At 37.5% G+C, this 72,089-nt stretch overlaps 2 pseudogenes across 2 annotated transcripts; both read right to left on the reverse strand.

Moving 5' to 3' along the window:
- Positions 1-18,655: 18,655 nt before the first annotated feature.
- LOC308416487 (peptidyl-prolyl cis-trans isomerase D-like) lies at positions 18,656-20,528 on the reverse strand (annotated as a pseudogene). Its single transcript has 2 exons — positions 19,579-20,528; positions 18,656-18,798 (listed from the first exon to the last, which is right to left on the reverse strand). The product of its transcript is annotated as a peptidyl-prolyl cis-trans isomerase D-like (transcript).
- Positions 18,922-19,515, reverse strand: LOC308436545 (translationally-controlled tumor protein-like; annotated as a pseudogene). Its single transcript has one exon. The product of its transcript is annotated as a translationally-controlled tumor protein-like (transcript).
- Positions 20,529-72,089: the final 51,561 nt, after the last annotated feature.

The raw sequence follows: 72,089 nt of genomic DNA on the forward strand, positions 1-72,089 counted from the left end.
AAGGAAATGAAAATTATCACAAAAAATGACTTTGAAAGGACATTAGCACTCGTGAAAATTCTATCAAAATACATCTAAGACTTTCAGTGTTCATTTTGATTAAAAATTCCAATAATAAAGACTATAAGGGCTGGAGAGATGCTCAGCAGTTAAGAACCATTTTTCTTGTAGAAATAGTCTGCTTTCCAATGCCCAGTCAGAGAGCTTACAACCTTAACTTCAAACCTAAGTGATCTGAGTGCCTCTTCTGACTTTATTAGATACACACATATAGAGACATAGTTATAAGAAAAATATTATATCCTTTAAGAAGATGTTTATGCTGTATGTATAAATTTTCTTAATTTAAAAAATATTTGAAAATATTGTAACTATAACTGTCAACGAAGGTGCAATGGAATCACTGAAAGACCATGTTGACTACATGCTTCTGAAATGCTGTTTTTATATATTTATTTCATGTTAGTTTATATGGCTACATTAAATTAAATGTAATTACTATTATTTTCTCAAATAAGTACCTATTATTACAGAACTGGTTAATTTGTTTGTGGGAATTTCTTTTTTTGTGTTTCCATTTTATACTATACCCTGTACACTTACAACAACAACCTCGTATGCATTAAGAAACACCAGCACTGCAGCCTGAAAGAGGTCATTCCTTGCAGCCCTCTACTCTCGTGACCCCGAAGGTTCACTGAAGAACCTCGCAGAACTGAGTCAGTTGTCTGCATATGACTCCGAAGGCTCACTGAAGAACCTCGAAGAACTGAGTCAGTTGTTTAAATACTGCTTAAGCAGTTTGCAGCACAGGAGCTATGCAAAGCTAGAGAGGTAACCTCTCTGAGAGTAAAGCTCTTCATATATGACGTTTCCTCATCTGTATCCAGCTTTTCCTTGTCTGTCTCCTTGACCAGCTCTAACTCCTTAATCCCTTTCATTAAGTATACAGCACAGTTTACCATATATATATATATGTCTATATATATGTCTATATAGACATATATATATATACATTACATGTTATATATATTTTTTCTAGTACTTTTGATCTGACTATACATTCTTCAGCAGTTTTTCACTTTGTGACAGTAACTCTAAAGTTGTCTTTTCCCAACCTCCTTCTTCTCGACAATCCTCATCCTTTCAGATTACTACAACAAAATATCCTAGACTGCATTATTTACAAACAAAAGAAATTTTCTCACAACATCGGAGTGCAGTGAAGAATCGAGATGCCAGCAGCGTTCGCATTTTCTGAGACTGTTTTCACATTTTCTGAGTCTTTTTCCTACCACATTGGGCTACATCCTCATGGACTAGTAAATCTGTAATAGCTCCACTTCTGAATGAATATGTTTGAATATTAGATCTGAATGTATAGAACTGGGAGACAACCAACTGAATATCTACCCATTTCTATACAGTTTTCCACACATATTTAAACATTCCTGATATCCATTGCATCTCCTAGCTTTAGCTTCAGGAAATCAGTGATAACTTTGCCTTTTAGTTTACGGATGAGTCAATCTTTTGCCTACTGAAATTCTGAACAGATTTAGAGCGATAATTAGCACAGGCAGTGCATATGATAGAGATCAACTGTAGTATTTTCTATTTCTTACTAGCTATGTACTCAAAACATGCCTGTTATTTTAAGTCCTCTTAGTGCTATGTAGGAATGTATCTTCTCTTACCTCTTTTCTGTGTTCAGTACCTTGTTGCTTCAAAATAACTTGAATTATGTCCTTATCAGAGGACTTCTCAAAAAGTGATAAATTTGACTCTTACTTGTAAATGGTAAGCAAATCACTGAAACCTATTTTCCGCTAAAGACTGAGCTATTAGCTGTAGCCAATAGGATCTAGTTCTAATACAGTCAAATAAAACAAATTATATAAATGCATATATATCAACTTCATACATGGACCTATACATATGTACAGGTATTTTTTACAACTTTATTTAAAGAAGAGAGATACATGTACAGATTTTTAAAAGCATTTTGGCAATTCTTTTAGAGGTTTGATAGCAAGCATTGAAATGCCACTAGTTACCATAAGCATAAAGTACATGTAGAACAGAACGTAACATGGAAACAGTCAGAGTTTTCTTGGTGTGTATAGATTAAACATAATGATCATTGAATACCAAAAATCGCCACAAGGATATATTCCTAGCTCCTGGATTATTAATGATTTAAGGTCTAGGTAAACACACTCTGAGATGGTGATGCAAAGGTTTTTATTGGGCACATATTTAGTGACTTATTAAAGTAGAGAAGTAGCAAGACCTTGAGGATACCAGAAAATTGGAGCATTCTGATGGAGGGTCCCAGATTCTTTCTGGAGGTGATACAAGTAACTCAGTTCCAAAACTCAAATGAATTCCTTGGTGACAGTGACTGGTCTAGACTGGAATGCATTCACCCCTTGTCTTAGGTTAGGGGTGCAGAGACAACAATGACATTTATTATCACAATTAAGCACCAGCTAGGGAGCATGGGGTATTCCAGAGAAACTCCTCTGCTAGTAACAGCTGTAGGTATAAAGACAGGTACCGATTCCCAATCCGTTAGTCAGCTGCAGCTCTGCGCAGTAACAGCTGTAGGTATAAAGACAGGTTCCGATTCCCAATCCGTTATCAGCTGCAGCTCTGCGCAGTAACAGCTGTAGGTATAAAGACAGGTACCGATTCCCAATCCGTTATCAGCTGCAGCTCTGCGCAGTAACAGCACTGGCCGCCTCTCCCTGTGGATCACACCAGCAGCCCTCTCCATTCCACGCCAGGATGTAAACGGCCTTTCACGGTGCAGCTCCTTGTTGAATTTTCATCCATTGAGAATTTTATTTTTTATAATTTTTTATTGGATATTCTCTGTATTTACATTTCAAGTGTTATTCCCTTTCCCCCCAACTCCCAACCATCTCCCCATTGCCTCCCCTTCCTTCCATGGGGATGAACCTAAAGAAATGTTCAATATCCTTAGTCATCATGAAAGACAAATCACTGAGCATTTTAAACACACACACACACACACACACACACACACACACAAACACACACATGATCACATCTACTTCTGCTTTCTCCTACCATTTTTTTCCAGTCTATCCATTGAAATCTTTTAATTTCATATCTGTAGAAAATAGTAAGATGCTATATTTAGTTAGTGCTACCCAATTAGTGCTACATATATGCATAAGTGTGAATCCATCCACGGGATTCTGGGGAACTCACAACTGGCCATAGTCTCAAAAACAGTGACCCCCCCAACCCCCTCCACCCCTCACCCCAGCACCTAGGCACTGTAAATAGCTCCTCAGTAGTGGGTGGGGTCTGGAGCTTCTACACCCTATCTATGCCGACATTTTGGTTTTTTGTGCAGGTAAACACAGATGTCATTTTGTGAGTCCGATAGATGTGTCAGGTCCAGCAGATAGCATTTCACAGCACCTCTCCCAGTCCTTCAACTTCCACATCTTTTCTATTTCCTTCCCTTTTAATCCAAACGTGACTGGGCAGTCCGTTATAGTCATACTATGTTCGCTCCAGGAAACCCATCATGTTTGGCAGTTAGCGTTATAACGTGCGGGATCAATTGTTGGGTAATACTGTCGGTGGTTTTTTCTTTTTGTTTTTTTTTTTTTTTTTTTTTTTTTTTTTGCTTGTTTGTTTTTTGATTGGTTGTTTGTTTGGCAAACTATGTTATTGCTGCCATCCCTGTTTGGTGGAATACTGGCGGCTGACGGCTGGAATTGGGGGGAGGTTGCAACAGTATCTTCTGAAATGCGGCGATGGCCTCATTCACCTCCCTGAGCTCCACCTGAGTCTGTTGCAACTTAGCTTCATCTGCCTCCTCGACCTCACCGGGGACCTTTGCTGAGTAGCCAGGGGCAGCAGGGCGCTCCTGCAGCCACTGAGTCTGTTGCTGTGCCTCACTTCGCTTTGCTTACAGCTTGCCCAACTCCCAGGCTGAGTCCACTAGCCCCTGCAGCTGCAGGTGGATGGAGCAATGGTCTGAAGCCACAGCCACTGTGCAGCTCTGTGGTGCAGGAGCACCCAGGGACAGGACAGCCACCACCCCCGCACTGGCCAGGGCCTGCACATAGCCGGACACTGCCGAGTCCAAGGCACTTCCCAGAAGCAGTCCGGCCTTGTCCGGGTCAGGCTGTATTCTGTACACAGGGAGCACACAGCTCTGTGATGCTCAACCTTAGCTCAAGAGCAATCCAATCCACTTTTTGCTCCTTTGTAAGCTACTGAGCAAGAGATGTTTCCCTGTCAGTCTGACATTCATTTCTCTATGAATTGTGGCAAGTACTTAGTGTTTCCAGCAATAGGGTCTGATCAAGTATTTATAGTGAGTACTGCAGAAGGCTGTGTGGTTTTGGATATTTCTAGAGTCCTGTAATCAATAACCTCATTTCGAGGTACTTTATAGTGCAATTTTTATTTAGCAACACATGCATTCTGGGATTTACATTGTCTACTCATGTAAGATAATTCTGTTATAACTCCTTTTTACTTTTATTTTGTAATTAGCTTGCTAATTAGTGGATTTCTATAAAGTTTGCACATTCCCGTGGATTTTGTTAAACCACATACTTTTCATAATTCCTCCCTAATCTAACTTTAATTCTATGGCCCCAGCATCCCCTTTCTTTGTTTTCATTTCATAAAAATATTTATTAGTATAAGATATGAACAAGCATTAATTCAGTTTTATTTTAAACAATATGTATTTATTCTCTTTAGCTGACTCAAACACTCTCCTTACGTGTGTGTGTGTGTGTGTGTGTGTTTGTTTGTTTGTGTGTGTTGTGTATGTGGAGGTCCAGTTACAGGCCCAAATTAGGATCCATCTCAAGGGAAGACCCAAGGTGTGCACCAGTAACAGGGGCTTATCATGACTCTCCCAAAATGCCCAACAAGCACCTGAGTCAGATGCAGATATTTACAGCCAACCAATGGAAAACAACAATGGTAACCCCTGTGGTTAATTTAGGGGAAATTTGGAAGAAGCTGAGGTGGAGGGTGAACCTATAGGAAGACAATCATTCTCAATTAACCTGGACCCCCATGATCTCTCAGAAACTGAGTCACCAACCAGGTAGCATGCACCAGCTGATATGAGGCTCTCTATACATATATAGCAGAGGACTTCTCGGTCTACACTCAGACAGAGAAGACCTTCTAGAGACTATTTAATCTTCAAGAGACTTGAAGCCCTAGGGAGTAGGGTCATCTGGAGGGGTAGGGATGGGGGTAGGAAGTGGTGACATCCTTTTAGAGACTGAGTAGCAGGGAGGAGGAATGAAATGTGGAATAGTCAGAGGGTGGACTGGGAGGGGATAAAGTCTGGACTGTAAAAAAAGATTAAAGTAAAAGAAAAGAGCAACAACTAAAAAAGACAATTATCCATAATGCCTTCATCTCAGCCCTCCTTTCTAATGCAAAAACATTTGCAAGTATTATTGCAAAGCATCAGTTGATATAAGTTGTTCTGATAGATAAATGCAGGCATAGTCATTTTTCTTTTGTTGTCACAAGTTTTAGGTGATATGTGTTATCTATAACGCAACATCCTCAGCTTCATTGTAATATTTTTGATGGGAAAATTCACATAAAATTTAAAACTATTAACTTATACATTGTGATGATTAAATTTATTGATATAACCATAACTTAATAAGTTTTAGAAAATTCATAATAAGTAATATAAAGTAGAAGCATACAGCCACTGAAAGGTTAGGGCAGAGAACAGAAGCTAATAATGATTAGACATTTAAAAATTATCTAATTCCCAGAAGACAGCTATAAAGTTGGCTATGTTTTTTTTTTTTATTATTTTGTGTATGAGCTGCCTGGGGATTATATGGTATTAATTTATTACAGGCAACAATATTTAGATCCAGGTTTTGTCAAATACTAAATTCTTTTTCCATTAATTGAAAAATTTACAAATCCAAAGTAATGCATACTCAATATTTTTTAAAACAATAATTCAATAAACCAATGAGCTTCTTAATAAAAACAAAAACTTCTCTGTCCTACAGTTGAGTGAGCCTGAATCAGCCATGTAGCAACATCTTTTTGGTGGCTAGCTTTATTTCTCAATATAATACTTCACATATTTTTTTCTTGATAAGTAATAGATATGTACGTAGTTTTCCTAAGCCTTAGTAGCTAATCCTACAACAGGTAATTAAAAAATAGTCAATAATTCCTAAGACTGCTAAATAAAAATGAAACACTTTAGTACTCAAACCTTGAAGGAAAAGGTATCTTAAGAAGAAGAGTACAGTTCTCTAATCATCATAAGTAGCCAGTCTAATAAACAAAGATAAGCAATGGAGGAATTTCAAATTTACTTGTGAAGTCCAGTTTTTTTAGGATTAGCCTAAAATTTTCCTCTTGTCCTGAAGAAAAGGAGAAATAAGCACCATCACATGATTGTATGTCTAAGGAAGATGTGTGTTCTCTATCAGTCTGTTTGTAATGCTAAAAATATATATCAGATATCAAGTAATTGTAAATGCTGCAAATTAATTACTCATAGTTCTGGAGGCTGAGGATTCAAAATTGTGTCACCAGTAAATTTGGTGACTATTCTGGTCTTTCTTTATTATGAATAGCATTTTCTGATGAATTGTCAATGGATGAGACATCAATGGCGTATCTTCCATATTTCTGAAAGTGGAGGACAGAATAAAAAAAAAAACAGAGGTTCCCCTCAACCTTCCAAAGACACTAAGTCATTAGAAGAGCTTTCTAGATGATCCTAATCAATTTCGCTATCACAGCCAGGGTGACTAAATTTAAATGAAAAATGTAGGAAAAAAAAAACTTTTAAAAACTTTTGTGCTCTAATTTTAAAAGCACATGTTTTGGTACTAACTAGAGGATCCATACAAGTCTTCATGCATATTACCAGATGTTTTGGACAAGGTAGTAGAAGCACTCATTGGAAAAAATAGTTTCAACAAATGTTGTCAGGAAATCTAGGAATATTTAAAAGGGATATTATATATTTACCCCATCGATATAACAGGTCACCCAGAGACTGAAATGCAAGTGTTAGGGAAATAAAATGCTGTAGCTTAGATGGAACAATTTCTTTAATCATTCAAAAATTCATTCTAGAAGGTCATAGAAAGGCAATATAAACACAGTTTAACCTACAGAATTAAAGGCGGTAATGCCTAATTCACCAAGTGCAAATCCTCTGCATATTAGCTTTATCTAAGATAGGGAAGAGGCGAGACTGTTAGCAAGTGATGGTTACATGAGAGGGTAACTGTAAGTGTTCTTCAAATGGTTTATATTATACAGTTTACCCTTTGTGTATTTATGTTGAAAAACTCAAATTTTGTAAACGATGTTTACTACATTAACCTAGACAACTGGAATAAAATAACATTTAGCTGCCAACTTCAATTTAAGAGTAAATGACAACAATAGACAATTGGATATTTTCATGCAATCATTTACAAATATTACTCACAATTTCCACGATAGGGACAGGACTTCAGAAATATCATATACTGTCCAAAGGTGAACAGAATAACTAAGATCCAATTCACAGAAATTATGAAGCCCAAAGGAAAGGAAGGCCTGAAGGTCAATGCCTCAGTCCTTCTTAGAAGATAATACAAAACACTCATGGGAGGGAATAATGGGACAAATAGAGGAGCAGTGAGTAGAAAAAAGATAATCCAGGGACTGCCTCACCTGGGGATGTACCCTATATGCATCCACTAAACCCAAGAACTATTCCTAATGCCAAATAGTGCTTACTGGCAGGAATCTGATATGGATGCCACCTCAGAGGATCTGACAGAAACATACTGATACAGAGGAGGATGCTTGCAGCTAAGCATCAGACTTAATACGGGGACTCCAATGAAGGATCTAGAGAAAGGACTGAAGGAACTGACACGGTTTGCAACACTATGAAGAAAACAGAATTATTAACTAATGAAACCCACCACAGCTCTTAGGGACTAAAACGCCAATCAATGAGTTTTTATGAAGAAACCCATGGCTGCAGGTACGTGTGCGACAGAGAATATCATTCTCTGGCATCAAAGAGTGGAGAGAACTTTGATTCAATTAAGGCTTGTTTTCCCAGTGTAGGGAAATGCCAAGGGGCTGAGGTGGGAGAGGGAGGCTGGAAGAGGGACCATCTTCATGGAGGCAATGAGGTGGGGGGATAAGATTAGCAGAAAGGGGATAACACGTAGAATGTAAATACAGAGAATATCCAATGAAAAATGAACTCCATTTATGATTTGCTATGTCTAAAAACTCTACCAATCACTTCAACAATACCAAGTTCATAAGCATATACCTATACACAATTGAAATAAATAAACTTCTTATAATTCACATGCATCTCAATGACTAACACTTGCAAAAGGTATCTAAATCATTATTTGTAGACTCCTGGAGAAACAGCAAATCCAAACTGATACTCTCTCACTTCAAGTTAAATTACTAAGCAGATGTCTGCTTTACAACCCTATAAATGTATCCCATAGACACTTCAAACTGTAGAACCATTGAATTCCTAAATTTTCTCCTTAATGAACTTTTTACTTTATTTTCAATAACCACCAGGTACTTAGATATGAGTAGTTACTAGAATTATATTTCTATTTAGTTTATAAATGACCAATATTTATATTATGTTGAGATTAAAAGGCAAGGCATTGATTGCTGTGATAAAATCATATTTTATTCCCATTTTAATGATTGAAATGCTTCTTATTGTTTTAGGACTTAAGTCTACGGAGCCCCAGTCTTTATTTTCCTCAACAACATGCCCAGAATTACACTTTTCTTCCCTAGACAATTGGTGCTGTGACCGTTTCCTACTGTTTTGCATGTGATGCTTGTTTCAATATCCTTTTCAACCCAAATAAAACCACTCAACGAAAACACAGTTCAGTAATTAGGAGCACAAGCTGCATGTCTATATTGGGCAGATTTACCACCACCCTCTCTATTCCTCTCTAGAAGATCCCTAATAACTTGCCATTTTTCCAGGCCTCCTGTTCCTGCTCTTTCCTCTCTCCGCCTCTGACCCTCCTCTTCCATTTCTCTCCCTGACTCCTCCTGTCCATTTCCTCTTTTTTTCCCCACCTCCTATCCCCATGAAATCATGAATTCACTTAACATTAATCTAAAGATGCTACTAGAAGGTGTCTGTGTTTTACTTTCTAAATCACCATCACTGTCCTCATAATCTTTTCTGTAGCCAGAGGAAGGCATAAGCTTTGAGTCATCAACTGTAAACTCTCTGTGGAAGCCAGGCTTTTCACTTTTCTAAATCTTATGAATATAGTGGGAGCTGGGCACAATGGAAAAATTCATTGATATGTGTTGAATCTCATGACAAGCTTGTGTATAAGACTACATATGACTTTCATAAGCCTGTTCCCAGAGCCTTTTTTCTCTCACTAAATAACTTTAGAAAGCCTTCAGTAGATTCATCATTTTTTAAATTTTAGTGTGAAGTACTTTATAATCATCAATGATAACTAATATGAAAGAATGTTTAAGTTAGTCATTTTTTAAAACTTTAAACAATTGGAATGACTGAGCTGTGAACAGAATCAGCTATGAAGAAGAAAGAAGAACATCTACAGAGTATCTTCGAAAGATTCAGCTGTGCACTAGAATACAGTGTTCGTGTGGGTCAGGGACTCAGAAAGAGAGACCCAGCTGCAACTAACTTTGACAAGTGGTTAATTATTTACAATTTAAAGTGTCCAAGTAGAATAAGTTCTCTGCCATTTTTTTCTTCCTTCTTTCAAACTTGGAGACATTTAGGAACTTGGACAATCTAAACTGTCAGGTCTGGGGATGAGTCTTGACCCCATTGCTTCAGCTGGAGCACCAGAGCCAAGTGAGTGTTATCTGAGAGGAAAAAAAATGCTTTAACCTGACTCAGCTCTCCTGGCAGAAGGAAAGGAGCCAAAGCAGTTGTGCAGACCGTTTAGGAAAGGGCAGATGAAGAGTTGGACGTATTCCAAATGAGAACTAATGAGGAGTGGTTCGAAGCATCAGCTTACACCACAGCTAAGTCCTTCTCTGTACAACGCTTACAAAATGGTCTCCCTGCATGTGCGTGTCAAGGAGATAAGGGATGACTAAGTGCCACTTGTTTATCTTAGTTCATTCAGACTGGCTGTCTCAGACGTTTCTCCTGAATTTCTGCTTTACCTCTGAGAAAACCCTGATTCACAGCATGAGGCATCATTGCTCTATACAACATGGTAAGGGTCCATTCTTAGAACAAGTCAGAAAAGAATTGTCAACTGTTTCTCTGTATCACTCCCCTATATGGGAGGAACTGATATGAAAAATTTGATTTCTCTAACTGGTTATTGATTTGGTTAATAAAGAAGCCAGACGTTAAATTCAGGGAGAAAGGTAAGGATGCGACTTCCACAAAAGAAGAGAGGTAAGGAAGGAGAAAGGGCTTTTTCAGGCAAGGTTTTGAATGGTTTTAGCTCCATTGTCAAGTGACCACAGGTGTGGGGGTTTATTCTGGGTCTTCAATTCTATTTTATTGATCCACCTGCTTGTATCTGAACCAATAACATTTAGTTTTTATCACAATTGATCTGTAATACTGTTTGATGTTAAGGATGGTGATTCCCCTCGCAGTTTTGAACCTATAGATTGCCTTAGGTAAGATGGCCATTTTTACTATGTTGATTCTTCCAACCCATGAGTGTGAAATATCTTTTCATCTTCTGGTGTCTTCTTCAATTTCCTTCTTCAGAGACTTGAAGTTCTTGTCATACTGATCCTTCACTTGTTTGGTAAGGCACACACAAAGATATTTTATGTTCTTTGTGATTATTGTGAAGGGTGTTGATTCTATAATTTCTTTCTCAGCCTGTTTTTCCTTCAAGTAGAGGAAGGCTACTAATTTGTTTGAGTTAATTTTATATCCAGCCACTTTTCTGATGTTATTTATCAGCTGTTACATTTCTCTGGTGGAATTTGTGGGGTCACTTATGTATTCTATCATATCAGCTGCAAATAGTGATATTTTAACATCTCCTTTTCCAATTGTGTCCCTTTAAGATCTTTTTGCTGTCTGATAACTCTGGCTAGTACCTCCAGTACTATATTGAATAGGTAGAGAGAAAGTGGGTAGTCTTGTTTAGTCCCTGATTTTAGTGGGCTTGCTTCAAGTTTCTCACCATTTAGTTTGGTATTTGCTACTGGTTTGCTGTATATTGCTTTTACTATGTTTAATAATGATCCTTGAATTTCTGACCTTTCCAAGACTTTTGACATGAAAGGGTGTTTAATATTATCAAATGCATTCTAAGCATCTAGAGAGATGATCATGTTTTTTTTTTTTTTTTTTTTTTTTTCCTTTGAGTTTGTTTATATAGTGGAGGCCATTGATGGATTTCAGTACATTAAACCATCCTTGCATCCATGGGATGAAGCCTACTTGATCATGCTGAATGATCATTTGGATGTGTTCTTAAATTCATTTGCAAGAATTTTATTATGTATATTTGCATCAATGTTCATGAGGAAAATTGGTCTAAAGTTCTTTTTATTTGTAGGTTCATTGTGTGGTTTATGAATGAGTGTAATTGTGGCTTCATAAATGAATTAGGTAGTATTCCTTCTTTTTCTATTCAGTGGAATAGTTTGGAGAGTATTGGTATTAGGTCTTCTATGAATATATGATAGAATTCTGCACTAAACCCATCACTTCCTGAGTTTTTTTTTTTTTATTTTTTTGATTGGTCGGCTTTTGATGATGGCTTCTATTTCTTTCGGTGTTATGAGGCTGTTTAGATGGTTTATCTGATCCTAATTTAACTTTGGTACCTGGTACCTGTCTTGAAAATTGTCCATTTCGACTAGATTTTCCAGTTTTTGTGTGTATAGGTTTTTGTAGTAGAATATGATGACTTCTTGAATTTCTTCAGTTTCTGTTGCTATGTCTCCCCTTTCATTTTCTGATTTTGTTAATTTCTACACTCTCTATGTGCCCTCTCATTAGTCTGTGTAAGTGTTTATCAATCTTGCTGGTGGCTTTGTTGATTCTTTGTATAGCTCTTTTTACCTCTATTTGGTTGATTTCAGCTCGGAGTTTGATCAATTCCTGCCCTCTACTTCTCTTGGTTGTATCTGCTTCTTTTTGTTCTAGAGCTTTAAACTGTGCTGTCAAGTTGTTAGTGTATGCTCTCTCCATTTTTTTTTGCAGGCACTCAGAGTTATGAGTTTTCTTTTTTCACTGCTTCCATTGTGTCCCATAATTTTGGGTATGTGATGCCTTCATTTTCATTAAATTCTAAAAGGTCTTTGATTTCTTTCTTTATTTCTTCCTTGACCAAGCTATCATTGAGTAGAGCATTGTTCAGTTTCCATGTGTATGTGGGCTTTGTGTTGGTTTTTTTGTTATTGAGGACCAGCTTTAGTCCATGATAATCTGATTGGATGCATGGGGTTATTTTTATCTTCTTATATCTATTGAGGCCTATTTTGTGACTGACTATTTGGTCAATTTTGGAGAAGGTGCTGTGAGATGCTGAGAAGGTATTTTTTTTGTTTTGTTTTAAGATGAAATAATTTGTAAATGTCTGTTAAATTCATTTTGGTTTATAATTTCTGTTAGTTTTACTGTGTCTTTGTTTGGTGTCTGTTCCATGATCTGTCCATTGATGAGAGTAGGGTTTTGAAGTCTCCCACTATTATGGTGTGTGGTGCAATATATGCTTTGAACTTTAGTAGCTTTTCTTTTATGAATATGAGTGCCCTTGTGTTTGGAGCATAGATGTTTAGGACTGAGTGTTAATCTTGATAGGTTTTTCCTTTGATGAGTAAAAAATATTCTTCCTTTTCTTTTTTAATGACTTTTGATTGAAAATCTATTTTATTCGATATTATGATGGCTACTGCAGCTTGTTTCTTGGGACCATTTGATTAGAAGTTTTTTTTCCAAACCTTTTACTCTGAGGTAGTGTAGGGCAGGCTTTTAGAATGAGAAACATCTAAGCATGCAAGATCTTGAAATAGCTAGAACCTGCAGCTTTTCCCATGTGCAGATGGCTGATATAAACTATCTGATAAAGTTAGGCAGGGAACTCTGTGCCCAGCAACTGTTTTATCTAGCAAGATTCAAAATAAAGCTGATAATTTTTCTATTTATGAAGCAATGGTGTGTAGAGAAAGAGCTCCTTGCTTCTCTGGGTTGGGGATTGGTTGAGATCAATCTGAAATTAGGCTGGGAGGTGCTTGGGGCACAATCTTACCTATTACAAAAGGCACTAGCTGGCTATTAGTGGAGCTAAGCAGAGAGGAAAGGGCAATTCCAGAGAGGGGAGCCTGTAGCAACTTATCTCAGAGCTAAGATGGGCAAAAAGACCCAGGCCTGTGTTCCTTGGCAAAAGAGAATACATGTTTTTATTCTAAATTACACCAACACTACCCTTCACTCTTCTCCCTCGTTTGCTTCTCCACATTCCTAACTATCCCGCAGGAGCAACCAGGATTACGTTCTGCACCTTCTGCAGCTTCCAAACTTCACGGTTTTCCACATACACAGAGCTACTTTTGGAGATTCCACTGAACACCTGCTTTGCCATTAGGTAGTATTCACACCCACTGCTCTCTTTTATAGTTGAATTTGTAATTTAATTTTATCATTTTGTCCTTCCCTATACTCCATTCAACCTTCCCATATACCCATCTTGTTTTCACATAGTGTTATTGCATGCATATGTGTTTGTACATATATTCCTAAATATAACCAGTTATGTGCATATACTGTTACTTCTTTGTATTCTTTCAGGACTTTTGCTACTAGATAAACAACTTGGTGTATTCTTTCCTGTGGAGGACTCTCTCCCCTGCTCCAAGCTTTACTCAGTTTTCTAGAGTTCTTAAGGTAAGGTTGAGGCCTGTGGGCTTTTCACTATGCAGTTTGGTATGATTTTGAAGTCATCCTTTTTCAACTTATATTTGCGACATCATGTTGGTGAACCTCTCTAAAAACTAGCTTTTATGCCACCAGAAAGCTTCAGGCAAGCTTCGAAAAAAGGAAATTGATCAATAGTTCAACTCAGCTACAATGTCCATGAACTGCTACCGTGTCAGGGTAAACTTTTAGATATACTAGTAGCAGAGATGCTGTGGTGGTGACCAAAAACTTCTTTCTCTTTGGGCCTAAGAATCTGTTGTATAAGAGTGATATCATTCAGGTGTAGACAAAAACAGCTCTTCAATGCTAAGGAAGTCATGCTATTGGAGGAGAATCTATAACCACCATTTACTAAGCAAGCATAATCCCTAAGAGCAATGTCTTCATGACTCATCGAGGAAAATATAAAACAGACAGAAACAATTACCAAATAAATAAATAAATAAATAAATAAATAAATAAATAAAATCAAACTGCAGAGCACTCATCTAAAACACACTTCCACACCTAAGGCTCAAGGAATATTGCAGAATAGAGGGCACAAAGATTGTAAGAACCAAAGGAATAGGGATATTTCTATCAGATTGTTTCTTAATTAACCTGAGAAGTATAGCTGCAAAATCTAACCAACATGTTTGATACTACTATTTAAAGTCAAATTTTAATACAAATAAATTACCTTACCGAGTGTATTCAATGTATTGTGCTAGAGGAACTTATCATCATCCTGGCTGCTTTAGACTTTTAAATGGATGTTAGGAAGCAATTGTACTGCTGCCTCTCAAACCCTTTCCCACCAGAATTACAGCAGGGCTCTGAGACTTCCAAAACACCCATTCTTGAGAAAGTAGACAAGGACAGAATTTACTGGCTGACTGTCACAAGGTCTCGTAGAAAAGTCCAAATATGTGTCATCATCAGCCTAAACCCCTCAAAGTTTTTGAGAATGTATAAACAAGGTTCTGCAAATGTAACAACGAAGTTTTAATGGACAGGTCAGGCTATGCTGTCTAAGCTGAGTTAAGGAACAACAAAAATGGCTGCTTTAGAAAAAAACCCTTTACCCCTCCTGGTGATAATTTCTGAGAAAAACCACTAGAAGTCAGCCCGACTCTGCCCAATCAATCACACAGTTCCTCCCTTCTTCTTAGGGACATAACTAAGCCAAGAACAACTCCTTGGGGGTGGGTAGCTAATGGCTGAAAAGGTCTGTTGATCCACCAATGAGAATAAGACAGCTATTCTATTGCTGAAATCTACCCGCTGTAAAGAACAAAAGATGTGTGCTTTTTGAATTCGGGGTTGAGTCTCCCTGCGAGGATGAGCAACCCCGTAAGTATGGAAGTAAACCTCTTGTTATTACAGCAGTCTGTCGTCTAATTGTGTTCTGTGGGTCACACTTCTGAGCTAAGACTTCTAGGGCCTGGGGGTCTTACAGCAGCACCAACAACAACTCCGTTGCTCAGTACCTGTGGCTCACTGACATGACCAACTGCATTCCTGTTTCCTCTGAAGATTTCCACGCTTTGCCTGAGGCTTCATCCAGCTCTGTGTCTCTTATGGAGTTGGCCATTTTTGGTTTGCACAATCAAGTGTCTCTGTAGTAACAAGAAATAGCACTTCTCCAGAAGAGACTTCAATGTAATTTCTACACAGTGAGGTTGTGACACTGACCAGCACTGACAGCCACTATAAAGCCTATGTGCTGAGGAGCAGCAATGAGGCCTTTAGAAAACCGGCCTCCTGCTCCTACCTTTAAAAAGACACTCAGAGCAGACATCGCAAAGTAACCTGACCTCATCTCTGATCTCTTGAAAGAATCCATTATATCCTATCAAGTTGTTCATTATATATTCCTTCTTTTCACCTGTGGTATAATATGAGATTTGCTTTCCCTAATTCAGTGCTGCAAAGAAATCAATGGACTGTTAGAGCAACTCTTAAATTATCAAGTGTAGTTGAGGCTAGCTATAACATTTTGTGCTAATCCTCTCTTTGATACCTCCTGCTTAGCCAAGCAGACTTTATTGACTGGCGCCTATACCTCAGTTTTGATGCAAATGCTACATTATACACATAATTCAATTGCCTCAAATCTTTAAGCTTTTGCTATTGATCTGCTGACTTCTATTGTCTCTTAAACAACTCGGTATAAGCCTGATTATATAATGGCTGTCATTCATTTTAAAACATGCCTGATTACCGCTAGTTTACATATATTAAGCTTTTTGTTTTATGCTAAATATAAAGGGTTAAATACAGCACACAACACAGGCTTAGACTGTTGATATTCACACTTCATTTAAGATTCAGCTCCATCTTCACTACAAAACCTTCAGCAGACAGGGAAATCTCCATGAGCCTCAATTTTCTCATTGGTAAAACAGGGATAATAGTGTTACTAGCCCACAGTCTTGCTGTGAGAATGAAATGAAGCAACTTGTTAAGTGCTTTGCAGAGTTGCACATATACGGCAAGGGCTCATAACAGGTTTTCTGCCACTTCCATTATTATTAAATTGGAAATATAAAGGGAGATCCCTGTATAAAGCATTCAGATATTTCTTCAGTGATATACAGACAGACAACTACATAACTGAATGCTGCTTCCCACATAAAACAGGGTTAGCATTGGGTTAAAAGCGAATTGGCATATGCAGGCTTTCCCACTCAGTGTGCAGAGCCAGGTGAGATGGTGAGAACAGTAGAGATGCTGACTATACTGGCCTAATAGATACTGGAACAGTTTTAGTGGGAGTGCCACAATTTAAACATACATACTGTAACATGTTGACAGGATTCATGAGCCTATGAGTGGAGATTTAGGGGTGGCATATACTTTTTGCTAGAAAGAAAAGTATGACCACTGACTTATGTTCACCATTAAATATTTTATATAGCAATTGCTTCTGGTGTTAGAAACAATTTCAGACTTTCCTTTAAAATATCTAAATGAGCATTGAATAAACATTTCTATAGCTTCAGATAAACCAGCAACCAGCACTAGGTGGAAACATTATAAAAACAAATCCACTGTGCTAATTTCACCTCAGTAGTGAGCAGAGTCTACACAGTGGCAAATGGGCAGCTCTGGGTTGGTTTCAGGCAAGTGTTGTTTTCCTCTATTATGTAGCATAAGGTGTTTCTCATGTTGAGATTTATTATAATTTTATGAAAAATATAATTAATTCTAAATAAAAAGAGACTAATTATATTTTAACAATAATATCTAATAGTAGATTTCCCATATGATAATATTCTTTGGAATTATTGATCAAGTAACCCATTAAAAAGATACAAAAGTAAAAAATCAAAGAAATAGAAGAAATGGAGAATAAAGAAGAGAGAGTGGACAGGAGACAATGAAGGCAATTGAAAACAAGCTGATATAGGTGTGTGTATTAAGCATTCATACTTATATAGGAAATAATATCAAACCACTACTTTCAAATAGACAGAATAGAATGAAAAATATTTCCTGGAAGCACAAAATAATCTAACTATATAATGTCAAAATGAATAAAATATATCACAAATCAAAATGAAATATATAGATAAAATGAGGAGAAGTCAAATTAGAATAGCTACAAAGTATAGCTGTATGCCATTAACAATAAACACATTGGGACCATAATGAGGGGTAACTGTTGAAAAGAATAGTCTGAATATATTGTTTTAGCAAATGCCCAAGAACAACTTCTGTACAGAGATGTCAAGGTTACTAAAGGAAAAAGAAAAATGTCAACTGAAATACTTGTAGTACTCAAAAACAGTAAAAATGCTCTGCTGAAAAACTTGAAGGACTTATCTGGGTATGATTGGAAGAGAGCTACACAATGTTAAAATATTCATGATTAAAAGAAGGATAAGTTTTATGCATGTCATAAATCAAACAGAGAAGCCTATTACAGTCACTGAGACTCCGTATGTGCTTTCAGTCAATAACTGCACCTCATTATCTAGTGCAATTATTACTATGAGATGAACAGGAAGATCAACAGAAGCCTGATATGTAAAAGTGCCACCATCACAGAACAATGAGAAAATTTTTGACCAGTTCATAAAGGACTTTGCAATAATGAGCGTTCTTTTAGGAAACCAGGAAATTTGATTATCACTCTGTGCTCTATTACAAAATAAATTCTGATGGGTGAAAGAAAAGCAGAGGAAGATCTATACAAATAACAGGCAGTAACATGGGTATTCTTCAGCACAAATAAGAAAGTAAATCATGCATGAGATAACGTACTAAATAAGCGTGCTCTAACCACACAATGAAAATCATGCAACAAATAGGAATGGGCCAGGGCATTATGTACTTAGTCACTTGGCTAAATCATACAGACATAATTATTTTAAAACACCTTCTAAAATAACTTTATACTACCATTTACATAATCTTGAACATTTTAAATGAATTGAGAATTCCATATATTCCATTCATTATCTATATCTATCTATCTATCTATCTATCTATCTATACATATATATATATATATATATATATATATATATATATATATATATATATATATATTACATATAATTTTGCAACACTTTATTAAGAAGGAAACTTTGTCATCATGCTATGTAAACAATGACAAAGATCAAGGCAAGAACATTAGAGATCATGTAAAGAGTAACATATATTGTCTTTTATCAATATATAATAAGGAAGGTTTAATATTTATTAAGTAAACATTTTTGTGAACATTGCTTTCTTTTTATCTGTATATGCTTTTATCATTTGTTTGACTTTAAAAGCAGGTCTACTGGGATAGCTTTTTCTCTTGGGGCGATCTCCTGCACCTTCTCAAAATCAGCCAATGCTTGCTCATGTTATTTGTTTGTTTGTGTTTTTAATTTAAATGCACTTTATTTTTAGACAACTCACATGACATGTTTTTCTTTAAAAACTAGTGCCTCCCTCCATATAAATCATGGTCAAATGAGAGCTCAAGATGACATCAGTCCCATTTGTCCTAAGTCCTGGTGTGTGGATAGTAAGCAGCAGCCAATTACGGTGACAGGTGATAGATCCAAGTTGTAAACATTTTTCCATCTCTAAGCCGTCCTTAAAGAAAATCATGAATGGAGTTACACCATCTTCACGGTGGTCCAGGAGAACAGCCATGCCATCTGGATTCATGTTTTCACCAATAAAAAACTGGTAGTTATTGAAGTTAGCAAGGATGTGCTTCATTTGCTCTGCAGCCCCAGTCATAAAAGGCTTCACTCTTCCTGGTTTATGTTCTTCGAGTTAGACCGATTTCCTGTAGTCTTTGATGTACTTTTTCTAGGGCTCTGTTGTGAAGCTGGTTTCTTGTAAGTGATGGTTCATGACAATGTCAACAGTGACCACTGTGCTTTCAGTACTTTCACCCTTCAGACCTTCAGCAGAAGCATTTCCACCAATGAGCAGAGGACAGTCTCTGTTCTACTGACCCTCTTGCCCTCCACCTGTAGGCACAGCCCGTCCGCAATCTCCTGGATCTTATAGATGTCAGAGAACAGCTTGTCCTGGCTGATGAAGTCCAGGTTGACGACTGGGGACAGCAGAACTAGAGAGCATGAGCCTGAGCAGAGCTTGGGGGAAGGGGCAGGCAGAAAAAGCTCATAGTCTTTTAATCCTTGCCATCCTTGTGCTTTTTAGTACAGTGCTTTAGTATTTGAAGGATCCATTTCTAGAACATCCAAGCAACTGTCAACTGCCCCCTGCCAATTGGATGTCTTCAATTTACAAGCACCAATATTCAGTGCACATCTGCAATCCAGCATGCAGTCTGGATATATCTACTTTCTTATTAACAGCCTTTAAACTATCCACATGCCTTAAGATGTTTTCATATATTTTATTAGCTATTTACCAGTTCTGAGACTTCAATAAATTATTTCCATTATTTTTTAAGTCTTCACATATTAATAAAATTTTATCTCCATCTTTTAAATCTATATCTGCTTCCTCGGGGAAATCTGGATGACTGTTACCAAGATACTCCCCAGTCATCCCCTTCTTTCACTTCTCCACATTCTATGACAGCACAGTTGGCTGGTTTTCACATTCACTTCTACATTCTCTAACATCCTTGCCACACCTATTTCTTTTATTCATGACCAAATACCACGTGTGTCCCATCCAAATAAGGAGTTGGAACTGTTGTGATAAAGAACTGAGAAACATTCGTGTAGGGGCCTGAATTTGCCTTGCTCAGCAAACCCTCCACTCATGCGTATAATGAAATATTTCATCCTTAGACATTTCATTGTATATAATTTCTACACCTGTTCCATTATTGATTTGGGAAGTCTCCATCCTGAATCATAAATTTCTCAATAATTCTATGGAAAAGGCATCCTTTAAAATGGAGAGGTTTTTCTGTTATTTATCCAGTGCCTTTCTCTCCTGTACAGAATCCATGACAATTTTCTGCAGTTTTGGGAACAATATCTGCAAACAATTCTAAAACAATTTGTCCAACTCACACCCTGCTGATGTCCACATCAAAGATGACTAGTGGGTTCTTGGAATTGGAGGGCTTGGCTGATGGGGATGGGTGGGACATCTTCACTGCAGGTGCTAGAAAGTAAGGCAGGAGTATCTCTTGCACGAGAGGGGATTAAGCTCTACTGCATTTCTATGTTATGAGCTGGAGACCCATACCATATATTTAGATCATATTTAACACAAATATATATATAATATATATATATATATATATATATATATAAAAATGTTATATATATGTATATATGTATATATATATATATATATTCAGAGTTTGTTATGTAAAAAATCTTTTAAAAAGAAACAACAATAGAAAATTAGTCTCAATATATGTAAACAAATGTACAAGATCAGATCTGGAAAGCTCATACTCATAGGCCCTAATCAGATTTTGGTTGATGATGGTCAATCTTGATGGTTCATCATGATAGCCAACTTAATAGTATTTAGAATCACAGTAGATGCGAACTTCTAGGTATGTCTGTGAAGAAGTTTCTAGAGTAGATTAACTGAGTTGGAAATGCTCGTCTTAATTTATGTTGCATTATTTGATGGTCTGGAGCACTGGACTGGGTAAGAAAAGCTAAAGGTGTTGAGCACTAACATTCATCTCTTCTGCTTCCCATTTGTGGATATAATAAAACAACTGAATCATGTTTATGTTGCCATATGTTCCCTGACATGATGGCTTGTTATCATGAAATAGAAGCCAATCATTTTCTAAGTTAATTTCTGAGATATTTAGTTGCAGTAAATCATTATTAATTTATAAATCATAGTTATACTACTTTTTAAAACAGCAAACAACACACAATTTATCCTCATACTCTGACAATATAGAAACATGAATACATTGAGACTGGCAGTAAGGAAAAGCTTAGAGGGTGAGAGTAGGCTACAGATCAATCATTTACTTGTGTCTATATTCATAAGAGCATATGACCACCTTTTCTCATGGCACATAAAAATAAAAACCAGAGCACTATAATCTAATGCTATTTACAAAATTGTGTGAACTTAAAATAAGTACCATATTTTGTTAAGATGAGATTCGTAGTTCCATGCTCTGTACCCACTGAATGTAGAAAATTATTAAGTATAGTGGTTCAAATTCCTTACACTTACAACTTCCATCCAGTGATTCAGCATTTTAGAGAAACTAACAGAAAAATAACTTAGAAATTAATTATACTAGTTTACATATATAAATACCCAACATCTGAGTTTGAGCTCTCAATGACATTATGAGAAGAATCTATACAATATGTAGACAAATGAAATAATTTTTCCAGAAAACCGGATGTTGTAGACATAATTTCATTTTCATGACAAACCATCAATAATTATCTAAGATTCTTTTTTTTAATTTAAGTTTGTAACATAGATACTAAACTGAAAAAAAGTTAAGAACAAAATTGTGCAGAATTTTAAAATGCACTACTGTTGAGAAGCCAGAATGAGAGTTATATTTTTGCACAATTTTTCAATACTTGGCTCTTAATAGAACAAGAAGTCAGAGTTTTCATTAGAGGTAATCACATGATTTGGGACTTACAGGGTCTTTGTGCCAGGATAGATTATTTGCTTCTTCTATAGGCAAGGAAAAGGAAGATGCTTCAAATTTAAAAGACTAAAAATATTCCTGAAAGTCTGAATTCTAATAAAAAAACCTTAGTAATTCCCTGTGTTTAGCAAGCTACTGGTATTTGAGAGAAGGGCATGTGGTATACAAGAAATAACACTGACCTAACAAATGTACTCACTTTTATGTTATGCTATTTATTTTTTTATTTTACAATAGCTCAAGAATTAGTGCTTCATTTGAATTCAAATTTGTTAGAATAATGAATAGAAGTATCAGAAAAGTTGAATTTTGTACAGTTTGCAACATTATCTTCTGAATCTTCATTTCTATGTTTTCTACTTAAGTTAAAGCACAGCAAATGACATTCCGACTCCCATAATTTTCCCAGTACCTCTTTTAAGGGCGTTGAGATATCAAGTTGATGATTTTGTCTAAGGATAGATGATAAATATATTTTATATATTTTATTTGTGTGTCCATGTGACCTTGCCTGCATGCTTGCCTGCATGTGTGCATGTGTGTGCATCTGTGCATGTGCCTGTGCCTGTGTGTGTGCCTGTGTTTCATTGCTTACAAGGGTTTTCTAGCTTTGGATAATATTTTTGTTGTTGTTCTTTTATTTGTTTTTTGTAGGATAATTTATTGAAACAGTGTCTTACTCACTATTTAGTCCAGTATGGCCTCAAGCTGAAGACCACTTTTCTGCTCCAGCCCTTCAAACTTGAGGATTGTAGATGTGAGTCGGCACACTTGGATTTTCTATAATATTTCACTGTGATTGTTATGTTAAAAAGGATTTCTTATTAAGCACATGATGTGTTTAATTAAGCTGATAACCTGTTAAATGATCTAGGTGAGCATATGTCTATAACAAACAGTCTTCAACAAATTAAAGACTTAATTTTTGATCTCTTCTTTTTACTATCAAAATGGAGTTCTTGCACACTGTTATATTTCAGTTCACACAAAACAGATCAAAACAGCAGAAATCTGCAACTGTGTATTGATCAATGTATTTCCCCTCTCGGGAGATGTATACTCATGTCTTTCATGGAAACAATCAGGTGATGTTGTTTGTTTACCTGTTTTGTTCTGAACGTTTAAGATAAGTATTTAAATAATAATTTGTAGGTTTTATCTTTTATTCTGGCAATGCCTGGCATGTCCAATGATGTAATCTTTTTATTCTATACAAATATATGTAACTGTCAATCTGTCTGTCTGACTGTAGTTTTTATCTTCTTCAACATTAATAGAAAGGATTCTCTCTTACTTCTTTTGCAGCTTTACTTTCTGAACCTGGAAATAGTAACTTTCTCATTGAGTCCCATGTTAGTCATGGTTCTCCAGGGAAATGGAAAGAACAGGAGAGATGTGAACACCAGTAAAGACAGATTAGACACAGATATGAGCAAAGATATTTCCAAAGGAAATCAGCTCATGTTATTATCCAGTTGATGAAAACCTTGGTTTATTATCACAAGCAGGGAAAATGAAGGAAATCAGATCTAATAATCCAGTCTAAGCCCAAAGACATGAGAACTAGGCAGTGATGTGACTTCCAGTATAACAAGCAGGTGCTCTGATGTCTTCAAGAGAAGCTAACCGTTTTAGCTCAAAGCTAGATACCAGTTACATGCCCATGCCCATGGTCTTCTTTTTCTTGCCTGCTAAAGCACCAGAGAATTGGATAACCGTTTCTCTGGATATTTACTTAGGTACAAGACTCAAAGATAATATTCTTTAAAAACGTTCTTACAAAACCCAAACTTGTTTTGGGTATTTCAGCCCAGTTAGCTCAACATTCATAATTCGCCTACATATATAGATATTGCTATTTTACAAACTTATTTATTGAGATTTATTTTATTAATATGGATATTTAATAATGCTTGCTCTCAGATTAAAAGAGAAGAATTGTGAAATATTTTTTTCTGGAATCTATGAAAAACTCATGTATATTCATTGATTCTCCAGCCTCAAGATGATTAAGTTTTAAAGAATTCATTAATCAGTTATTCACATCTTATCAAGCTTGCCTACTGCTTTTAATAGCTATGCTGCTACAGTTTTCTATTGTAACTAGTTTTGTACTTAGCTTAAGAAAATAGTCATTTCCAAAAGGAAGGGTTAGTTGGAGTTTGGTGTTTATACAAGACTAACACCAAGAAACATGCCTTAATGGCAGGTATTAAGAAGTGTCTTAATGACAGACATTGCAGACTGTGACAGCAATTAAGAAAATTCTATGAGTATGCAAGTCTCATGCTAGAGTTTTAGACACCGAGTTAACATACATAGGCACAAAGCTGATTGGCCTGCTCATGAGACCATTTCTCAAAACTAGGATATCAGTAAGCTTCATTGTTGAGTGGAAGAACTTTACCAAAGGGACCAGCCATTGACTAGAAAGTATCAAAAAGACAGTTCTCACAATGTATTTCTTTTAATCATTGCATTTAATTTTTTCCTATGCTTTGTTTCCCCATCAAATCTGAACTATTCTTATGACCTTTATCTATTCTCATCAAGCTCCAATTGCTTTGTGAGTTTTAAATGTCAACTTGCCACAATTTAAAATCATTTGCAAAGAGAACCCTAATCAAGAATGATCTAGATCAGGTTGACCTGTGAGCATATCTGTGGAGAACAATCTTCATTGTTTTTTTCAAGTTGAAAGATTTATTCTAAAAACCATGGGCAAGTCTTTGAACTGAGTATAAAGAAACTTAAGCATCAACAGCAAGTAAGTAAACACCATGGATATATTTCTTTTTTCCTGCTCTTAGTGAGAGAGGAAATGCAGCTACTTGAGTTTCTACCTTGCTTCTAGACTTCTTCTCAATGAAGAAAAATAACCTTTCAGCAATTAAAGCAACATACCTACTTGAGGTTCCACTTTGATACCTTGAGTTCTTCTCAATGATAGAAAATAACCTTTCAGCCAAATAAAGAAAATATAAAAGAAAAAAATTGAGTTTCCACCTTAATTTCTTCTTCTCAATCAGAGAAACTAAACTTTCAGCCAAAACTAAACCAGACCAAACCAAAACAACAACCAAACACAAATCAAATCAAAACAAAACACCTTTCTTCTCCAGTTGCATTAGGTCAGGATCTTTTTAATTATAACAATAGAAATCAAGCTAGAGTACTCTGTTTCTTACGTCTATTATAATTGATAATCTCCTTTAAGCAAAAATATATTCTCAATAAGTTAATGCTCTTGTTTCTTTATAATGAGACACCACTTAATCCTGTATTTTTAGCATTCACTCCCAGCTTCAGTGACTTCCGCATTACTTCATCAACAATTTATTTGGGTGCCACTTGAGCTTCTTTATTCAGTAGATAGAATGAGTGTGATGTTGTTATATCTTCTGTAGTTTCTCTCACATATAATTAAATAAATCTTTGTTTATCTTTCCAATTTAAATTATAGTTCTGGTTATCAGAAATCATATAATATTTATTATGAACTGTTTGTATAGAATATGTGCAAATTGTTTTCTATGCAGCAATGTAATCAATGATTTTTTTCTGAAATATTTTACTTAAGTCAGTCTTTTCTGTTGCTACATATATGTTTGTTTTCATGAAAGTGCTATTTACATCTGCTCATGTGCAGCACAAAATGAACAGGTATTATGTTCCAAGAGCTATAATTAAACCTTCTTACAATGTCCCCAGGAATAATCGATGAATTGCTCTGCAGGTTATTTTCTGTGAAAGTGGCAGCATTTTGTTTCTAGATAACTTTATGTCTTCAACTATTCTTACTGCTCTGAATCAGAGAATCATCCCAGCAAAGATCCAATCAAGGAAATACTGTGTTTCTTCAGCTTGACAAGAAGCAGAGCAGGGCAAGAAACAGAGACACTTCTCACTTAAACATCACAAAGCCTTCCTGATAATTTTTGATGTGTTTAAGGGCAGGCAAGCCTGTTTCATTACTGGGATTAATGCCGAATTACCCAGGTGTACATTTCTACTTCCTTCAGTGATTGCTGGAAAAGCAATAGAGGTAGAGTAAAACAGGATCCTTTAACTGGAAAATGTTGTCAGAAACTAGCATTTGAACTGTCTATTACAAGGAACATTTTGCTTTTGTACTGCTAGGTGACTGCATGAAAAGATGTTTTTCTTTAACCTGCAAGGAACTATTCTTTCTTGTTAGTGGGAAACTGTGAAGGTGAAACTAAATACTCATGATCACGAAAAGGGTCAGAAGTAAATTAGGAGTGAATAGTGGGATGGGAAAGCATTAACAGGATGTAGCTATATGCAAACCTTTTAAGAGATATGTGGGCTAAGAACACATAAATAACACACCACAAACACCAGTGTAAATAAATGTTTCCTATCCAGGGGACTGGATACTTAACTAGATACTTTATTCCCAGAATACTTTACTGAGGGCCATGCAGGAAAAATCACAAATGTATTTAGAACTCATTCAGTGCTGCCCACTGGTTAGCACAATATCAATGGCTGACCTTTGGTCAAGGTATGGCCCTGAGGACTATGTGTCTTGAGAACTTCAGGCTGTTATAGAGTTTTTCTCAGCTTGCTGTTTTTACATCCTTACGGGCTGGTTTTGTGTCAAGGACACAAGCTGGAGTTATCATAGAGAAAGCAGCCTCAGTTGAAATGCCTCCATGAGATCCAGCTATAAGGCAGTTTCTCAACTAGTGATCAATGAGAAAGGGCCCAGTCCATTGTGGGTGGTGCCATCCCTGGGCTGATAGACCTGGGTTCTATAAGAAAGCACACTGAGCAAGCCAGGGAAAGCAAGCCAGTAAGCAGCATCCCTCCATAGCCTCTACTTCAGCTTCTGCTTCCTGATCTTGGATTCCATTCTTAACTTCCTTTGGTGATGAACAGCAATGTGGAAGTGTAAGCACTCTTTCCTCCCCAACTTTTTGGCCATGATGTTTTATGCAAGAATAGAAACCCTGTCTAAGATTCTTCCCTCATAATCTAAGAATTGTATGAAAATTCTAAGGGACTTCCAGTTCCTCCCTGGCCAGTATTTCTGGCATTCACAATAGTAGTGCTAAGTCTCTTTCAGGTGAATCAATCACCACCTAAGAAAAGAACTTATAGATATATATTGTCACCTACGGCCACCAATACTCTTATAAATATTCTTACAAATACCCTTAGAAACTATTTTGAAAAATAATGTTGTTTATGAAGCTAGGTTAAAACGTTTTCACTACTGGCTCTGATGTAGAAGATCTTGAAGAAAAATTTGAAGTTCAGAAAAGTATACTCCTAATAATTAAGTTAGGGGCATTTTATGGTTAGGGAACATAACTGGCTAACATATCTTTCAGTAAGCCTAGAATGGTAATGATTGATTTGCTATACCCACTTTGTCCTCAGCTTCCTGATATGATTTAATAAGAATTGCCGATGAGTAGATATGCATTCTGTGGGTTTCAAATGGATATGACTGTTTTATATAAAAGTTTAGATATGATTATGTTAAGATTCTTATGAGATTACTTGTAAAGATAAATAATAAAAGAATCCTTTTTGTGTAACCACAAATTACTGCCTGCTAGTAAGACAAATCAAATGAGAAAACTATCTTTCCTGCTTATACTTTGTTTATTTATAACAAGTTGCCTAGTTATATTTATATGTGTGTTCTTGGAAAAAAGTTGTTATCTTTATTTGTACTGTGTAACATTTCTTATAAATATATCGGGGAACATTGTTTTTTCATAGTCATTGAGTAGAAGAAAATTAAATTGTTAATTTATACAACTTGAGAAATTTTGCTGGAGAGTATAAAAGAAAGAGTTCAGCCTGCAGCCCTCTATACCCAAGTCCTGCCCAGAGAATGATGGTGTCCCAGGAGTGCACTTCTAAGCACACAGAACACAGGTGTGACCCCACTTTCACTTCAATAACTGTCCAAAGAGTGACTTGCCAGGATCTCACAAGGTAGGTATGGGAACATTAGAGCAGACTGGGACAGGATCCTTCTAGTCTCCATCTACACCCTGGAGTTAAAGTTGTCTTGCTGCCTTCCCTACCCAATACCTGCCTGGAGAGGGCTGGTCTCCCAGAGCATTCATACTCCCAAGATCACAGGTTCACAGCGCCACAGAAGGGACAAGCTCCAGTTAGAGACAGCAAGATTAACTAAGAACAGAGATAACTAGATGCTAAGAGGCAAGCACAAGAATCTAAGTAACAGAAACCAAGGCCATTATCAGAACACAGTTCTCCCACCACAGCAAGTCCTGGATACACAACACATGGGAAAAGGAAGATTGGGATTTAAAATTACATGTCATGGTGATTATTAAGGACTTTTAAAAGAACATAAATAACTTCCTTAAGAAATACAAGAAACACAGCTAAAAAAGTAGAAGCACCTAAAGAGAAAACCGAAAAATGACTCAAAAATTTCAGGAAAACACAACCAAATAGATGTAGGAATTCAACAAAAGCATCCAGAATCTAAAAACAGAAATAGAAACAATAAGGAAATCTGAAAAAAAAAAAAAAAAAAGACAAGCCTGGAAATAGAAAACCTAGAAAAAAAGATAAGGAGTCTTAGATGCAAGCATCACCAACAGAATACAAAGGATAGAAGAGAGAATCTCATGGGTAGAAACTACAATAAAAAACATTAATGCAATAGTCAAAGAAAATGCAGAATGCAAAAATCCCAAAACATACAGGAAATCCAGGATACAATGAGATAATAGGAATATAGGAGAGCAAAAATTCCTAACTTAAGGGCCAGTAAATATCTTCCGCAAAATTATAGAAGAAAAATTTTCCAACATAAAGAAAAAGATGCCCATGAACATACAAGAATCCTATAGAACTCCAAATAGATTGGACCAGAAAAGAAATACCACATATTAGATAAAATACCAAATGCACAAAAAAGACAGAATATTAATAGGAGTAAGAAAAAAAGGCTAACTAACATATAAAAGCAGACATATTAGAATTACACCAGATTTCTTGACAAAGATTATGAAACCTAGAAGATATTGGGAAAATGTCATACAGAAACTAGGAGAACACAAATGCCATCCAAGGCTACTATATCTAGCAAAACTTTCAATTACTGTAGATGGAAAAATCAAGATATTCCATGACAAAAAATATGCAATATCTTTCCACAAACCCAGACCTACAAAGGATAGTAAGTGATAAAGTTCAACACAACAAGGAGAACTATACCCTAGAAAAACAAACACAAAAGAAAATAGCCACAGAAACATAATTACACCTGTAACAACAAAAATAACAGGAACTAGAAATCACTATTCTTTAATATCTCTAAATATCAATGGACTCAATTCACAAAGATAGTGAAAACTATTTTTAAAAATAAAGGAACTTCTGGGGGAATCACCATCCCTGACCTCAAGCTGCATTACAGATCAATCATGATAAAAGCTTCATGGACTTGGTACAGAGACAGGCAAGTAGATTAATGAGATAAAATTGAAGACCCAGAAATGAACCCACACATCTATGGTCACTTAAACTTTGACAAAGGAGTTCAAGCCATCTATTGGAAAAAACAAACAAACAAACAAAAAAACCCCAGTACTTTTAACAAATGATGCTGGTTTTACTTGTCGTCAGCATTGAAAAGAATGCAAATCAATCCATCCTGATCTCCTTGCATGAAGCTCAAGTTAAAGTGGATCAAAACCCTCCACATAAACTAAACAACACTCTGCTAAAGGATAGCAGGGTCAAAGAAGAAATAAAGAAAGAAATTAAGGATTTTCTAGAATTCAACGAAAACGAAAACACAACATACCCAAACCTATGGGATGCAATGAAAGCAGTATTGAGAGGAAAACTCATTGTTCTAAGTGCTTCCAAGAAGAAACTGGAGAGAGCTCACATCAGCAACCTGACAGCACAGCTAAAAGCCCTAGAACAAAAGGAAGCAGATTTACCCAAAAAGAGTAGACGGCAAGAAATAATCAAAATTAGGGCAGAAATAGACCAAATAGAAACAAAAAAAACCATTGAAAAAATCAACAAAACAAAGAGTTGGTTCTTTGAGAAAATCAACAAGATTGATAAACCCCTAGCCAGACTAACTAAAGGGCAAAGAGAGAGTATCCAAATTAACAAAATCAGAAAGGAAAGTGGTGACATAACAACTGAAACTAAGGAAATTCAAGAAATCATCAGATCCTACTACAAAAACTTATACTCCACAAAATTGAAAAATCTGGAGGAAATGGACGAATTCCTAGACAGATACAAGGTACCAAAGTTGAACCAGGACCAAGTAAACCATCTAAATAACCCTATAACACCTAAAGAAATAGAAGAAGTCATCAAAAGCCTCCCAACCAAAAAAAGCCCAGGCCCAGACGGGTTCAGTGCAGATTTTTATCAGACATTTATTGGGGATATAACACCAATATTCACCAAGCTATTCCAAAAGATAGAATCAGATGGAATATTACCCAACTCATTTTTTGAGGCTACAATAACCCTCGTACCTAAGCCACACAAAGACCCTACAAGGAAAGAGAACTTCAGACCAATCTCACTTATGAACATTGATGCAAAAATACTCAACAAAATCCTTGCAAACCGAATCCAAGAACACATCAAAACCATCATTCATCATGACCAAGTAGGCTTCATCCCTGGGATGCAGGGATGGTTTAACATAAGAAAATCCATCAATGTAATCCACCATATAAACAAACTTAAAGACCAAAATCACATGGTCATCTCGCTAGACGCTGAGAAAGCATTCGACAAAATCCAACACCCCTTCATGTTAAAAGTCCTGGAAAAAACAGGAATCCAAGGCCCATATTTAAACATAATAAAAGCAATATACAGCAAACCAACAGCCAACATCAAACTTAATGGCGAGAAACTTGAAGCAATCCCACTAAAATCAGGGACTCGACAAGGCTGCCCACTCTCTCCCTACCTATTCAACATAGTACTGGAAGTCCTGGCTGGAGAAATTAGACAGCAAAAGGAGATCAAGGGGATACAAATCGGAAAGGAAGAGATAAAAACATCACTCTTTGCCGAGGACATGATAGTGTACTTGAGTGACCCCAAAAATTCCACCAGAGAACTCCTACAGCTGATAAACAAGTTCAGCAAAGTGGCCGGATACAAAATTAACTCAAACAAATCAGTAGCATTCCTATACTCAAAAAATAAACATGTGGAGAAAGAAATTGGGGAAAAGGTACCCTTCACAATAGTTACAAAAGCTATGAAATACCTTGGTGTGACTCTAACTAAGGAAGTGAAGGACCTGTATGACAAGAACTTCAAACCTCTGAAGAAAGAAATTGAGGAGGATCTCAGAAAATGGAAAGATCTCCCATGCTCATGGATTGGAAAGATCAACATCTTAAAAATGGCCATCCTACCAAAAGCAATCTACAGATTCAATGCAATCCCCATCAAAATTCCAACCCAGTTCTTCGTGGAATTGGAAAGATCAATGTGCAATTTCATCTGGAATAACAAAAGACCTAGAATAGCGAAAACCATCCTCAACAACAAAAAAACATCAGCGGGAATCACTATCCCTGACCTCAAGCTATATTACAAGGCAATTGTGCTGAAAACTGCATGGTACTGGTACAGAAATAGGCAAGTGGATCAATGGAATAGAATAGAAGATTCAGAAATGAGCCCTCATGTATATGGTCACCTGATTTTTGACAAAGGAGCAGTAAACATTCAATGGAAAAAGGACAGCCTATTCAACAAATGGTGCTGGTCCAACTGGCACTCAACATGTAAAAGAATGAAAATAGACCCGTTCTTATCTCCTTGTACAAAGCTCAAGTGTAAGTGGATTAAAGATCTCCACATTAAACCTGAAACACTGGAATTATTAGATGAGAAAGTAGGGAAAACCTTAGAACACATAGGCACAGGAGAAAATTTCCTAAACAAAACACCAATGGCTCAAGCTCTAAGGTCAAAGATTAACAAATGGGACTTAATGAAATTGCAAAGTTTCTGTAAGGCTAAGGACATCGTCAAGAAAACAAAACGGCAACCAACAGAATGGGAAAAGATCTTTACCAACACCACATCAGATAGAGGCCTAATATCTAAGGTGTACAAGGAACTCAAAAAGCTTGACACCAGAGAATCAAATAACCCTATTAAAAAATGGGGTACAGAGCTAAACAAATCTTTTTCAGTTGAGGAACTCCGAATGGCCGAAAAACATCAGAGGAAGTGCTCGACATCCTTAGCCATCAGGGAAATGCAAATCAAAACAACCCTAAGATTCCACCTCACTCCAGTCAGATTGGCCAAGATCCAAAACTCAGATGACAGCGGATGCTGGCGAGGCTGCGGAGAAATAGGAACACTTCTCCACTGTTGGTGGGGTTGCAAGCTAATATAACCACTCTGGAAATCGGTCTGGCGATACCTCAGAAAATTGGATATAGTACTACCTGAAGACCCAGCTATTCCACTTCTGGGCATATACCCCAGAGACACTTTAATACACAACAAAGATATATGCACCACAATGTTCATAGCGGCTCTATTTATAATAGCCAGAAGCTGGAAGGAACCCAGATGTCCTTCAGAAGACGAATGGATACAAAAATTGTGGTACATATACACAATGGAATACTACTCAGCCACCAGAAACAATGACTTAACCAAATTCTTAAGAAAATGGCTGCATCTAGAGAAGATCATCCTGAGTGAGATAACCCAGTCACAAAAGAACAGACATAATATGCAGTCACTGATAGTGGGATGCTAACCCCAGAGGCTTGCACTCCCCCAGAAACAACTCACAGACTGTATGAAGTCCAAGAAATAAAGAAAACCAAAACTATACATATATTCACAAAACAAGAAGACTTTGACTATTTCCATGTTGCGTTTTGTTTTGCATGTACTTTACGCTTATTGCAACTAGTACGTTTTCAATGCATACTGTCAAGCCCTTGAAAAAAATCAAGTACCGACTAAAAAACATATTCACATGGTTTTATGTAAAATTTATTTTAATGTCTGAAAAAACAGTACTGACAAAAATGTATAATTTTAAGCAAAAAATGTTTAAAATCTTTACATCTATCTTTGTTTTGAAAAATAAAATAGTTTAAAAAAAAAAAAAAAAAAACCCTCCACATAAAACCAGGTACACTGAAACTAATGGAAAATAAGGTGTGAAAGTGCTTAGAACATATAGAAACAGTGAACATTTTACTGAACAGAACACCAATGGCTTAAACTCTAAGCTCAAGTATCAACAAATGGAACCTTCTAAGATAGCAGAAGTAAGGCAAAGGTCACGGTCGATAGGACGAAAAGACAACTGACAGAATGAAAAATGATGTTTACCAATCCTACATTTGATAGATGGCTAATATTTAATATATACAAAGAACTCAAGAAGTTGGACTCTAGCAAATCAAATAACCCCATGAAAAATGAGATACAGATCTAAACAAAAAATTCTCAACTGAGGAATACTGAATAGCCAAGAAACACCTAAGAATATGATGTTCAGCATCCTTATTCATCAGGAAAATGTAAATCAAAACCACCCTGAGATTTCATCTCACACTAGTTAGAATAACTAAAATCAAAAACTTGTGTGACAGCAGAAGCTGGCAATGATGTGGAGAAAGAGGAGCACTCCTCTATTGTGGTGGGATTGTCAGGTGGTACAACCACTCTGGAAATCAGTCTTGTGGTTCCTCAGAAAATTGAATATAGTGCTACCTGAGGACCTAGCTATACCACTCCTGTGCATATACCCAAAAGATGCTCTTATATATTATAAAGACACATGCCCCACTATGTTCATAACAGCCTTTATTATAATAGCCAGAAGCCAGAAAGAACACACATGTTCTTTAACAGAAGAATGAATACAGAAATTTTGGTACAAATACACAATAAAGTACTACTCAGCTACTGCAAAAAATGACTACATGAAATTCCTAGGCACATTTACAGAACTAAAATATATCGGGCTGAATGAGGTAAAGCAAATACCAAAGAATATACATGGTATGCACACACTGTTAAGTGGTATTAACGAAAAACTGGGGATACTCAAGTTACAATTCATAGATCACATGAAGCTCAAGAAGATACACCAAAATGTAAACGATATAGTCCTTCTTAAATGGGGGAACAAAATACTCATGGGAGGAAATACATGGACATAAAGTAAAACAGAGACTGAAAAAAAATGCATCTGGAAGGACTGTCCCACCTGGGACTCCTTCCTATATGCAGCCACCAAACACAGTCACTATTTCTGATGCCAAGAAGTGCTTGCTGACAGGATCCTGATATGGATGTCTCCTGAGAGGTTCTACCAGATTGATAAGGATTTAGATGCTTGCAGTTAAACATCCGACTGAGCATAGAGCCCCCTAGAGAGGAGTTAGAGAAAGAACTTAAGGAATTGAAAGAGTTTGCAACCTCATAGGAAGAACAACAATATCAAATAACAAGACTTCTCAACGGTCCCAGGTACTAAGCCACCAACAAAAGACTATACATTGGGGTTTCATGGCTCCAGCTGCATATGTATCACAGAATGCCACTGTCTGGCATCCATGGGAAGCGAAATTCTTGGTCCTATGATGGCTCATTTTGCCAATGTAAGGAAAGGCCAGAGTGTTGAGTTGGTGGTGGTCAGGAGACAAAATATCATCATAGAAGTAGGGAGAGAGGGGGTGGGAGAAGTTGGAGCCTGTAAAAGGGATAACATTTGAAATGTAAATACATAAACTATCCAATTAATAGATAAGATAAAAAATAATGTGATTATTTGAAAAACAGAGTTACAATGCTTGGGGGCCCAATGCCGGAAGAGAGTGGAAACCCTGAAATCTTGATAGAAAACACAGAATCTTGGTGTTAGTCACAGATACCAATCACAGGTATAAAGAGAGTGGCCACAACACATTTGGGTAATGCATTTAAACATCTCTTGTTGGTCTGTAGAAGAGAAATTTCCACATACCTAATATCAAAGGCAATCCAAATACATTTATCATTATTTAAAAATATTTAATTCAACAAGCTACACACATAAAGATTCACATCCATAGTGCTGGAAGGTACTATATATATAGTGAGAAAAGTAATTCATCCATCTATAAACTCTGTAATCTCTAACAGTAACCTCTCTGCAAGAGGTACAATAGTGGCAGAAAAGTCATGAGGGTTACTGGCTATAATGTATTGAATTTAAAGGCCATTCCAAGATATAGAGAACAAACAATACAATGTTTATGAGGGCAAGAACATAAACCTAGGTAATCATGGGGCCTAGTGAAAACCTACTATTAGTCTGTTATATTCATACATCAATTAAAATACTCCTAATGACATTTAACTATATGTCCTAATAATGAATACCTCGAGATAAATATATTAGTGAGCCCTCATCAAAAATCGTCTCTTTGAAGTTGATGTTAATTAATAGAGAGAGGCACAACTGGGTTTGCAGACAGGATACAACACACAGCCAGAAGTGCAATGTCTTTTACCAACTCCTCTTCTCAAGACTCCATGAAAGGAAAAGTAGAAAACTAGAAAGAATCCTCCAGGGAAACAATGTTTGATTAATTACAACAGGTTGATTTAGGTATGCACCTAAAAACTCTACATATGTTTAATGCTGACCAAATGCTAGCGTTTGTAATAGATTCATTCTCAGAGGGGTAATATCACTATCTTTACAATGGAGTAACACCAGATAGTTTAATCACACTCCATAATAAGAATTTTGCTCAAGAATATTTGACCAGTACAAAAATAGATTCTATGTTTGGTTTTCTCTCTCTCTCTCTCTCTCTCTCTCTCTCTCTCTCTCTCTCTCACTGTGTGTGATGACATGGTGGTTTTGAGGGGTAGGGGGAAGGGAAAGAGGAAAAAAGATGAAGATAGATAATAAGGAGGTAAGGATGATCTGAGGGGACTTGAGGGAAGGGAACAATAAAATATATTATATGAAAAAATTTAAAAGTAATGATAAAAATTAACATCTTATATATAGTTAGCAGAAGTGATTTCAGTTTTATATGCATTTTTTTGGGAAATGTAAACAAAACCCAAACTAACACCTGAACATAAATGTTAGAGAGTAGAAATCTGCCTGTCTTAATACATTTCTTCTGTCATCTAAAAGAGATTGCATTTATCATTTTCTAATGTTTGAATATTTGGTTGAGTCATAACGGAATAGTACTGATGTATAAACAAACCAGTAATGATGCCTCCATTTCTCCTGGAAGATGATAATTATACGTCAAAAAGTATAAAAGATTGTTACCATAATTCCCTACTTCACCTATAATTTAGAAAAGTTTTATGGCTCATATTTGTAATCTTAGCATTTGGAAAGTTACTACAAAAAAATCAATGTGAGTTTAAGTCTAAGTGCCCATTCCACACACCATCTGTAAGGGAGTTGTGAGCATATAAAAATACCCTTTGTGGAGGTCAGAGGTCGAAGGAGTAGAGTCAGTTGTCTACCACGTAAATTGTGGGAATTGAACTTAGATCCTTGGGTATCACTTGCCTAAGTTATAAGCTTTTTCAGTTAATATACAATATTTATCTATGTCTCCATTTTCAAATGTGACATTTTCAAATTTATAACATAATAGTTATTCTGAGTTGTTTTCTATGTATAGCAGAGGCAGAGGAAATGCTACAGTTAATCTCTCTCTAAGAAATAATCTATAAATGTCCCTTATACATGGGAATTCATTGATTTAATTTAGTTAATGAAAGAGGTATGGTTCAGCCTAGTCTAGCACTAAATAATCCATACTTAATAATAGATGTTTGAATATCTACGATATGGTGTGAAATGTTGAAAACAACAGAGAAAGTTTAAGAACATGATTTTAAACAGCATCTCTTACCATAAGTCAAAACTTGAATGTTTTTTCAGGCACGTGTTCTGACAATGCTCAAAAAAATCTACACTAGGAAGGTTTTCATTACATACTAGAAACTCAAGGGAGGCTTGAGTGTTCCAGTCTTCTGAGGATTCTCTGAAACTTTGTAAAATGCCCTTTCAAAATACAGTTGATGGGCCTGCCAGGTGCTTCAGCAGGAGATTCTTAGATGATACAGAAGCATTATATTATTACTTAGTGACAGAGATTTGCTGTGGCATTTCTTTTGGCACAGGTATACATGGAAAAAAAATCATAATAATTTTTAAGTTATATTGGAAATGACACAAATTTCATGACCTAAGACCAATCCCTTGGACACACAAAGTAGAGGAAACTGAATTTCCGCTGATTGTCCTTCTGAATTCCACATGCATACTATGTTAAATACATACATATATTCCTCCCCCCTTTCTGTCTGTCTGTCTCTGCAACCTCCTCTCTCTAAAAGCACAATGTATATTTAGTAACACAGCTGTTAGTTGAGATGAAGTCAGCTCCATGTAGCCTTTCATTTGTTCCATAGTTTAAAAATCTTATAATAGTGATAAAATGCAAGGAGCACAACTCAAAGGCTGAAATGTTCCCCAAAGACACCTTTGTCCTGTCTTATCTTCCTTTCCCTTTCTCATAATCATTTTTATTCTTTTCATGTTTGAGTCTTGAAATATAAAGTCATTTGAAGGTCTTTTGAAGATTTCATTATACAAGTTATAATTTCTATCAGCAGAAGGAGAATTTTTCCACAAAAGCACTTACAAATATTTACCATAAACTGTGTCAGGATTACCAAGTCCATTGGTTTGGAACCAGCTGTGGCCAAGAAAAGTGTGCTCACATGGGGACCCAATCCCTTCTGGTATTTAGGTTTGTAAGTCCGGGAAGCTGAGCCCATCCACGGCTGTGAAACAAGTTGTTAAAAATCTGACTGAAAGATATAAATTCTGCATCACCATGTGCAAGAAACTTACAGAAAAGCTAAATCGCTTCTTCTCTGATAAACAGAGATTTATTGATGAAATCAACAGTGTGACTGCAGAGAAACTCATCTATAATTGTGCTGTGGAAATGGTTCAGTCTGCAGCCTTGGATGAGATGCTTCAGCAGACTGAAGACATCGTTTATCGCTACCACAAGGCAGCCCTTCTTTTGGAAGGCTTAAGTAAGATCCTGCAGGACCCTAGAGATGTTGAAAATGTGCATAAATATAAATGTAGTATTGAAAGAAGATTGTCAGCACTCTGCTGCAGCGCTGCGGCTGTGTGAGTAGAAGGCTTGTCTGTGGACTGGCATGGAACAGGAGGTGATACATTTGGGATTACATCTTGGTTCTGTCACCCATCCCAGGACACTGTGGTGACTGCCAAAGAACAAGCATCAATTTAAGAAGGAAAACAATACAAAACTACTACATATTGTAGAAAACCTGCCTTATTGGAGAAGTCACTCCCCCTTTCCTTTCTCTTTATAGAAGCAGAAGCAAGAGTTATCCACATGGCTAGAGTTATTTGAACCTGGCAAATAAATGTACCTTAGAACTAGCGGCATAAGTACAGTTATTCTTGTGGATAATTAAACAGGAAACAAAGTGAGTGACTTCACTCAGCTCTCTGAGCAATACGTGAAATTCCATGTTTTGCTAAAGCATACATAAGCAAAAGAGTATACAGCTCATCCAGATGATTTGAGATTTGGGGTAAGTTTGTCTGAATCTGAGCGTGCATCTTTAAACAGCTCAGGAGGAGGAATTTTAAGAAGAAACAAAGTGACTCTTGGATGAATTGTGAAATCTTCAACTTGATCTAATGTGGACATGATGTTAATCTTCCAAAAATCTTTCATATTGCACTAATTTATTAAAATAACTGTGTATTGGATTTTGCAATTTAAAACTAACTGAGGCACAATGGACTTGTTTAAAATATTTTACTTGATTATATACATATGTCCTTTTCAGAATTCATGTGTAATCGCCACTGAACTTTTAAATGGTCGGAACCTGCGTTCATGTGAACCTTTGCATTTTTCTCACATGTTATCTTCACAGTGGAATTTTGAGTTGCTGGTTTTTTGCATTTTTTTTGTTGTGCATGCAGAATGTGCATCTATTCTTGTGACGTTAGGTTTATTAAAGGCTAAGTTTATTTGGGCAGTATTAGAAAGCTATCATGAATCAAGAAATACTCTTGAGAATTTTAATAGGGCCAAATTAAAGTGATGAATAATGGCTTGTTAGTGACGTGGAGTTTCTACATGAAATTAGTAAGAAATGAGGTTTTTTTTTTCCCTTAGAAAAATGGGCAGCTCTCTCCAGACTAATGTGTACTTCTCAGTGTTAACCCTGAGCTCACCAATATCTAGTCATGGCAGATCAACATCTCTCCAAGAATGGTTCCTATGTTGTATATCATTTGGTTTCTTTTATTTACCTGCTTGAATACTTGAATAAACCATTCACTGGTTTTAATCTTTTTACTTCAAAACTTACACATAATGACCTGCGCTGATCACTGCGCCGAAGCTCTTTGGCACCGCACTTACTTTAGTGTGCTGATTAAAGTTAACAGAGGAAACATGGTTTTCATTTACTTGGTGAACAAAGCAATGTAATTTTTACATTATTTACCTGTATGAAATTCCAGCAGTTAATTTGAACATTTATGTATAGAATGTTTGTATTTTTAGGTCTTTACTACAGTGTTTCTACCTCTCATTTGTAACTGCATTATCTTCAAACTAGGTAAAAACCCACTGAATCATTGTGGAATAGCCTTTTTAAATTGCTTGTACAAATGTATATTAAAGTTAAATAAAGCTGACAGTGTTTTTAGGTTACAGTTGGGTTGATACTAAGTGGCTTGTCAAACCAATGCTTCCGTAGAGAGTGGGTCGGGAACTTGGCCATTGATATTCTTTACCCTGCCCCAAGATTCAGAACCCTTGGTGGTAAACCACTCCTTATAGTCATAAAATGTCTCTTACAATTTTTACACTAAGTTCTTTCATGTTCTCTTAATTACCCCATTTATCTCAGTTGGCTTTCCAAGTAAGTAGATGTAGTTGGCCTTCTCTTCTACCACTTCTTGAAAATATAATATGAGCAGTTTTGGAGAGGGTAAGGCTGGTGTGAAGTCAGGAAGTAGGCAAGTGTTGAAACTGCACTGTAACTCTCAAGCTCCTCTTGTACAGCAAAGGTCTTGTACGTGGTATGTCTAAAGCAGTGAAGTCTCAGCAGTGGAGAGCAACTGTAAACTCATGAGTAACGGTTCTGATTTACTACCATTATCAAGGCTAATTATTAGAAGAAAATTTTGCCTTGATTATAGCAATAATAAATAAAAAAAACAAACAAACAAAACAAAACAGAACAGAAAAACCTCAGAGAGACTCAGCTATGCTGACAGAAAGAGTTAAAGTAGAACTGTTCTTTCTGTCTGTACTTTGAACATTGTCTGAAGTTTGTTAAAACATCCTGTAGATTTATGTTAAGTCAACACATGTTTGGACAAGAAGAGGAGGTGGGGAAAAGGAGAGGAAACAGAAAAGGAGGAGTCAGAGAGTAAAACGAAAGAGGAAGAGTCAGAGGAGGAGAAGGAAAGGAAGGAACCGAAACAGGAGGCAAGTTATACAGGCAAGTTATAAGGAGGGAATAGAAAGTGTAGTGATAAATCTGCCTAATATAGACAGGCAGCTTGTGTTCCTAATTGCTGAGTTGTGTTTTCACTGAATGGGTCTATTTGAGTTGAAGAGGATATTGCAACAAATTGGTGATTTGGGTTGAAGAGGATATTGCAACATGTCCTATGCCTATTCAGAAAATTTTGTTTGTATTACTTGAAGCATTTACATAATTGGTACTACTTACACCCAAATGAAAATTGTGACACCTTAAATGAGAAGGAAAACACTTCCTTTTTTTTTCTGGGAAAATAATGACATTTCAGGAGCAAAACAGGATTTCTAGTGCAGAATATGTAAGTATTCCCTGTGTGGTGTCCAAGATGCATAGGTTATTATAATTTCAAAGGTGAATAAGTGTGGATCAGTATGTTGACTAAGTGTTTACCACTTACATCTTACAGTACAAAATTTAACTGCCCTAAACATGACAGAGCTTTCATTTATCACTTTCACAAAACTGTAGAGGCATTAGACACCTGCCATCCCAGGTCATAGTAAGCCAGATGACTTGTCTTATGGTTCAAAATTGAGTGAGCTCATTCTTTTGACAGTTTTAAATTCTTTCTTAGTAAACCCTCTTCACTACTGTGGTATAGAGGTTAATAACTGCATTATTATCAGTATTTTCTAGGTGCTGTGCAGAACAAGCTCATGGTTTGATAGCACATTCAGTTACTCAGGACTCTGTGCTCAGGAAGGCCAGGGCTTAATGGTCTGGGAGGTCATCTTGAAATATTTAATCATTTTTAGACAAATCTTTCATTCTACACTGGACCTCACAAACTCTGCCGCTATTACTGACACGCACCATAATTTGAAGGACTGAATAAATTTCCTTGTTCCTTAATGCACAATCTCTGACACTTGACTATGTGACCCAGTGACAAGAGCCACAGGACACACTCCGAGCCAGGCTTGCTCACAGCACTTGTTCACAAACCCCTCATTGAAGTTCAAGTAGAAATATTGAAGTTGTCTTTAGTGTAATAAAGGCAATTCCCTCTGGTGCCAGAAGTTAAAAACATTTAGATTCTGTGCACAAAATAATGCTAAACTCCTATCTTATGCTCCACTAGAAGGCCATGATCCTGTCGGCAAATAGCTGAGGCTGGACAAGTGGGATTCACTTTCTTCTAGGAATATTCCTGTCTCCTAACCCAACTTCACACACATACACTGAATATATTGTGGGCAGAATGAGTGAGTATATAATCACTCAGAATGTATGTCCTTTCCCATGTATTCTCTCAAAGGGCAATTTGAGGATTATTTTGATGCAGTGGATTCAGGTTAAGTCCAGAGTGGTTCCAAAGTTCATACACTTTAACAGGGTCTTTCGAATTCATTTCAAGTACACTCTTTACTGCTATAATAGTGATATATAATCAAGGATATCTTTAATTTTGCTAGTGTTATGAAATGTAATATAAATATTGTATATGGAGACTATGATATGTACATTGACTATGTTGTTTTAACATCTGCTGACAAGGACAGGGGCCCACCATTGCTATACTCTTGATCAAGAGAATCTTCTCATTGGATCTGATTTTATCTCCTTAGTTTTTCCCCTAAAATGTAAATGTTGATTTTGGTTGTTGTTGTTGTTGCCAAAGAGATTTAAATTCTCAGCAAGTCATTTAAATTACAAACTTGTTATCTCTGATTACAAAAAGGCAAGAATAAAATGTAAAAAAAAAAAAAAAAAACAAAAAAATACAAACTAAAATCCAAATATATAAAATAACATTTTATGAAACCTATATCACAGCCCAAAATCAATTAAATGGGCATTTTCTTTCTTGGCTAGGAACTGAAGTTAACCATTGTCAGCTTGCTTCACATCAACCTGTTTTTGTCCATGATATCTTCTCATGGCGTAATATGAACCTGATACTGTGGATACATTGGTTTCTGAGATCTTTCTAGTGATTTCATTTAGTATGTGGATGAGATAAGCTTGTCATTATATACTGCAGCTGAACTCAGCTTGATCATAGAAATTATGACATACTTTCTACAAAATCCTTTCAGATTCCATGATTGTCTATAGTTTTGCTATAATAGCTTCTTACTACCAGATTGTAATTTTCTCAAGCGATATCTTTTCTATTGTGATTTTAAAAAAACTCAGAACATTCATTTAATCTCCCATTTTCTAAGTGTTATCCTTTCTTGAAGCAGCTTAGAAGATGATATTTGTATTTATAGTCTATTTAGCATCTTATTATGTGCTTCTCTCTGAATTGTTCATCCAAAATTAAAATACTAAGTCATTTTGTAATGTATTTGTTTATAAAACTACATTTCTATAATACACATTATTGTCCTGGCTCTAGAAAACTAAACTAAAATTGGACAGGGCACAAGGAGTATCTCCCTCTGGGGCTGTTACTTCCTGAAGCCTGAGCTAATTCTGAGATACTCTGTAAACAATCTTCCTAGACCAGCATACTTTTAGTTTTTTCTGAGACTACATTTCTTTTACTATCTTACAAAGATCTTGAAAATCAAAGATTTTGCTCAATATTGCTGACATGTTTTATAAAGGAATCTTCTAAATTTTATGTAAATGTAGTCCTTAAAATTGGGTAAGGAGGCTCCATCTAGAAGAACAGCCCCATATAAGCAACAGCTTTTGGGATAGCCCCATTTCTAGGTTTTCAGAACTCACATGAAGGCCAAGTTGCACATCTCCTACATATGTACAGTGATGCTTAGATCCAGCCCATGTATCTTTTCTTGGTGAGTCAAACTCAGAGACAAAAGGGTCGAGGTTAGTTGACGCTGTTGGTCTTTCTATGGAGCTTCTATATCTTTGGGGCCTGTAATCCTTCCTAGTAGTCTGCATTAAGAGTCCCCAAGCTACATTCATTGACTGGCTGCAGTGTCTATTTATGTCTGAGTCACCTGCTGGGTGGAGTCTCTCAGAGGACAGCAAACTCCTGTCTGCAAACATAGCAGAGTATCATTAGTAGTGTTAGAAATTGGTGCTTGCCAAGTCATGGGTCTCATGTTTGGCCACTTATTATTTAGCCATTCTCTCAGTCTTTGTCTACATTACTTGTAGATCTCTACGGACTCTTTTCTTTAAGGCAAACATGACAAAATATTCTACATGTAAAAATGAAATTTTAGTAATTTTAGAATTTTTTTCATTGCCAGAAGGAAATCCCTCAAGCATTTTAATATATGAAAAAGAACTGAAGGAAGCATGCTACATATTAGAATAAGAGAGATTATATTTTCAGCTTCACCAGTCCAAGCTCCTTAGACAAATAGCCAGCCATAAATTTTGGTTGATAATTTTGAAGATGACTTCAAATAATTTATTGAACGTTAATTGTTCATTGTTGCAGATTGAGCAGATGAAAATGTATCTAGGAAAGGATATATAGCATGGTAGAAAATATAAAAAATATTTAAACTTCAGCATTCAAAACTAAATAAAAGTGGTACATCCAGCCAAAATTTTATTTTTCGGTATGTGGACATCCATTTTCCACAACACTTTTTATTTAAGATACTTTCTTTTTGATAATTTAAGTTTTTGGCATCTTTCACAAATAGTAAGTTGATGATGTATTGTACAGTTATGTTTGTATCTTCAATTCTGTTCCATTGGTCTACGTGTTTTTTTTATTTTTTGCTTGTACCATACTATTTTTATTGCTATGGTTTTATGATGTATCTCTAAACATAGAATTGTAATCCTTCCAGCACTGATCCATATGCTCAAGGTTGCCGAGGTAACCATCCCCTAGAATGAACAATGAAGAAAAACTAGCATCACCAGTATGAGAAAGCCATTGTTGGACTATTATAACTATATATTGTAAATAAATCAATGAATCATATATATAATATGTATTCACTTGGAAATTCGTTGTTTGTGTTAACTCATTGCTAATGCTTGCATAAAATTTTGAATTTTATTTCTTCTTTTATTGCCTCAATACATTATTCTTCTTCTACATATGTATGTTTTTTTTTCTCTCTCTATATATATATATGTGTGTGTGTGTGTGTGTGTGTGTGTGTGTATAATATATAATATATGTTATAAATCCATAATGAATGCTACATCTCTGAATTTTTCATAAGTATTTCAAGTTATTTTTAAAATTAATTAATTTTATTGTTGATTCACTTTATATATAAATATTTAATACTGCATAAATTCTGAATTCAAATAAACAGGAAAATTTCATACATCTTACCACAAATCAGCCCTTGATAAGGTACAATGTCCTTTTCTTGTCTGATGTAGTAGAAAAGGTACTTGAGAGTTAATATCACTTGAGAATATATGACATTTTCACATTTTTATTCATTTTATTTGTTTCCCATCAAAGTGTCCATAATTCTTGTGTTGTATTCCTCTGGAAGGCCTGCCCTGATCCTTCAGAGCCAGGCATGGGACACACCACTATGTCCTATTGCTTCTCATTTTGTACCGATGGCAGAAGGTGACATGCTTAATTTTCTTTTCTGGATGTAGGTCTTTTTAGTATGTTCTCAGGCCCTTGTGAGAAAACATGGTGAATTTTGTTTGTGGCATCAAAACACTAAAGTGTGCTTAGTGTAGAGTATGTACTAAGTAAAATTGTGTGGATTTCAAACTCTGGAGTTTTGATTTTTTTTTTTTTTCGCTCAAGCAGCAGTAGAAAATTTGTGGCTTGAATGCATTTTGACAGATCGAAAATTCATGACCCTTTCTTCAAGAAAGACGGAATCCTTTATTGCTATTCTCCGAGACCATGTAGATTATACTATATTCTCTGAAACAAGAAGTATGATTGTGTTGTGCATTGTAGAATACCATCATCTATCAAAAGTCTTGCAGCTTTTCATATCAATTAAATTAGATTCTCTCTTTTTTACAGTCTTACATTAACCCATGTCTGTTGTTTATAAAATTTTTATTATTTTGATTTATCTTGAATATGTTAGCATTATTTTCTCTGTAATTAGATTTGATTTGGCTCACATAAGAAATGGAAGTGGAAAAAACCACCATTACTATGTATGCATTTTTATAAGATAATTTGTACTCTACTTAATGGGCTGACCAAACATTGCAGTACAAACTAGCATTGCTCATTTCTACTGGAGGATATTTACACTGAACAACTAGTTCGCTTGATCTTGTTTCAACATTAATACATTATTATATAATTAAATGCTTATGTGAAATGAAAACTGAAAGGATTTTATAATGTGATTGCTTCAGCAGATTTCCAGCCCATCTTCTTTTCATTTTCTTGAATAATTATTGATCCTGAATAAAAGCTGATCTCAGCACCAAGAATATATTCAAAAGATGGACCTGAACGACTAATGCCTTATGTTGGAATGTCAGACAACTTGTCATCTCTAAGCCACAATTCCCTCACTGTGTTTTTGCTTTGTTTTGTACAGAAATTAGAGGTTAAATCTTAGGACGTTCTTCAAGACCAATATTCAATGTCTTCTTTAAACAAGTCATGCAATTTTTCATCTCGTCCGAAACAATAAAAAATAAAGTATCCTGCAGTTAAAACAAAGTATTCATAAGGTTTTTGGCTACCACGTAATAAATGCAGTGTCCTCAGAAGTAGGCTCAATGGGAAGAAGTATGAATGGTCAAAGGAAAGTTGCTTTTTATGTGATACTTCTCACAATTAGAACAGCTCATATAAATCTGAATGTGCACACTTGTGTTTATGTGAAGGTCCTCTTCATGAGCAATTCTGCAGTTTTGTGTGCTTACCTTCTGAAGAAGAGGTTCTGAATGATATGCTACCCATTCCCAATGGACAAATGAAAAAGGAAGGTTCAGAAACCAGGCAATGTTTAACAACTGGGAAAGCAGCACACGGTAAAGGCTATCTCCACGTACTTTTCTGTCTGTAATTCTCAACTTCTTTGTGTCTCTGAAAAAATATTTTATGAGCATTCTTCAAAACAGTATTCATTTAACAGATAATATATGAGAGTCAGAATCCTTGAAAAACCCTGACCAAAGTCTGCCTTTGGATCATTGAGAAACATGTTATTGAGAACTTTACTGGGTTGGTGTAGTAGATAATAGCTTTACACTGGACAAGCTCTATGGTCACAGAGAAGCAAGCTCATGGGAACATGTATGAGGAATTATCAAAGGTAGGTTTATATATGACCATATCTATAAAGGATTATATGTATTTTTTAACTGTGAAGAAGAAACTTACACGGAGATGGTATATTTTCATGTTCTAGATTTGTAGACTGAACACATCAAATAGAGCATCTGTCTTTATCTTGCTCTTTTTCTCTTCATGCATATCAAGCGCACAAGCTCCTGCTGCACTGAGGACCATTCCATGATATCATGTATACCTTCAAAGTCTTGACAAAATAATCCCTATTTTTCAACTGCTTTTGTTATGGTATTTTGAAGTGTTTATTTATTTAATTAATATGTTTATATGCAGTTTTGAGTGTATGCATGCAGTTTGATCAGAGGTCAGAAGACAGTACTGGATCAATGAAGTCAGAGCCTCAGGCAGTTAAGAAACCCCTCTGTGATTACTTTCTGAATAACTTTTCAGAATAACATGCTATACTTTTCTGTTGGACAAGAGGATAGAAAAGGTTTCAAAAGCAAGCTGTGCTCATTACTTTAGTCAGAATCACACACTAAAGGGTAGCTTAAGTTTATTCCTTGTATATAACTCTGAGTGCCTTTGTGTCTCTAGAACATATTTGGCGAATGTGTCCTTACTGAGGTACATGCAATTTGAAGAAAGGTCATAGGAGAGCATTGGGCCACAGGAAGCAGAGTCCTGGGCAGTTATGAACTACTGTATGCATTTGGGAACCAACTCTTTATCTTCTATTAAAGCACTAATTTCTATTATCCTATGAACTACTTTTAAGGATAAAAAGATAACTTAATCATTAAGGGGTCTAGAGAAATGGCTCTGCGGTTAAGGGTACTGATTACCCTTCCAGAGCACCTGGCCTCAATTGCCAGATCCATATGGTATCTCACAACTGTAAATCTGCTTGCTGGGGATGAAACACCCTCTTATAGACATACACACAGGCAAAACACAAATGTACATAAAATACATAAATAAATTATTTTGACGAAAGAATCTCTAGCAATCATTCAGAGCACCAAACTCAGTTTCCAGGACCCATATCTGGCAGTTCAAAACTGCTTGTAATTCTGGCTCAAGGGATTCTAAGTTCCTCTTTTGATTTCCATGTACACTGAACTCAGATGCAAATACCCAGTGCACAAACACACATATGCAATTTAAAATAAAATTAAAATATTTAGAAATATACAATACATTTTGGTCAGTAGTTTTTTTTTTGTTTTGTTTTTTGTTTTTTAAAGGTTTGATAGTGTGATTGCGATCTTACAAGTTACAATGAGCATAAAGTACATGTAAAACAAGTTGTAACCTGGAAATAGTCAAAGTTTTCTTGGTGCGTAAAGATTTTTTTTTTTTTTTTTTTTTTTTTTAACAATGAGCAAACAGTAGAAATATACTTAGAAAATTACCGAATTTTGATACTTGACCAAATTTCTCATTTGTCAACCTCAATATTTTAGTTTGGCTAAAACTGGAGTTTGGCTAGCAATGTTATCCTCTGTTTTGTTTACCCATTTCTTTTTATTATCCACCCACTGAGGTCCCAAAATGTTTCATGTCAATAAATTCTGTTTCTTGTCATGCTCAGAACTGAGTCTCACAATCTCTCAGTCAGTCAGTCAGTCAGTCTGTCTGTCTGTAGAAAACAAAATATTCTGAAACAAAGGCAAATTTGCACAATATAAGTCCACAAATTTAGCACCACAAAGAATAATAAATGAAAAACTTCACAACAAATAGGGAAACTTCACCCTAGGAAAATCAAGAAATTAATCTCACAACAAAAACCAAAGAAGAAAAGCACACAAATATAATTCCACCTCTAACACCAAAAATAACAGGAAGCAATTACTATTCCTTAATATCTCTTTACATCAATAGACTCAATTCCCCCCAAAAAAGATATAGACTATCAGACTGGATAGATATACAGGATTCAGTATTTTGTTGTATACAGGAAACTAATCTCAGCACACAAGACAGGCACTCAGAGTAAAATCTTGGGGCAAAATACTTTCGAAGCAAATGTTTTCAAGAAACAAGCTGGAGTAGACATCCTAATATTGAATAAAATAAATTTCCAAGCAAAAGTCATTAACAGAGTCAAGGAAGGACACATTTTACTCATCAATGAAAAAATTTATCAAGATAAACTCTCAATCCTGAACATCTATTCTCCAAATATAAGGGCACCCACATTCATAAACGAAACTCTCCTAAAGCTCAAAGAATATATTGTGCAACATACAATAATAGTGGGAGACATCAACAGCCCACTATCATCAATGGACAGATCATGGAAGCAGAAACTGGAGAGAAACAAGGTGAAACTAACATAAGTTATGAACCAAATAGATTTAGCAGACATCTATAGAATATTTCATCCTAAAACAAAAGAATATATACCTTCTTCTCAGCACCCCAAGGCATCTTCTCCAAAATTGACCAGATAGTTGGTCACATAACAGGCCTCAACAGATATAAGAACATCAAAATAATCCCATGCATCCTATCAGATCACCATGGATTAAGGCTGGTCTTTAATAACAATAAAAACAGCAAAAGGCCCACATGCACATGGACACTGAACAATGCCAACATCAAACTAAATGGTAAGAAACTTGAAGCAATCCTACTAAAAGCAGGGATTAGGCCATGCTGGCCACTGTCTCCTTACCTATTCAATATAGTACTGGGAGTACTAGCCAGAGCAATGAGACACCAAAAAGAGTTTCAAAGGGATACAAATTGGAAAGGAAGAACTCAAAATGTCACTATTTACAGATGATATATGTTACTCTCCTTAAGTGACCCCAAATACTTTACCAGAGAACTTTATAAATGATAAGCAACTTCAGCAAAGTGGCTGGATATAAAATTGACTCAAAAAAATCAGCAGCCTTCCTCTACTCGAAGGACGAACAGGCTGACAAAGAAATTAGAGATCAACACCCTTCACAATAGTCACAAATAATATAAAATACCTTTGGTTAACCCTACCCAAGTAAGTGAATGATCTGTATGAAAGGAACTTCACATCTCTGTAGAAGGAAATGGAGGAAGACATCAAAAGGTAGAAAGATTTCTCATGCTCCTGGATTGGAAAGATTAACAAAGTAAAAATGTACATTTTGCCTAAGGCAATCTACAATTCAATGCAATCCCTATCAAATTTTCAACTCAATTCTTCATAGAGTTAGAACGAACAATTTTCAAATTCATATGGAATAAGAATAAACCCAAGATATTAAAAATTAAATAATTGTATATATTTTAATAAAGTCAATTGATATTTATCATTCCTTTGAAAGTAGTGAAAAGACAACTCCATAACTGAGTGGATAAAGTGAAGATTAAATGTGCTTGAAGGACAATAATTTTTATTTTTTAAATTTGTGGATGAAACGAGTTATAAATGCCATGTGTAACATGTATAACATGTTCTAAAGTCAGCAACATTGAGATAACAGTGCTATGGACCAAGATTTGAATTCTTCAATAAAGTTGACATTACATGGTATAAAAGTATGTTGGAAATTGAAGTGTTATTACTTAATAAACCTTCATCTCTATTACATTTTAACAAAATAAACATGACAAGTGTAATTAGTATGGCCAGGAATACACGGATAAAAAATTGATGAATTGAGTAATAAAAATTAAAATGAATTTGGGTCAGAGATATATTAGAGAAAAAATTATGAACCAAGTATGAATTTTTTAAAAGATAAAATTGCTAAATGCTAGAAAAATCTTTGTTTACTTTCCAGGAAATGCCTCTAAGATTCACTTAAGCCTTCTTTAAAATTAGTATTTTAAGAACAAATATGTGTAGAAGAATCTGTTTCATGCAAATATTGAGATATTAGTGAGACATAATCAAATTTCTCTATGGGGATCATAACATGCCAACTAATAATACATAAAATAAATGTAAAAATAAATGCCAAATTTCATTATTTTAGTATTCAATAAACAAGCAGACTCTTCCTTGTCTGATCCTACATCTCCCATCACCAACCAAAGTTTAGGACTTCCTGTGTTTAATTTTTTGTTTAATTTTCTTGGTGCCCACCATTGCTCTGATTCCTAACCTCTTACCACTCTCACTCCTGCAGTTTCCTGAGCCTTGAGGGGAGGGATTTGATGGCATATCACATTTAGGGCTGACCATTCCTAGGTTTCCGACTCTCTGCACATTGTCTGGCTTTCGGGCTTCGTATTTGTTTTCATCTACTGTAGAAGTGTTTCTGCTGACATCCGAGTAAGGCACTGGACTGAATATAACAATTTCATAAGGACTAATTTTTTTTGCTCTGTTCCTTTATAATTACAGCAGTATTAGATTTGCCCTTAGGAATCTACACTGTTATTATAACTAGATTTAAATTAAAAAAAGAAAGGATCCACTGGGTTAGATAATAGAGATCCATGACCCTGCCTGCTGAAATACTGAACATTCTCTACCTCTTAAAAAGCTTTCTTATAGTCATTGTGTTTAATAGCTGAGTAGTACTCCATTGTGTAAATTTCCTGTATCCATTCCTCCTTTGACAGACATCTGGGTTCTTTCCAGCTTTAGGCTATTATACATAAGGCTGCGATGAACATAATGAAGCATTTGTCTGTGTCTTTTTTACATGTTGGAACATTCTTAGGCAAGTGGATGAAACTTGGAAATATCACCTAAGTGAGGTAACCCAATCACAAAAACAAACAAACAAACAAATAACACTCACACACAGTATGCACTCACTGATAAGTGGGTATTAGCCCAAAAGCTCAGAATACCCAAGACACAACTGATAGTTCACATGAAGCTCAAGAAGAAGACCAAAGTGCAGATGCTACAGGCTTTATTGGAAGGGATAACAAAAATATTCATAGAAGCAAATATGGAAACAATGTTTGGAGCTTCAGTTCTTCTTAGAAGGGGGAAACAAAAACATTCACAGGAAGAAAAACAGAGACAAAATTTGGACCAAAGACTGAAGGAAAGGCCATTCAGAGACTGCCCCACCTGGGTATCAACCCCATATATAACCAACAAACCCAGAGAATATTGCTGATGCCAAGAAGTGCATGGTTACAGGAGCCCAATAAAGCTGTCTCCTCAGAGGCTCTGCCAGATCATAATTAATATAGAAGCAGATGCTTGCAGCTAACCATTGAACTGAGAACTGGGCCCCTAATGGAGGAGTTAGAAAAAGGATTAGAGGAGTTGAAGAGGTTTGTAAACCCACCAAAACAACAATAGCAACTAACCTGAGCTCCCAGGAACTAGATTACTAACCAAAAAGTACACATTGGTAGACCCATGGCTCCAGCTGCATATGTAGCAGAGGATGGCATTTTTGAGCAACAATATAAAGAGAAGTCATTGTTTAGTTCTGCCAAGGCTCAACACCACAGTGTAGGGGCATGTCAGGGTGGAGGCAGAAAAGGTTGGGCAAGCACCCTCATTAAAACAGGGGTAAGGGAGTTTATGTAGGGAAAACTGGGAAAGGATATAATGTTTGAAATGTAAATAAAATATATCTAATTAAAAATTTTTAACTTTCTTTTTTTGTATATTTACTTATTTTTACTTGGGTTTCTTTTTCTCTTTTTGTAGTTTTTAAATTAATTATTTTATTTGTATGTGTTTCAAATGCTTCCTCAATCTCAATCCCCATGCTAATATTCTTCACCCCATTGCTCCTCTTCTTTTCCTCTGAAGGAATATCTTCTCTACAGCACTCCCCCCTCCTATCTTTCTTCCCCTGGTCATCTAGTCTCTACAAGATTCAGCAAATCATCTCCCACTGAGGTGCTCTTCTGCTACATATGTGCCGGGTAGCCTCAGACAAGCCGTTGTATTTGCTTTGGTTCCTGGCTTAGTCTCTGGAAGCTCCCAGGTATCCAAGTTAGTTGAGATTGCTGGTCTTTCTATGGGGTTGCCCTCTCCTTCAGCTTCTTTAATCTTTCCCTTAATTCAACCATAAGGATCCTCTGTTGTGGTAAATATTAAAAATGTTAATATATTTTATCCATCATCACAGCTAGCTCCCATGGAGCCACAAGGCACTGAGTAATAACTCTAACTTAGCAGTTCCAGGCCACCTCTACAAACTCAGGTGCCTGCATGTTGTTTTCACTGAACTGCTCAGTATAAACATGACTACACTATAATCAATTTCTCAAACAAGTTTATATGTTAAATTCTAAATCCACAAACTGTTGCAGTAAATATTAAGAAATATTAATCCGTTTATCTCTTTACCAACCCTGAGGTCTCACTCCTCAGGCCCGGTTTTAGTTCGGAGCCCCATGCAGCTCTGGAGCCTGGTCTGAGCTGCCAATATGGCCCAAATTGTCTCTGCAACTCCCTTCCCTGGGTGGTTTTCTACCACTAGGTTCTCTGCCTCTGTCCCAAGCTATTGTTGTACCCCAAAATCCCACACAAACACAATTCTACAGCCTGATAGGTTTTCATACAGGTTAATATATTCAACTCTCAATCTACAAATCCTCTATACAATATTGCATCAAATAGACAAAGATAAAAACTGCCCTTCTGTATGAGATATTAGACTTGTAAAATCTTTAAGGTTCATAGCTTTTTAACACCAAAAAAGCCCACCAGGGTCCAGCTGGTCTTTGGGAAGCTCCATATTGCCACAAACTCTAACCTCCATCCTCTGACCTTCTCTGACCTTTCAGCCCTCTCTACTTTCCTTGCCCTGCCCAGTCATTGGCTTTCCTTTATTTCACTAATTAAAATGGGAAGGTTCACTTGGAATCATATGACTAGGCAGCCCTTCTTGGGAAAGTGGAATTAACATTAAAATACAAACAGCTTCAGTACAATCTACATCAGACCATCTACACACTAAGCTTACAGTGGACAATGATATAAACTGCCTATCTAGATAAGAAAAATAGACACATAGAAACCTTTAGAAATAATCATAACAACCTTATCAATCTAGAGATGCACATGAGAAACATCCACATCTGCTTCCATGTTATTTCCTATCTACTCCATTTCTCTCCTCCTTTTCAGCTTTTCTAGACTATTCCTCTGCCCCACTCTGTACTGTCCAATCATGTATCACCTTGACATCAACCTACAATCCCCGACTTCAGTCCAGTGGTTGACTGAAGTATATGCATATGTCTAAGTCGACTTCTGGTAAAGCCTATCAGAAGCAAAGCATGCTAGGGGCTTAGCTGCAAGAACATAATAGCATAATTAATAGTGTCAGAATTTGGTGTCTGCTTATGCAATATTATGTGTCAATATTTTGAAGGGTAGTGACATAGACTTCCACTAAGGGGCCTTATGGTCTCTTCAGATTCTGTTAGGTATTTCCACTATGGTTACCACCACTGAGTCTTGGGAACCCATTGCATCCCAGATGTCTGAGACTTTCTAGAGGCCATCATGACCTCTGGAAGCTGCATATTTGCATTAGTTCTCTTGGTCCTCTGGGCTTCTTTTTCATCTCCCCATACCTGATTCTGCCTCACTTTCCTCCTCCACTTTTCCTCTTTCACTGAAGGCTTCCTTTCTCTCTGCCTTCTGTGATCATTTTGTTCCTCCATCTATGTAGGACCGAAGCATTCTTATTTTGGCTGTCTTTCTTGTTAAAAGTCCTATACTCTTTGGGTTACATCATGGAATCTCTCTACTTTTTTGGTAATATCCATTTAACAGTGAGTAATTAACATGCAGGTACTTTTGTGTCTAGGTAACCTCATTCACAATGATATTTTCATGTTCTATCAAGTTGCCTGCAAAATTTATGATGTCATAGTTTGTAGAAACTCAATACTATTGCATTGTGTTAATGAGCAACATTTTCTGTGACTATTCTTTTTTTTTTGGTTGAGAAACAGCTGGGTTGTTTCTACTTCTGGCTATTATCAAAAGGCTGCTAGGAACAGAGAGAACCATCTGTTCTAATGGTATTTGGTGCATCATTTGGATATATGCCCATGAATCCTGTTCATATATTCATTCTGTTAACCTGTGTCGTTTTATTGAGGAGTTGAGTCCATTTATGTAGAGAGATATTAAAGACCAATTATTGTTACTTTCAGTTATTTTGTTGTTGGAGGTGGTAGTGTGCATATGGGTGATTCTTTTCTTTTGGTTTTGTTGTGAGATTATTAATTTTTTATGTTTTCTTGCTTAAAATTTACTCACATGTTTGAGTTTTCCTTCTAGTGTCCTCAATTATTAGTAGAAAGATATTGATTAAATTTGGTTATGTCATAGAATATCTTGGTTTCTTCATCTATGGTGATTAGAAGTTTTTCTAAGTATAGTAGGCTGGGCTGAAATCTCTGGTCACTTAGGGTTTGTTATGAAATCTATTTGTCATCTTTGGCTTTTAACATATGGAGAATACTGATAGGTCTGGCTTTAAAAGTCATTTGGCCCTTTTCCCTTACAGATTTTAATATTCTTTATTTGTTCACTATATGTAGTGTTTTAATTATTATATGGTGCAAGGTTTTCTTTTCTGTTCCATTCTATTTCTCCTGGCCCTCTGTAGGCCCTCTGGTGTTCTGTAGGATTCCTGTATGTTTATGGTCATCTCTTTCATTAGGTTTAGAACATTTTCTTCTATGATTTCATTTAATATGTTTTCTGGTGTTTTGAACTGAGAATCTTCACACTATTCTATTTTAATTATTCTTTGAAAAAAGATTCATTCATTTATGTCTTCAGACAAACCAGTAGATATAATTGGATTCCATTATACATGGTTGTGAGCTACCATATTATTTCTGGGAATTGAATTCTGGTTCTCTGGAAGAGCAGTCAGTGCTAATAACTGCTGAGCCATCTCACTAGTCCCTATTCCTATTATTCTTAGATTTGCTTTGTTCATGAATGTTTCAGATTAAGAACTTTTTATATTTTGCATTTTCTTTGACAGATGTATTAATATTTTTATGGTATACGTTATGCCTATGATTTTCTCTTTTATCTCTTGTACTATGCTGGTGATGCTTGCTTGTATCTGTAGCTTTTTATTGCTTTATTAGGTCTTACATTTCCAGGATTACCTCCATTTCTGTTATTATTGTTGCTTTTATTTCCCTTTTTAGGTATTGGATTTTTTTGTTCACTTCCTTCACCTTTTTTTGATTTCATTTTCCTGTATTTCTTTAAAGAATTTATGAAGGGGAAACTTACGGATTCTTTGGAAATACAGTTATATTTGATGGGGATTTCCTGGGGCAACATTTTGGGGGGATTCTTCTGCTGAGGCAGGCACAGGTAAAAGGATGTTCTACAAAAGCACACAAGTCAAAGGACAGGTGATAAAGGATTCTTCTCTAAGAACGTACATGTATTTGTCTGCCTTGCGTTTCATAGTTGAACCCCATTTGTCACTTACTGAGGCAAGATATGTGCTGATGCAAGACTTGGGGGAGACACAGATGTTTGTAGCGAGTATAGACAGGAAGCAGAGGACTGTGGGAGGAGCTCAGCTGCCTTCTATAACCTTGCAATGCTTCCTTCTATTCTTGCTCTTGAATCTTCTGTGATCTTTGTTTCACTGAGAGAGGCACAGTCAAGAACTTTTCCTGGCTGTAGAACTTCCGCCTGACTCAGGATTACTTGGCTGAAGGCTGGCTGTTCCTCCAAGGCCATGCTGCTGCTGCTGCTATTCTGACACTAGTGAGCTAAATTGGTGGTATACCCATGAAGTATTTGCTAGTGGTTCAAGCTGCAACTGCTGATCTGTGAACTGAACCAATTATTTCCTGTCAATTCAATTGGGATTTACTCCAAAGAACCGTTTGTAAACAGGTTCATTTCCTCGTATCTTTTCTTTTTGATTACCTCTAGTTGATGGTGAGCTAGAAGGAAATTTAAGTATTTAAGAACCAAAATTAAAAGTAAGCTTTGAAAGAATTAAAGTTACAGATTTGTTTCCTCTTAAGGGCTTCTACTTGTTTACTGGTGTTTTCCTGTATCTCTTTAAGGAAGTTATTTATGTTCTTCTTAAGGGCCTCTATCATCTTCATAGAATGATATTTTGGGTCAGAATCTTGCTCTTCAGGTTAGGTGTTAGTGTATCCAGGGCTTGCTATAGTAGGAGAACTAGTTTCTGATAGTGCCAATTAAATTGGCTTCTGTTGCTTTGAGAAATTATAGACAGCTACTGATCACAAGTAGTTGATTGCATATGTTCACTCAAAGACTAAAACTAATTACATTAATTCAAAGTGTATTTGTCATCATGTTTAAATATGTCGATAGTTTTGGAAAAATTTGAATCAAATATATGGAACCAGTTGCTTACTTTCATTGTTATCTAATGTTAAGACACTGAAAATACGTTAAGGATGCTTTCTGATAACCCTTGAAGTCTCATCTGGGGACAAATATAATTGTTTAACACATATATCTATTTTTTTTTTGCTAAGAATATACACAGTAACTCTCTTTAGTCTCTGTGTAGCCAGATTCTGATATGTCCCTTGTTTTACTGTGAATTTGTATTAGGAGTTACAGCATAAGTTGTTCTGTTATATCAAGTAAACATGCAACAAGAAGGAAGAATTTAAACAGATACCTGAGGACTTGGAAGAAAGAAAGTCTCAAATTTTATTTTTCTTTCTTCACTGCAACACTCAAGTTCTCTGTTCCTTTGCTCTGCCTCTTTTCCCTTATACCAATGATGCTTTTTGTATTCCTCGAGTTATTGTAAGGACTTGGTAGAAACCATCTCATAATACAATTTCGAATTCTTTAAAATTAACCGTGGATATTAACAAAAAAGCATTCACCCAGTTGATGATACTCTTTGGTATTTGCAAACCCTTCTCAGGGATCCTGTCAGTCCCTCCGAGTATTTATTGCAGTATTTTATATTGTTTATAAAGTTGCCTTTCAAAAATGATCTCAGCTTACCTGTCGCAGCTTCAGATTTACCTCGTGTGTAGTCAGTCTAGCATCTTCCCCGGGCTTTGACCTTGCTGTCACAGTAATAAGGGAGCACCACGGAGGAAGCGATGCTTCAAGGGTAATTTTGAAATTGCCCGTGCACCTTGTGCCGTCTGTGAGGTAGAAACTACTACTGCAATATTAGCTGCAATTTGCCACCAGAAGGCATTTTCCCGTTTCTAAGATGCAAATAACTAAAAACTCATTCAAAGGAAGTGAGATCTGAGTGGAGCACAGTGACTTATGCATTACTGTTTCTCTGTTGGATCCCAGGACTGTAAAGTGCAAAAAAAGACTCCTTTCATTCACAATGTGTGGCATAATCCTCTGGTCTGCTAGAAATGTTATAAAATAAGATTCTTTATTTAATAGTGCTTTTTATAGTCGTGTAAGAACTTCGCACAGCTTTCCTAAATGCTGGCTAATTTTTCTGAGAATAAGCTTTATATATTTCACTGAAATTTAATCACTAATTAACATAAACTTCACTTATACTTTCTGCAGCTTGTTATATCGGCTTACATACACGAAGAATGGAAATATAAAGCCTGGCCCAGTTGCATTGGGATGGGCAGCCCAACCGCGCACAAGTCCTTGGGTACTCGGAAGAGCTGCAGGAAAGCTTGCTGTCCTAATTGGAAGGGTGATTCAGCTTCTTCTGCCCACGTTCTACTCCGAGAAAGACTGCACAGAACTCTCGCAGTTGAAGCAGCAGAACTGAATGGGGGTGCACATTCCTGACCCAAAGCCAGACCTGACCCATTTGCATCGGGACGGGCGGTCCTCCAGTGTATAGGTCCCTGGGTGCTCAGAAGAGCTGCAGGAACGCTTTTCATCCTAAACTGAAGGATTTTGTATACTTTAAAACCTGATACAGAAGACTCAGTTCGGTCTATAGACAGCTGAGCTCACAGAAAAGCCTTGTAAGCTTTCTCCCAACTATGCCCACAGTAAGCCCTAAGCCTGCCACATACCCTCACCAGCTGTCCGGGGAGGGAACACATTGTGATCTCTTGAAGAGATAGGGAGGTAAACTGTGATATCGGGTACTCTTTGGCCCAGAAAGAGAGCCTGGTGACTGCCATCAAGACTGGGGCCCACCAGCAGACTGCTGAGACCCTGGAACAGCCTTGCAAGTGCTATTCCGACTGAGTCCACAGAGAACTTGATATACACCCTTCAGGATGTCCCAGGAGGGATAGCTTGAAGCCAGTGGAGGCCAGCTAGCATGGTGTACTCAGAGATCGGGCCTTTTCTGGCCCAGTGAGAGGGCAGGGTGACTGCCATCAAGACTCAGGACCCACATGCACACAACTGAGCTCCCAGAATAGCCTCACAAGAGCTCTCCCACCTGAGACCACAGAGACAGAACAGAATCACTGCCATAAGAACTCACTGCCTGCCTACAAAGAGCGAAACTCCCAGAAGCAATTTCCTTCCTGAGCCCACAGTCCCTCAGATCCACAGGAGAGGCTCTAGTCAGAGACAACTAGATGACCTATAATCACAGATAACAAGAGGAAAGCAAAAGAACCTAAATAATGCAAAACAAGACAACCTGGCAACATCAGAACCCAGCTCTCCCACCACAGCAAGTATGTATTGCCAAACATACCAGAAAAACAAGACTTAGACTTGAAATCATACTTCATGATGATGATGGAGATATTGGAGAAGTACATAAATAACTCCCTTAAACAATTACAGAAGAACCAGGAAAAATCAGTCAAAAAACTATAGGAAAAAAATAACCAAACCGATAAAGAAATTGAAAACAGAAATAGAATCAATAAAGAAAACACAAAAAGAGACATCCCTGGAGATGGAAAACCAAACAAAGAAATCAGGAATCACAGATGCAAGTATCAGCAACAGACTATAACACATGGAAGAAAGAATCTCAGGGGCTGAAGACAATACAACAAACATAGATAAAACAGTCAGAGAAGATGCAAAAATCAATAAACTCCTAACCCAAAATGTCCTGGAGATCCAGGACACAAAAAGAAGACCAAACCTAAGGATAACAGGTGTAGAAGAGGGCAAAAAATATCAACTATAAGGCACAGTAAATATCTTTAACAAAATCATAGAAGAAAACTCTGCCCTTAAGAAAAAGATGAACATAAATACAGAAAGCCTAAAACACTTTAAATAAATTGGACAAGAAAAGAAACTCTTTCCAAGAAATAATAGTTTAAACAACAAATATTTGAAACAAAGAAAGAATCCTAAAAGCAAAAAGGGAAAAAGAATAAGTAGCATATAAAGACAGACTGATCAGAATTACACCAGACTTCTCAACAGAGACTATGAAAGCTAGAAGGTCTTGGACAGACATCATACACATGCTAAGAGAATATAAACGCCCGCCCAAGTCACTATATCCAGAAAAACTCTCAATTACCATTGATGGAGAAACCAAGATATTCCAAGGCAAAACCAAATTTACACAATATCTGTCCACAAATTCAGTCCTACAAAGGATGATAAATGAAAAAATCCAACACAAGGAAGGAAACTCCACCCAAAAAAATCATTCAAGGAAACAAAAAGAAGAAAAGCACACAAACATAAGTCTAGCTTTAACAACAAAAATAAAAGGAAACAAAAATAACTATTCCATAATTTAGTTTAACATCAATAGACTCAATTCCCCAATAAAAAGACATAGACTCTCAGACTGTATACATAAACAGGATCTAGCATTTTGCTGCATACAGAAAACTCATCTCAGAAACAATGACAGACACTACCTCAGAGTAAAACCCTGGAAACAAGCTGGAGTAGCTATTCTAATATTGAATAAAATAGATTTTCAACCAAAAGTAATCAAAAAAGATAAGGTAGGACACTTTTTACTCATCGTAGGTAAAATCTATCAAGATGACCTCTCAATCTTGCACATTTATGCTCCAAATACAAGGGCACCAACATTTAAAAAAAAAACATCCTACTAAAGTTCAAATCATATATGACACCACACACAATAATGGGAAACTTCAGCACCCCACTCTCATCAATAGACAGATCATGGAGATAGAAACTAAACAGAGGCACAGCAAAACTAGCAGAGGTTATCAACCAACTGGAATAAATAGACATTTATAGGACATTTCTTGCAAAAACAAAAGAATACACCTTCTTCTCAGCATCTCACGGCAGCTTCTCCAAAATTGACCCTATATTCGGTCACAAAACAGGCCTCAACAGACACACGATGATCAAAGTACATCCGATCGGATAACCATGGTCTAAGGCTGGTCTTTATTAACAACAAAAACAACAAAAAGCCCGCATACACATGAAAGCTGAATGATGTTCTGCTCAATGATAACATGGTAAAGGAAGAAATGAAAAAATAAATAAAAGAATTTTTTAGAATTTAATGAAAATGACACCACTACATACCAAAACTTATGGGATGCAATGAAAGGAATATTGAGAGGAAAACTCAAAGCTCTGAGTGCTTCCGAAAAGAAACTGGAGAAAGCATATACTAGCAGCTTGACAGAACAGCAGAAAGCTCTAGAACAAAAAGAAGCAGATACACCCAAGAAGAGTAAATGTCAGTAAATAAAAACTCAGCAGAAATCAACCAAACAGAGAAAAAAAATAAAAAAAAAGTTGTTGGTTTTTTTTTTTTCCTTCTTTTGTATTTTTTTTTTTTGAGAAAATCAACAAGATCAATAAATCCTTAGCCAGACTAACTAGAGGAAAGAGAGTATCCAAATTAACAAAATCAGAAATAAAAGGGGAGACATAACAACCGAAACTGAGAAATTTCAAGAAATTATCAGGTCCTATTACAAAAGCCTATACTCAACACAACTGGATAATCTGGAGGAAATGGATAAATTTCTAGATAGATAACAAAGTTAAATGAGGATCAGACCAACCATTTTAGCCGTCCCATAACACCTAAAGAAATAGAAGCAGTCATCAAAAGCCTTCCAACCAAAAAAGCACAGGACCATATAGGTTTAGTGGAGAATTCTATCAGACTTTTATAGAAGACCTAATACCTATACTCTCCAAACTCTTCCCCAAATTAGACATAGAAGAAACACTACCAAACTCATTCTTTGAAGCCACAATTATGGTCATACCTAAACCATACAAAGACACTACAAAGAAAGAGAACTTCAGACCAATTTCTCTCGTGAACATCAATGAATCAATACTCAAGAACATTATTGCAAACCGAATCCAAGAACACATCAAAAGAATCATCCACCATGACCATGTAGGCTTTATATCTGGGATGCAAGGATGGTTCAACATATGGAAGTCCACCATATAAACAAACTCAAAGAAAAAAAATACATGATCCTCTCACAAGATGCTGAGAAAGCATTCAACAAAATTCAACACCTCTTCATGATAAAAGTCTTGGAAATATCAGGAATAAAAGACACATACTTTACTATAGTAAAAGCAATATACATCAAACCAGTACCCAACATCAAACTGAATGGAGAGAAACTTGAAGCAATCCCATTAAAATCAGGAACTAGACAAAGCTGCCGACTGCCCCCCCCCCCCCATTCAATATAGAACTGGATGTCCTGGCTAGAGCATTTAAAAAACAGAAAGAAATCAAAGGGATTCACATTGGAATGGAAGAAGTCAAAATATCACTATTTGTAGATGATATAATATACTTAAGTGACCCCAAAAATTCACCAGAGAACTTTTACAACTAATAAACAACTTCAACAAAATGGCTGGCTATAAAATTAACTCAAACAAATCCGTAGCCTTCTTCTACTCAAAGGATAAACAGGCTGAGAAGAAAATTAGAGAATTCACACCCTTCACCATAGTCAGAAAGACTATAAAATACCTTGGGGTGACCCTAGCCAAGCAAGAGAAGGATCTGTATGACAAGAACTTCAAGACTCTGAGGAAGGAAATTGAAGATGTCAGAAGATGGAAAGATCTTCCATGCTCATGGATTGGAAGGATTAACATTGTAAAAATGACCATTTTGCCAAAAGTAATCTACAGATTCAATGCAATGCTCATCAAAATTCCAATTCAATTCTTCATAGAGTTGGAAAGAGCAATTAGCAAATTTATCTGGAATAACAAAAACTAGAATAGTGAATCTATTTTCAAGAATAAAAATACTTCTGGGGGAATTACCTTCCTTGATCTTAAGCTACATTATAAAGCAATTGTGATTTAAAAAAAAAAAAAAAAAAAAAAAAGCATGGCATTGGTACCGAGATAGGCAGGTAGATCAATGGAACAGAATTGAGGACCCTGAAATGAACCCACACAACTATGGTCACAAACATTCAATGGAAAAAGCACAGCCTCTTCAACAAATGGTGTTGGTTCAACTTTCAGTCAGCATGCAGAAGAATGCAAATCGATCCTTTCTTATCCCCTTGTACAAAACTCAAATCCAAGTGGATCAAAGGCTTTCACATAAAACCAGGTACACTGAATCTATTAGAAAAGAAAGTGGGTAAGAACTTAGAACGCATAGGCACAGGGAAAAAATTCCTGAACAGACCACCAATGGCTTATGCTATAAGATCAAGAATTGACAAATGGAACCTCATGAAACTGCAAAGCTTCCGTAAGGCTAACGGTACTGTTAAGAAGACAATACATCATCCAACAGATTGGGAAAGGACCTTTACCAATTCTACATCTGATAAAGGGCTAGTATTCAATATATGCAAAGAACTCAGAAAGCTAGACTATAGAGAATTAAATAATCCTATTAAAAAATTGGGTACAGAGTAAAACAAAGAATTATCATCTGATAGACATTGAATGACTGAGAAGTATATAATGAAATGCTCAAAATCCCTAATCATTAGGGAAATGCAAACAAAAACAAACCTGGGATTCTACCTCACACCAGGTAGGATGTTTAAGATAGAAATCTCAATTGACAGCAGATGCTGGTGAGGATGTGAAGAATGACAAACACTCCTCTCCTGTTGCTGGGCTTGTAAACTGGTACAAGCACTCTGGAAATCAATCTTGTGGTTCCTCAGAACATTTAACTTAGTACTACCTGAAAACCCAGCTATTCCACTTCTGGGCATATACCCCAAAGATGCTCCAGCATATAAAAAGGACACATGCTCTACCATGTTTCTAGCAACCTTATTTATAATAGCCAGTAGCTGTAAAGAACCCAGATGTCCATCAACAGAGGAATGGATACATAAAGTGTGGTACATTTACACAATGGAGTACTACTGAGCTATTAGAAACAATGACTTCAAAATTCCTAGGCAAATGGATGGAACTGAAGACTATCATCCTGAGTGAGGTAACCCAGTCACAAAAGAATACAGATGGTATGCACTCAGTGATAATTAGATACTAGTCCCATAAAGCTCTGAGAACCCAATACCCAAGAAATAATTGACAGACATTATGAAGCTAAAAAAGAAGAAAAGCCAAAATGGGGATGCCTCAGTCCTTAGAAAAGAGAACAAACCTCTCAGGGGAGGAAATGCAAGGTCAAATAGAGGAACAGGGATTGAAGACATGATCACTCAGAATCCACCTCACCTGGGGATCCACTACATTTGCAGTTACAAAATCCAAGGACTATAGCTCATCCAAAAAATTACTTACTGGCAGGAACCAGACAGAGATGCCTTCTCAGGGACTATGCTAGATTCATATAGATACACCTTAACATGCTTGCAACTAACCATAGGTCTGAACTTTGGGATCCCAATGAGGTTGCTAAAGAAAGGACCTAAGTAGCTGAAAGGGGTTGCAACCTCATGTGAAGGTAACATTATCAACCAGCCAAACCCTCCAAAACTCCCATAGAGTAAAACACAAACCTTTATGCACATTTTGAGAGACCTATTGATCCAGTTGCGTATATAGCTGAAAATAGCAGTGTCTGGAATCAATGTGAGAAGAAGCTTTTGTTCCAGAGAGGGCATGTTTTCCCAATGTAGGGAAATGACAGCAATGGGGTGGAGAGTAAACAGAAGGGTGTGCACATTTGAGAAGGTAAATGAGGGAGGGATGGGTAAAGGGATAACATCTCAAATGTAAATACAGAGTATCTAATAACAAAAGGAAAAAAAGGGAGGAAATGTAATATTCTAGAATAAAATGGTAGATTATATTTTTAAAACAAGCTGTGCTTAAATAATTCAATTAAAATACTCCCTCATTCATTTACAACTTTGATGTCCTGTGCAAGTCCACATTTAGTTAGTTAAGGATAGCCCTGCTAAAAAATTAATGGTTCAGCATTACACGGTTCTGACTCTCATAAACATATCTTATATTGTCATTGGGATAGACTATAGGTCCCAACATTCTTCATTTCATTCAAAACAACATTTAGTTGTTTTCCCAAGTCAACGCATTTTATCAGGTCTCTATGCATGTGGATACATGTTTGACAAAATGAACTGTGTCCCGCGCAACCGTCTCGCCTGCAAGAACGACGCGGCACACAAAATAGAATCCTTCTGCGGTAAACTTTATTAATCTGGAAAAACCGGTACTTGCTTCACGTAACGAAAAGGACGGGGAAAACCAAGAGATCCAAGGAGACGAACAGGACGAACAAGCTCCACGAGACGGCCGAAAAACCAACGGGAGAAAGAGAGGAAGAAGAGAGGAAGAGAGAGAGAGAGCTATCCAGCTCGCCCCCTTATAAAGGGATCAGTCCTTGCCTTGGACGCGGAGCCCCCTGATTGGTTGAAACTCACCAGGCCCTATGACGCCACGGGAAGAGGCGGAACTCATGAAGCGGAAGTTACCCAGCCTGTGCGCGCATGGCTTGTTTACTGCTAACTCCAGCCAGATATCAGCGCCATCTTGTAATGACGGAAGCGTGGGAATGTGTGGGCGGCGCCCCACATCTCCCCCTATCTTTTATACTTTAAGCAAAGTAGGACACCCATATTAGGAGGGCGGAGATAGAGGTCAAATCCTCATTAAGGTGTATAAAGACCATGTACAGGAGTAACCGCTAGGCCTTTTGTAGCCCGCAGTACACCTGACCTGTCCTCTGCCGTTTTTCTGAGGGAGGGACACTGGGGCAGGAAACCCTCATACAAATGGCTTATCTCCCGGAGAATACCCAGCGACCAGGGGTTTCTCAGTGCGATGCTAAGCTCGGCATCCCTCATGGGCTGCTCAAACCAGACACTCTAATCCTGTGCAATGAACCGAAGTTCTAGGAGTGCAAGAGCTGTCTGGCCGGCGACCTACTGCTTAAGCAAAGACAAACAGATATCGGCTGATGCTGCATGTTCTAGAGCGACCGGCGCTTGGGCAGTAACCACCTTGTCTCTTTTTGTTTGGGCCTCGAGCTTACAAACCAGCCAGAGAAGCAACGCAAGTCCGCAGCAAAGGATTGCTCCCAAGAGTCCCACCCCCACCCAAGTTAGTATTGGGGGTGAAAAGGTTAGGGGAGACTGTAGCATCAAGTTCCACTGGAATTAGTTTCAGGAATGCCGACAGAATCGCCCATCTCGTCTCTTCTCTGGCTCTCTGGTTCCACCGCGTCAGGAGCAGGGCTGTCATCAGGAGTCTCTGCCGTTTTTCGCGTGAGCCTCTCGGGAACCCAGAAAGGATTATTTTCATCCTGAGGAAAAACACAAACAGCTCCCCTGGATCTTATCAACACAAGATCCGGTCCTTTCCATTCATTAGTTATGACATCTTTCCATTTTACCATCTCTTTTGGTTTATCCATGGGTAGGCAATGCCTTTCAGCTGCCGTATGGCCATGGTCATCAAGATTTAAAAAGTTTAAGGTGAACAGTGCCATGGATATTGCTGTCCTAGGCACGGGGGGCAAAGCCTGCATAATCCCACCTTTCTGTTTTATTAGATATGATTTAAGAGTGCGGTGAGCACGTTCCACAATACCTTGTCCTTGTGGATTATACGGCAAACCTGTAAGATGAGTCACAGCCATCTGGCTACAAAATTGTTGAAATTTTTGTGAGGTAAAAGCCGGTCCGTTGTCTGTCTTTAAGAACTTTGGCTTACCCCAGGCACTCCAAGCCTCCAAGCAATGTTGGATGGCATGTGAGGCCTTTTCTCCAGATAAGGGAGTGGCTACAATTATTCCTGAACAGGTATCAATGGATACATGTACATATTGCAGCTTACCAAAGGCGGGGACATGGGTAACGTCCATTTGCCATATTTGAAGAGGCTGGATGCCCCGAGGATTAACCCCCGAGTGGGGCGCAGGCAGAAACTGACTGCAATTTTGGCAATTGACAACAATATCGCGAGCCTGTTTTCTGGAAATGGAAAAGCGGCGCCGCAAAGTTTCGGAAGTTACATGAAAGTTTTTGTGAAAACTTTTAGCAGCCTCTAGCGGCGAAGACATGGCTATAGCAATTATTTTTGTAGCCCTGTCTGCCAAATCATTGCCTTTAGCCATAGGTCCTGGCAATCCAGAATGAGCTCTAATGTGAGTAATATAAAAGGGCGATCTTCTGGCTAGAAGGCAATTTTGAATTTGCGCAAAAATTGAGGCAACTCTGCTAGACGGTTTAATAATGCCAGCCGCCTCAAGCAAATTGACAGCATTAACAACATAAGATGAATCAGACACTATATTTATAGGCTCCGAAAAACGTTGTAAAACCTCAAGAACCACTAAGCATTCTACCACCTGTGGGGAGGTTTCTGTGTACTGCCTCGAGTAGACCTGACCGTTAACCACAAAAGCCCCCAGCCCAGTTTTGGAACCGTCAGTATAAATAACTAACCCTTCTTTTAGGGGACTACAGGACGTTACTTTGGGAAAAACTACAGGTTGAGTTAAAGCAAACTGTAAAATTGGATGTTTTGGGTAATGATTATCTATTTTTCCTGAAAAGGAAGTGACTAAGATAGCCCAATCATTTGAAGTGGCAGCAAGAGTGGAAACCTGCATGGCATTATAGGGAACAATTAACAGCTGTGGCTCACTGCCAAAATGCGTGATGGCAGATTTTAGCCCCCTCAGCGCTAATTGCGCCACAGCATCTGGATACCAGTCAATTATTTTAGCTGGCGAGGCATTAGGATGCACCCATAATAAGGGCCCTTGCTGCCAAAGCACTGCAGTAGGGAGCCGGTTTGTTTTAAAAACACATAATGAGAAAGGTTTATCATAATCCATGCGAACCAATTGTGCATCCTGTATAGCTTCTTCTACCAACTGTAACGCTCTTTCTGCTTGCGGGGTCAAACTTCTAGGTGAGGAAACATGCGGATCCCCTTCTAAAACATCGAACAAGGGTTTAAGTTCAGCAGAAGGAATCTTAAGAAAAGGTCTAAGCCAATTAATGTCTCCCAGTAATTTTTGAAAATCATTAAGAGTGCGGAGGTGATCCCTTCTTATCTCGAGCTTTTGAGGGACAATCCTATCAGGGAATACCACAGACCCTAGGAATTGACTAGTATCAGAAATCTGAACTTTTTCCGTGGCGATACGTAGGCCCATATTTTCTAACGCTTGCTGCAATAGGGGAAAAGCCTCTGTTAAGATTGACAAATCTTTGTCACATACTAGGATGTCATCTGTATAAAGAACCCAGGTTAATGATGGAAAATGTCTTTTAACAGGAATAAGGGCTTGGTAAACATATAACTGACATATAGTCGGGCTGTTAGCCATGCCCTGAGGCAGGACTTTCCATTGAAACCTCCTGTCGGGTTCTGCATGATTAATAGAAGGAAGGGTAAAGGCGAACCTGGGCCTATCTTGAGAATGTAAAGGTATGGAAAAGAAACAATCTCTAATATCTATTATCATTAAAGGCCAATGTTTTGGGAGCACCGTGAGAACCGGTAGGCCACGTTGTACAGGGCCAAGCAAATGCATTTGTTTATTAATAGCTCTCAAGTCATGCAACAATCGCCATTTACCCGATTTCTTTTTAATCACAAAAATGGGGGTATTCCAAGGGGAGGTTGAGGATTCTATATGACCCAATTGTAGTTGTTCTTTAACTAATTGGGTAACAGCTTCTAACTTTTCGGAGGTAAGAGGCCATTGAGGAACCCATATCGGCTCCTCCGTTTTCCAAGGTATGGGCCGTGCTGCCTCAATGGCGCTTAGGAAAAACCCAGACCCTGCCTTTCTTTGTTAGGGTTAGGCGAGGCAGGCTCTAGGGGTCCTTGTTCATAGCGTCCTAAGCCTTTTCCCTCTTTATATCCCATCTTACCCATAATATCATAAGCCTGTGCCGAATATTTATTGGACAGAACTAGCCCCATCTGTTGCATTATATCTCTCCCCCATAAGTTAACCGGAAGAGGAAGTACATAGGGGACAAACTGCCCACATTGGCCTTCAGGGGTTTTCCAGGTGAGCGAGGCTGCACTAATGGTGGGGCAGGACTTATAACCCAATCCTTGTAAGGAGTGTGATGACTCTACAACCGGCCAATTTTTGGGCCACCAATGAGTGGATATAATACTCTTATCAGCCCCTGTGTCAAGGATACCCTGAAATCTCTTCTCATTAACCCACAAGTTAAGCCTAGGCCTGGTATTCAAAGATACCGCTAAATAAGCTAAGTCGGTCCCAGAGGAGCCCATCTGTTTTTCTGCCTTTTCCTTAGTCCTTTTATTAGAGCTATCAGGGAGGAGCAATAACTGTGCAATCCTGTCACCCTGAGTTACAGAGAATATGCCGGTTGGGCTGGAGCACAGTACCTGTATTTCAGAGGAGTGGTCACTGTCTACTATGCCTGGGTGGATGATCAATCCCTGCGCTGTAAGGGACCCCCGTCCGAGGATCAGTCCTAGGGTCCCCGGAGGCAAGGTGACCGCTCCTACAGGGATGGGCTGAACGCCCATCTGAGGCATTAATACCAGTGAGGAGGAGGCACGCAGGTCCATTCTTGTTGGCCTGTCTGTGTGCTCACCTTGCTCTCCCCTAGGGGTTTGGAAAATTTGCTCCCATATCTTTGCGGGCCCTGGGAACGGGGGCCCAGTGACCCGTTTTTTGGCATCTCATTGGTCTGGGCAGTCTGACTCTCTAACGGGGGAAGGAGCCGGCCTCTGAGGTCCCTAACAGAGCGGCAATGTTCAGCTTTATGGTACCCCTTGCCACATCTTGTGCAAAGGGTCGGAAGGTCCCTAGAGACCATCCGACAATCCTTTTTTAAGTGTCCAGATCTTCCACATCTAAAACAGACCCGTCTATCAGGGGCTCGTGGCGGGCCCCTCTGGGACTGCAAAATGGCTGCCGCGAGACCTGCATTAGTAAGTGGCCCTCCCAGTTCCCTACAGACTCGAAGCCAGTCTTGAAGACCTTTGCCCTTTCTAGGGGCGATAGCGGCTTGGCATTCTTGGGTGGCCTGCTCAAAAATAAGCTGTTCAATAAGAGGGGCAGCCTGCTCGGGATCCCCGAAGATCCGACCTGCCGCCTCGGTCATGCGGGCTACAAAATCTGAAAAAGGCTCCTGGGGTCCCTGAATGATTTTTGTAAGCTGATTATCGGCCCCTCCCTTTTTTGAAAGTGCCTTCCAGGCCTTAATGGCTGTGCTTGACACTTGGGCATAGGCACCCCAATGATAAGCTGTCTGATCTGCCGCATAGCGACCTTGGCCCGTCAACAGATCAAATGTCCATTCTTGTTGTTCAGGAGTCAACGCTGTAGCATTGGCTCTTGCCTGGGTTTGGGCAGCCTCATACCAAAGAGCTTTCCACTCCATATACTGTCCCATGCTCGGTAGAGCAGCCTTGGCGATTGTCTGCCAATCAGAGGGAGTTAGGGCAGATGTAGCCAATCTATCAAGCTGAGCGATGGTAAAATTGGCGGTTATCCCATATTTTCTGACTGACTCTGCCAATTCTTTTATCTGACTATATTCTACGGGGGCATGAACGCGGCCACCCTCAGCTGTCTCAAACACAGGGAAAGCGAGACACATCTGTCTTCTCACCCTTTCCGGGAGGAACGAGAAGGATTTTACAGGCGTGCGTGCCGCGTATGGGGGAGGGGCCACCGGTAAAGGAGGCGCTGTGGGGACAACTGGGGACAAGCGCGTGGGCCTATACTGCTCGTCAGGATAATATCCTTTTTCCTCATAACTAGCTGCTCCTTCATCTACCCCTGCCTCCTCTTCTGGGTCTAAGCCTTCTCGCTCATAATCATCATCTGAAGTCTCGGGGCTATCAATGTCTAGAGCCTCGAAGTCTTCTACAGGGTACAAACTGACTCCCCTTCTCCTAACATTAGAGGGCATAAGGGAATAATAATCTGAAGGTTCGTGGGTAGCTACTCTCCCGCTATACCGCGTTTCTGGAGGTCCTTTTTCCTTAGGGGGATAATACCTTTTCCTGCGCGCGCCCATTCTCTCACTCTGTTCGGCTTCTGATAGCCTATCCTGCGCTTCACTCAATACCTCTTGCCCCGCAGCGACGGCGGGCCTACAACTCTCATCTCTTAAACAATTTTGTACCATCGTCCAAATGGCCATGGTTCCGGGCCCGAGGTTTCCAGCATTCTGTGCACAGTTTAATTCTCTACCCAATCTGTTCCATGAGGCTGGTGAGAGAGACCCAGAAACTGCAAACCAAGGGGCCGTTCGCTCAACCTCTCTTACAAAACGCTGCAAGATGCGGGTGGGCAATTCTAAATCTCTCTGCTTAAGAATTGACTGCAGGGCTGTAATGGTCGAGTGTGAAGAGCCCATCACAGCGATGTAATGCCCGCGGCTTATTCGCGTGGCGGCCCAAGGCGAAACTGAAAGGCAAGTCTCAGCGCGTTCTCGCTTTTTTTTATCTACAAAGACTTATGGAACGCAGGGGTGCCTCTGCTTATCTACGTCCGACTTAAGCACAAAATTAACACCAGCCCCGTTGGACACAGAGGAAATTAAGAGGAAGAGAATAAAAACTGCACTGACGAAGACCGGAGCCTCTACAGACCCTTCACACGGCCGTGGAAGATTTAAACCAAATTAAAGAAAGATCCAGGATCAGACATACCTTGCCGAACTAATCTCCCCGCAGTTCTGAATTCTGTGGTGCAGATGATGGAGTGGTCGAATTTCCCGGGTTTGAGGCACCAGATGTCCCGCGCAACCGTCTTGCCTGCAAGAACGACGCGGCACACAAAATAGAATCCTTCTGCGGTAAACTTTATTAATCTGGAAAAACCGGTACTTGCTTCACGTAACGAAAAGGACGGGGAAAACCAAGAGATCCAAGGAGACGAACAGGACGAACAAGCTCCACGAGACGGCCGAAAAACCAACGGGAGAAAGAGAGGAAGAAGAGAGGAAGAGAGAGAGAGAGCTATCCAGCTCGCCCCCTTATAAAGGGATCAGTCCTTGCCTTGGACGCG

This window comes from Micromys minutus (genome assembly GCF_963924665.1).
Source record: "Micromys minutus genome assembly, chromosome: 1".
Classification (NCBI taxonomy): domain Eukaryota; kingdom Metazoa; phylum Chordata; class Mammalia; order Rodentia; family Muridae; genus Micromys; species Micromys minutus.